At 41.3% G+C, this 72,089-nt stretch overlaps 2 protein-coding genes across 7 annotated transcripts; both read right to left on the bottom strand.

Annotated features, from left to right (window-relative positions):
- Window positions 1-19,609: 19,609 nt before the first annotated feature.
- Window positions 19,610-20,789, bottom strand: LOC131248484 (dehydration-responsive element-binding protein 1A-like). The gene has a single exon (XM_058248766.1). It carries the CDS (start codon window positions 20,759-20,761, stop codon window positions 19,937-19,939), a length of 825 nt encoding a protein of 274 aa, XP_058104749.1. The 5' UTR covers window positions 20,762-20,789; the 3' UTR covers window positions 19,610-19,936.
- A 10,296-nt stretch (window positions 20,790-31,085) lies between these two features.
- Window positions 31,086-57,017, bottom strand: LOC131248485 (uncharacterized). Of its 6 annotated transcripts, none has more exons than XR_009172266.1 (8): window positions 56,719-56,861; window positions 56,494-56,594; window positions 56,178-56,277; window positions 54,274-54,525; window positions 52,277-52,315; window positions 51,711-51,772; window positions 51,480-51,586; window positions 32,316-32,512 (listed from the first exon to the last, which is right to left on the bottom strand). XR_009172266.1 is itself a non-coding variant. In XM_058248767.1 (5 exons), exons 1-4 carry the CDS (start codon window positions 56,989-56,991, stop codon window positions 54,314-54,316), a joined length of 549 nt encoding a protein of 182 aa, XP_058104750.1. In that variant the 5' UTR covers window positions 56,992-57,017; the 3' UTR covers window positions 52,193-52,315; window positions 54,274-54,313. The 6 variants fall into 6 exon arrangements, 2 of the variants coding, with proteins under 2 accessions (XP_058104750.1, XP_058104751.1); XR_009172267.1 differs by having other exon boundaries at window positions 56,698-56,861; XR_009172264.1 differs by lacking the exons at window positions 32,316-32,512; window positions 51,480-51,586; window positions 56,719-56,861 and adding exons at window positions 31,086-31,355; window positions 56,872-57,017.
- Window positions 57,018-72,089: the final 15,072 nt, after the last annotated feature.

Genomic DNA, 72,089 nt, shown 5'->3' on the forward strand with positions numbered 1-72,089 from the left:
CATGGCCTTATATTTTCTATTTTTTCTTTAAATGTTTATTTTGTTAGTAAATGCAATAAGACTATCATTATTGTGATAAAAGTTCTTATTTTCAAGGCAAAAAGAATTCATCCAAAAGATTAATCCTCCCATTCACATATTGTGAAATTTCTTATCAATTGGTAGTTTACTAGTTACACCAATTTCCAACAAATCATCCTAATAATCCAGCTATTTCAGCAGCCTGAGGTCACTAGATAATTGGTTCAATTCGAGTCGGCTCCAGTACAACTCTAACACGCCTAACATATACATCCTCACATATACACCATCATCACTATACGTGTGCCCATGTGTCCGAATTGAAACCCAACAGTGTTGGCCCACCAAATTGTATTAGATGTTTTGCTCGTGTGAAATACTCATGATTAAAACAGGCCGGATACTCTATACGTGTGTCTAGACTCTGAGGCCTGCCTTGACACACGCATGGCATCCAATCCGTCCATCATGTGCATAATGTGCACGGCATCACATCATCCTTAAAACCCAAAAATACGCCAATCCCAAAACTTAGGAGTGACTCTTTGGAGTGACCGCTGATGATGGTGGGGCCCATCTGATGAACGGATTAGATGTCATACCGAAAACTCGGTGGCCCATGCTCAATTTAGAAGATTTTAATGGTGGGCATCCCCATCCCAACTCATCCCTGTGATGTGGGCCATCTATGTTCTGGATCAAGCTGAATTTTGGTATACAGGAAGAACTTGAAACGGGATAGGGTGTGGTCCCTACATCACAGTGGACCCCACACATCGTTGTAGAACAAGCTTGTTCTACAACAGTTGTAGAGGATCGGGCAACATCAACAGATAATCACAAACAGTCAACCATAATTCAATGTTCTCAGATTCTATACTTAAAAGGGTGGGCCCCACCCAATCACCATTTTCGCACTAGCACTCAAGCAAGATTCCGAATCAAGTTGAGTAGCTCCATAGCAACACGACAGCACCTGCTCCACGCCATCCCAGTGGAAGTCGTTCCCCACGTGGAGGTAGGTGTCATAGTGATAAATCTCCATCTCAGCCAGAAAATTTCTGAGGAGATCATTATCAAAATTTTAGGTATTTTTCACCGAAAATAAAATATTTAAAATATTTTATTATAATTAATAAGTAATTTAAAGGTTTTGCTAACTTTTCTGCCTTCATGGGAAGTTATCAAATTTCCCAAAGCTTTTGAATAACACATGAAATGTCCAGTCATCAATCAGGCCGTTCATTCAAATAGTACCATTGTAAGCAAACGGACTGTAACTCTGGAATTATAGGCACTACAAGGTGAGATCTATGGGATAAATGGTTCAAGATGATGATTGGACCCATTTTGTTTCTCCAGTACTGAATCTTAACGGTTCATTTTTCATATTTTTGATCGAATGCTTAGGATCATTCAATTGGCATGGTTTTTACACCATGGATTGTCCCTAATTTGCATGAAACAATGGATGGTTCAAATTGATGATTGGTCCTCCCATGTATGAATCAAGAGCTTTGGGACTTTGCTAACCTTGCCAAGTTGGGAGGTCAACAAAACCCATAATTTTAAATTCTTAAATATATACTTATATTTAAAATTACGCTGTGAAATTTTAAACTCTGCCCATATTTTGAAAATCTTGTTATAATATCATTTCTTGTATTTTTTGACACATTGTCACAAGATTTTCAAAATCTCGGCAATATTTGTCACACTGTAGGGATGGTAATGGGTCTAGGTGGACATGATGAGGTCGAGCACCGTGTTCCTCAATGGATAATTACTCCGAATCCATGCTAATTTTTGGACTCCTCACAGAGATGCCATGAATCACAAGGAGCAATAGAAAATATAAATAAATTCTAATAAAATTTGAAATAAATTAGTTGATAATAAAAAAACGAGTTTACAATCCCTTAAATAATGATATAAACCTTAGGAAGAAGTTTTGGAATCAAACTACAACTCAAACTCCCTAAAATGATGACTTACTATAAATAGTAAACATATTACTTATAGATGGGCATGATTTCTACTAGACTTAATGCTTTTCGTCCAAAATTAGTGTCCTATATGGCGTAACCACTTTGTTCTCCTAATTTTTCTAAGCACTTTTCATGTTAGACACAATTCCTAGAACTCAATGGATCAAAAGTTATTATTGAACTAAAACTTACTATAAATAGTAAAAATGGAAATAAAATGGAATTTCTCCCGTCCATCTGATAAAATCTCACAAATTTGGGGTGGGCAACCCAGTGTAGCAGGTTGGTTGGCTAAAGTAGCTTATCCTGGCCAAAAATCATATAAGGTATGTTGAACAAGTCATTCCGGTTCACGAGATATGTCTGTTTTTAGGTTCTGAAGGTCTGGATCACTTCCGCCTTTGATCAGGCCTTCTTTGGTCCATCTTGGCCATGAAATTGTCCACGACCCACTCTACATCAAGTCAGCCAGCCGGGCTAACTAGGTCAATGTGTTTCTGAGGTGGGTTTGAGCCAACCTAATGGATAGTGGGTTGTGCTTTGGGTCAGACAGACAGTGTCAGGAAATTAATGGGTTGGGCTTTGTTGATCCCTATCCAACTCCACCCATCTATGTAGTTTATCAATGGGCTCGGCCAGCTGACCTGGCCTGGTCCAAAATCCGAAACAAACTTAATAAATGGTAAGTATAGATAAATGATGTGTGTAAGTCATATTCCGTCCTTAGAGTATGATCGTGCCCGGTTGTGTCAGATTGGTTGAGCCTGTCGTAATTAGAATTAACTCGGTCAGGTCCAGTCAGGCTTGGGCTTGATGAATTTTAATTGGATCAGCGATAGGGTAATGTGTTGTGGGCAGGTTCTAGCTAGACTTCTTGGCTCATTCAGTAAATGGTTTGTAGAATGGGTGACTTGAATTCATCAGTCGCGACCGCCGTCCAGGAGGATTGGTTGCCACAGTGGCGAACTCTTCTTGTCTGAGATTCCTCAATTCATGCTGCTTGGTCACAGGGCTGGAACTCTGTAACTCTGTAACTCAAAGAAGTGGAAATTGAAGGATTTTCATGTGAGTTGAAATAGGGTCACACAAAATGCCTAGTTTAGATACAATGCTGAGTCCGTATCTATGTAACCAGCTGCATGAGAAAAAAGCTTCTGTGACTTAACTTTTTTTTTTTTTCTTCTGTACTAAATGAATATGAAGAAAATATAGATATAAGACCAAGCATGCTTTTTGGTATAGAATGTGTGGCAGTTGAAGAACAGCAGGTTTATAAGATGAGTACAGCTGAAATGAAGACATTGAGATGGATGAGCTGCGTGATGACAAAGATAGCTAGAACTAGAACCATCAGTGAGAAACCAATAGGTAATAAGATGATGAAAAAGTGGTCTTAGATAGTTTGGTCATGTGCAACCAGGGATAAAGAACCACACCAGTTACGAGTGAATTGGTACAAGTTGAAGGCTTTAAAAAGGCAAGGAAAAAGTAATTTCAAAAAACAAAAAGACTTATATTAATGACTTATTATTTAACTCAAGGTCTAGCCATCCATGGTATAGAATGGTAGGATTAATATGATTCATGTAGGCAAGTTGATTAGGATAAGGGTTAGATGATGATGATGATGAAATGAATATGGTGAAGGAACAAAAGGAGAATGGCTAGGCCAATGTATCCAACAGGGGAAGACAATTTCCTTGGCAATTATGCCATGACCATCTGCTTGACTAACGCATGTGCGCTCACAAGTGTGTGTAATCCAATGCAGTCATTTGTTAGCACAAGATGTGAAAATTCCCTTGCCAAATCCACTCATAATGCCAGCTACACAATCAGAAAGGAGATCAAAACTCAAAACTCAGATGTTCCACAACGCAAGAAACAATTGGGATTGAATGCCCACCCTTGAAACCTTACTTGAGGCCACAAGTTTTGGATCAAGCTCGGTTGGGATGAAAGGTTTCAATGATAGACATATCTATCCTCACTATTTTCTTATGGTGGGGCCCACTTGCGATTGCAGGAATCCCCTGCGACGAGGGGTTGCAGGCAATCCATGTCCCACCTAAATGAGGAAACCATTAATTACTAAGAGAAACACCGATAGTTATTCAATGTAAGTATTGTTGATTGAGTGAATTTAATCTTGATCCAGAGAAGCCTTGTTTTTGGTTCGACTTTTGTCCCGGTGGGTTCGACCAAATTAGGGGTGGATTCTCCTGTTGCACGCTGTACACTTTCACACATTTTTAATTTGATTGGATGTGTGTGAGTCGGTTTCGTTCGATCTGAATGAAGGTCTCACGCTTTGGCCCATAGAATGCGTTAGTGCTGGTTTTTTTTTTCTAATTTTGTACGTAAGTATATAAATAGCATTTTAATCATGATTAAAGTTTAGAATATTAGAAAGCTTAAGAGTCAAAGGGTTTTGAAGGTTCTACCGTAAGTTATTCCATCTCCTGTAACTTTCTTTTGATTATAGTGGATTAATCATCACTTTGTGCCACGATTTTTTCCTACATGAGTTTTTCGCAAAAAATTCATGTATTCTCTATGTTTTCTTGAATTTTTCTTTCTTTAATATTGTTTTTTATTTTTTATTTTTTATTTGAAGTTGCTTCCACGACTCAACAAGTTTAAATCCTTGGATTGACCATGTGAGCCACGTTTACAGAATCATTTACTGTGGCCATTGGAACTTGACCACATTAAAGGAAAAGCTTTCACGGGTGTCCAATCATATGTTGTGACGGTTAGAACTTGACCACATTAAGGTAAAAGCTTTTGTGGCTGTCCAGTGATGTTATCAATGGACTCATGAATCACATGACACCCATACATGACACGCATACAACACAATCGTTATGTTCTTGCCCGTACATTGATGGGCCACTAAGAAAAACTCATGATGGTTGGAGGATGCTAACCTTCCAAATACTGGCGCTCTCTTTTATGATCCTATGATTTGGCAGCGGGTTAGATGGCTATGGTCACTTGACAACAATAGTTCGTTGGAGAAATGAAAAACGTACTGTTCATATTCATCACTCGACCTTTGATCCATACAGTCCATTTTCTATGTAGTTGATTAGGTGTAAAACTTCCTTTGATAGGTCTAAATTGTTTGAACCTAAGGTACATTCTACCAGCAAATGACAAAATTACCCTCATTATAGGAGTTTTGTTTTGCCTACACGGGGAACCCATCATTTTCTAAACGCAATTAAGATTTACAATGTGAGAAAACTTGAAAACCAAAGGATTTTGAAGGAAATGTTAGGATTTCCACTGTAAGTTATTCCATCTCTTTTAAACTTCTTTTAATTATAGTAGATTGATCGTTACTTTGTCCTCTAATTTTTTTTCTAAATAGATTTTTCATGAATTTATTCCTGTGTTTTTTGTGTTTGCTTAGATTTTTCTTTCACTGGTACTTATTTTATTCAATCTGAGGTTGCTTCCGCGCCCAATAATTTTGAACCCTTGGATTGACCATGTGAGCCACATTTAAGTTCAGAATCATTTATTTGTGACCATTGGAACTTGACCACATTAAAGAGAAAGCTTTCACAGCTGTCCAATCAAACGCTTTGGCCCATAGAATGGATAAGTGCCATTTTTATTTTCTAATTTTGTACGTAAGTATATAAATAGCATTTTAATCGCGATTAAAGTTTAGAATATTAGAAAGCTTAAGAGTCAAAGGGTTTTGAAGGTTCTACTGTAAGTTATTCCATCTCTTGTAACCTTCTTCTGGTTATAGTGGATTAATCATCACTTTGTGCCACGATTTTTTCCTACACGAGTTTTTCGCAAAAAATTCATGTATTCTCTATGTTTTCTTGAATTTTTCTTTCTTTAATGTTGTTTTTAATTTTTAATTTTTTATTTGAAGTTGCTTCCACGCTCAACAAGTTTGAATCCTTGGATTGATCATGTGAGCCACGTTTACGGAATCATTTATTGTGACCATTGGAACTTGACCACATTAAAGGAAAAGCTTTCACGGGTGTCCAATCATATGTTGTGACGGTTGGAACTTGACGACATTAAGGTAAAAGCTTTTGTGGCTGTCCAGTGATGTTATCAATGGACTCATGAATCACATGACACCCTTACAACACAATCGTTATGTTCTCTCCCGTACGTTCACGGGCCACTAAGAAAAACTCATGATGGTTGGAGGAGGTAACATTGGCGCTCTCTTTTACGATCCCATGATTTGGCAGTGGGTTAGATGGTTATGGTCACTTAACAACAATAGTTCGTTGGAGAAATGATAAATGTACTGTTCATATTCATCACTCAACCTTTGATCCTTATAGTCCATTTTCTATGTAGTTGATTAGGTGTAAAACTTCCTTTGATAGGTCTAAATTGTTTGAACCAAAGGTACATTCTACCAGCAAATGACAAAATTACCCTCATTATAGGAGTTTCGTTTTGCCTACGCGGGGAACCGATCAATTTCTAATCGCAATTAAGATTTACAATGTGAGAAAACTTGAAAACCAAAGGATTTTGAAGGAAATGTTAGGATTTCCACCGTAAGTTATTCCATCTCTTTTAAACTTTTTCTAATTATAGTAGATTAATTGTTACTTTGTCTTCTAATTTTTTTTCTAAATAAAATTTTTAAAAATTTATTCATGTATTTTCTGTGTTTGCTTGGATTTTTCTTTCACTAGTACTTATTTTATTTGATTTGAGGTTGCTTCTGCGCCCAATAATTTTGAACTTGGATTGACCATGTGAGCCACGTTTGAGCTCAGAATCATTTACTGTGACCATTGGAACTTGACCACATTAAAGAGAGAGCTTTCATGGCTGTCCAATCATATGTTGTGACGGTTGGTTGGAACTTGACGACATTGAGGTAAAAGCTTTTGTGGCTGTCCAGTGATGTTATCAATGGACTCGTGAATCACATGATGACACGCATACAACACAATCGTTATGTTCTCTCCCGTACATTCACAGGCACTAAGAAAAACTCATGATAGCTGGAGGATACTAACCTTCCAAAAACTGGCACTCTCTTCTACTATCCTTCGATTTGGCAGCGGGTTAGATGGTTATGGTCACTAGACAGCGATAGTTCCTTGGAGAAATGAAAAAATGGACTGTTCATATTCATCACTGACGTTTGATCCATACCGTCCATTTTCTATGTAGTTGATTAGGTGTAAAACTTCCTTTGATTGGTCTAAATTGTTTGAACCAAAGGTACGCTTTACCATCAAATGACAAAATTACCCTCATCATAGGAGTTTCGTTTTGCCTACACGTGGAACCCATCATATAAATAATATCCAACCTGTCTAGCAGGATCTCTCCCTTGTAAACATTGTATGCCAAAAAGTACAGGTTAATCCAATCATTGGGTGGGCCACACCAACTCCAAAACCTCCAAATTTACGTGGTCGATCACCTCATCGTTGGATCTACCTTAGTTTTTTCCACCTGATTGTTCGATCAGCCTGATTTTTGGGATTTCCAAATTTCATGTAGCGACCACATTGAACGGGTTGGATGACATGTGACTGCATTGAACGGGTTGGATGAAATATGGGAACCATCGGAGGTCAACATGTCTACAGCTAATAACCTTTAGAGAAGGGGTAAAATGGAAAGTTTTCAAAGGTAAACCATGCTAACAGAACATGTGGGTAAAGCTACGGCAAATCCCCAGACCAGAGGGGAGGCAATTCTAATAATCCAGACTAGAGGGGAGATTGTTTTGCCTGCCTGTGGGGCCCATCTTTATGCGTAAATGGTATTTGATCCATCCACAAGAGTCCCTCCACCATGAATACTGGACTCTAAAAAAATCATGTTAATCCAATGATTCGGTGGGCCACACCAAAAACTTCCAAATCTATGATGTGGCAATATGATGGTTGGATTACCCTTATTTTTGGGGTTTTCTACTTTCATGGTTTAGTGACCATGTTGAATGGGTTGGATAAGATATATTTATTATAATGGGCTCACAAATCTTCAACTAGTTAAGATAATAGTTTAATAGACCATGAAGTAATGGGCTCACAAATCTTCAACTAGTTAAGATAATAGTTTAATAGACAATGCAGGGAATCCACAACAAATCTCCAAACTAATGGGGGAGGTACTTGCAATAAACCAAACTAGAGGGGAGGGTGTTCACAATTAGACTTTAAGTTTCTAGTAATCATCTAGAATTAGTATTTTAAACTACCGTGGCAATATGACCGGATAATTGGATAATTTTATTTAGAGACAAGTCATACAAACGCTTATATTAATTTTGATTTAATTACAAAAAATAATAATTTACTTTAAAGTTATTTCTTAAAGCCTGTCTAAATTTTAAATGTTGGTTAAAAAAATGCTTAGTGTGTGACACCATCAATATTATATTTTAAAAAAGCAATGCTAAGCTCAAAGAAAACTCCCAAATACCCTTCCAACAAAACACGCGTCCCTCTCTCTCTCTCTACCATAGGTCGCATAAAGTTTTTAATGGTTGTAATCGCTCAACCAAGTTAATATCGGGGACATTTCTTCCGATGCGGTTTGGCTAGTGACACCGCTGCTAGTCAAGTGGCTAGTGGTCTGTGCTCCGTGGGCCTCATCATGATGTACGTGTTTTATCCACACTATCCATCCATTTTTTCCAGATCATTTTAGGGCTTGATACAAAAAATGAGGCAAATCTAAATCTCAGGTGGACCACCCCATGGGAAAACAGTAGTGAACTAATGTCCACCATTACAATCCTCTTAGGGCCCACTGTAATGTTTATTCAACCTCCAACTTGAGGCACAACTTTGATGGATCATTGGATCCACCGTGGTGGGTAGGATCCCTGACATGGGGCCCACTGGTGTATATATGTGTTTTATATCAATATTGTTAGGGGTGTACATCGAGTTGAACCGAGTCGAGCTGGCCTCAGCTCGACTCAGCTCGACCACTAGCTGACCTCAGCTCAAACTTAGCTCGGCTCGATCCTCGAGCCTGACTGGTCAACTTAGCTCGGTTCAATCAGCAGCTCGAACCAATTTGAGCTGAGTTCGAGCCAAGATCGACTTGAATTTTCCTATGCGGCATTTCCACAAACACTTGGACTGCACCTTCAAAATCTCACTGAATGGGAAATAATAGCAATGGTTTTCAAGGTATTTTATCAAACACCTTTTAAGTAACATAAAAACCAAGAAAAAAGGATATTTATTTCATGTACATACTTTCCTTGCCACCAGCCACACTTCGTTGAGTCATTTCATCAAACACTTGGTGAGCAACATCAATATCAAAGTAACCGAGTCATCGAACTGGTTCAATCTAAGTTTGATTCAAGTTGGATTCGATCCGAGTCGAGTCAAGCTAGGGCCAGGTCGAGCTTGGCTCGAACTCATTTTCGAGCTCGAAAAATTAGCTCGACTCGGCTCGAACTAAGCTTCGAATCGAGCCGAATCAAGCTTTTTTTAGTCGAGTTGAGTGAGCTAACCGAGCTAGCTCGGTTTGTGCACACCCCTAAATATAGTCAGTCTATTTTGAAAATTCATTTTAGGTCATGATCTCAAAACTATAGCAGATCCAAATCTAAGTGGACTAATTAATACACGGAAACAATGGTAATTGTCCATTAAAAACTTCTCTCGAGTCAAGGAAGCTTTTTTATATCACGCTTATATTTGTGTATCTATTCATCCAAGTCTTTGTGATCTTATCAATAGGTTGGATGGAAAATAAATATATTGGTAGCCCCCATGAAGTTTTTATAGGTGGAAATTCAATCACTACTATTTCATATGGAATGGTCTGCCTAAGATTTGGATTTGCTTTATTTTTTGGGTCATGCCCTAAAATGAGGTTTCAAAATGTATGGACGGTGTGGATGTGAGGAACGTACTTCACAGTGAGCCCCACAGCTAACAATCCATTGGGAATCCCTCCAATCTGCAGATTTGGATGAATTGAAAAACAAATATCAATTGGATCCAAAACTTATGCAGCCCCAAGATTTTTTTACGGTGAGCATTCAACCAACCCTGTTTATTGTGATGTAATCCACTTGAGATTTGGATGTACCTCAGTTTTGGGCTCACACCGTAAAATGATTTTTAGGGCCTGTTTGGCCGGACCGATCCCACGGTATTGGGTGGGATGGGATTCAAAAAGCTTAATTCCTTTTTTTTGTTTGTAATACGGTGGTACATTGGAAGAATAAACCACCATCATTTGAAACTATTGACAATAACACACATGTGTTATATCTAAACGGTTCATTTGTTTTGTAACCTCAATTTATGGCATGGGCCTAAAAATGAGGCAGATCCAAAACTAATGTGGCCCCAAAGAAGTTTTCAATGGTAGGTATTCAATCCCCATTGCTTTCTATGGTGGGTCCACTTGAGCTTTATATCTAACTGTTTTTTTGGCCCATGCTCTAAAATGATCTCGAAAAATGGGTGGACGGTATGGATATAGCCCACACATCATGGTGGGACCTACACAACTTGCTAACATTGAGTGATATTAGCACGGACCCAATACGATTCCTTCTAGCCTACTTCCAAGCTTTTCCACTCTTCCCAAACATCGAGTGGAATTTGGCATTGGACCGGATGCAATTCCATCCCACCTAAGCCCAAATAATCCAGCCGGCCAAACAGGCCCTTAAGGGATAAGAATCGGATATATGTCATTTTCGGGCTCATACCGTAAATCCGTCGACTAAAAGAGAGAGAGACTTTTTCTTTTTTCTTAAAAGAGATAGACTTGGATCTACGTTATTTTTGGCCTCATGCCATAAAATATATTGTCCTTAAAAATGAACATATGAAACGTGCATATTATGATGGGCCCATCGAGCACCGACCAGTACTAGCCATTGTCCACGTCCATTTCATCCCTGGTAGGTGGTCCCTACACGAAGTATCTTTCTAAAATGATGCCCCGTGATCACAGCTACTTTGAAAGTGAAATACTTTGATATTCTGGCAGAGTGAAATGGATGAAAGACGCCAAAACATTACCAATAACTTACACATATAGAATACAAGCGATTCATACTGGACCATCCAAATTATGGGTACCAGTTTAGATGTACGGTGAATAAATAAAACTAACCCTATTTCGTTGTCCAACTTTTAAATTTCTGCTAATTTATTGGACGGTCAAAAATGAGAAAATCCAATGGTCTTATTTCAGTAAATAAGTGTCCACAAATTGAAGCTTAGGATTATTCAACCAATCTATTTTTTAGATTGTAGCTTCAACACAGATGTTTCCATAATTTAGTCGGTTTAATTTAAGTTAATATTTTCCACATATACCATTTTTAAGTGCCTGCGTATCAAGCCTCATTCGCAACCAGAGTATCAAATAACTCCACCGTTTAAAAACCAAATGCCCTTTGGGTTGTGACATAACAGGCAAAAGCTACAAAGCCTTCTTGAAAGGTCACGTCAGTAGCCCCACTTTGTTCTTTTTTTTTTTTCTTTTTTACACACGCACACACACCCCACACACTCACGCTAGAGGAATTTCACCACCTGTGGGTACTCGAACCCTTGTCCATCTGTTTTTTCAGCTCATTTTATAGCTTTTGGCCAAAACTGAAGTGGATCCAATCTCAGGTGGACCACACCAAACGAAACAATGGTGATTGACCATTAAAAACTTCTTGTGGACCAAAAAAGTTTGGGATCTTGTGTTTTCCCTTCATCCAGGTCTGTTTGGCATTATCAAAAGGTTGGATGCCGAATAAATATTATAGTGAGCCCAAGGAAGTATCTAATGATAGGAGTTCAATCACCATTATTTCTTATGGTGTAGTCCACCAGAGATTCAGAGATCAGCTTCAGTTTTTGGCCAACCTCCTAAAATGAGGGGGAAGAACGGATGGACAGCGTGGATATGCACCACATACATCAAGGTGGGCCCCACTGTCAGTTCGGTCAGCCCTCGAGTTGACTGAAGAGTCTAAGACGGTGGACCGTACGTGGCCGCCCGATCGACCTTTGAAGCTTGGCCATTCATCTTAACCAGACGGTGGCCGACTCTTATTATCGAAGTAAAGTCTAACATCCACCGACTCGTTTGAGAACTCATGATTCGTCTATTTACAATCACAACGTCGGGTCAAAACTTCTTTTTATTTTGACGGTATGCATGCCTGGTGTATCACACCAGTTATATATATAGTGTATTGACGTCAGCAAGATCTGTGGATACCGTCATGAGGTATGCGTTATATCCAAACCGTCCATTCATTTGGAGATCTCATATTAAGGATTGAACCGAAAAATAAGACAGATCTAAATATCAAGTGGACCACACTGCAAAAAACAGTGAGGGATTGAACGTATACCATTGAAAACCTTTTAGGGATGACAGAAGTTTTGGATTAATATGAAATTTGTTTTTGCTATTCATCGATTTGTTTTTGACCTTATTAACAGATTGGATGGAAAATAAAAATGATGGTGAACCCTACAAATTTTTTAACGGTGAAATCATTATCCTTGGTACTATTTTTGGTGCGGTGCATTTGAGCTTTGGATATGATTCATTTTTATTTTTTTTTCTAACGCACTAAAATGATTTCGAAAAATGGATGAACAGTATAAATAAAATAAATACATCACTGTGGAGCCATGTAACTTTGATCTCATTTGAACTGTTCATACAACTCGGAGCTCGAGGAGCGTCGGCGCTCGTCTTCGCACGGCACCTATCTACACCAGCCAATCCGCTTCCAAACTATTGGAGGTGATGGAGATTTCGTAATCTCCAACAGTGGATGGGCCCACCATGCAAAATCATTGCCATGGGAGTATCTAACCCGTCTATTTTGTGGCCACCCACACGTCTGACAGTTGTGTCGTCGGTCAGAACTGTCGGCATAGTGGTATGGGGTCCGCCCATCAAGTGGCCAGCTTATGTGGTTGAGAGTCTTGAGACGTGGTTTTAGTGTAAGATGTCAAACACGGGGCTGACTATGGTGAGCAATTTGCATCAGACACTTGCAACACGTACATACATGTATGTCAAATTCAGACCGCCCAAATGGTGGGCCCCATTTTGTTTGGACCATAATCCAAAACTCAAAGTTCAACGGGGACGGGTACCTGCGGGTCAACTGGTTTGAGTCGTTGCTTTGTTAGGTTAAGATAGTTGGCTGTACCCAGATTAGAAATATACGATATGTTTAAATGAAATGGGTGAGGCTTGGGTTGAATCCTAGTTAGCCTGGCTCTCCCAAATAGCTCAAAGGGAAGTTTGAAAAAAGGATATTTAAAGCCTGTTTTTTTAACCGAGTTGGTTAGCTGGCATGGAGTCGAGGATGAGATGGGGCTTGCAAAGCCCATTCCAACACATGACATCGACTGCCCTTTCAACCAAAATGGTGTTTTGGCCTTAAATGCCTTTCCATAGGATGGGACGGACAATTGATATAAGGGAAGCATAGATACATACACGTAATGTATATTTATGCTTCTATGTACCTTCAAATCAGGCAAAGTGGGGCATGCTTTTAAATCCATATGCATTCTTAAACTTGAGTTTAATAGCGTGGCTCAAACCCAACCAGATTACAGTATGTCGTTTTGGGGTTGGGCTTGAGCTTGATAGATTTTAGGTGAATCTAGTCGATGTTGATCCCCATTATCCTCATTTATCTTAATAGCCAATTAAAATAGAATACATGTGATTAATACAAAATTTACTTGGTGTGTTTGGAGATTTGAAAAGATTTCTTAACAAACAACAATTGAAACATATTAGATGATGTCATATCAATGCGTAAGCGGCCAGTGAAGAAGCAATCGTGAACAAATAGTTACAAGACAGAATAAAAGGAAAAACATGAAAATTTAAGTAGTGATGAACGGTTGTGGTAACCATTAAAACGTGAAAAAGATCAGGATGACTAGATTAGGGATATAAATGGTAAAATTTATCTTTCAATTATCTTTTCAATTACCAATCCATTTACATTTTATAGTGTAATCCTTTACTTTTCTTATTAAGTAAATTACATTTTTTAGTATAATCTTTTACTTTTCAGCCGTTGTCTATAGTCCGCAGTGTAATCTGTAAGGTTAATCAAGTGGCTGGTAAATTTAGCTATAATTTGAGTCTATGCTTGTACATTAGATTTTTTTTTCTTACACACGCACATACACTCCACACACTCACACCGTAGTGAGATTTCACCACTTATGAATAATTGAACCCTTGACCAGGTGTTGAAACTCTTAAGAGTCTACCACCGAAGCAAGAGTAAGGATCCTTGTACATTAGATTCAATTCATCACTCGGAAATGTGTTTTGCAGCTTCTCTTCGCAATCAATGATAAGAACCATTATCTCATTTCATTTTATCTGTATCGAAAAATCCTTTCGTACAAAAGGCAAAGGTGTAACCTATTATTAGAGGACAAATCCCACCCTCTGAATATTATCTGATCATGTTTACACACTGAGCGAGTGGCTGAATAGGCGACTAATCCCATCAAATTTCGGTTATACACTATGTGTTTGCCTATCCTTTCAGTTGGGTCATAGTTGTTCGGTTTGAATTGAAGTCGCAATTTCTATTCCGACACACCCACGCATGTATATCCAAAGATTGAATAAGCAATGCGCGTACAGTCGGGTCATAGGTTAGGTTCAGTTCAAAATCCTCAGCCTAATTGGAAAACAGATCGAGCTATGGCTAATGTTAAGAACTCAACTGATATGATATAAGCCTTAGGAATGATGGAACATGTCAAATTAGGCTATTAAACCCTTAAGTCTTAACATTCCATAATACTCTACAGCCGATGTCCGCATGGGAGATGGAATTGACTTTTATACTAGTTCTTAAGAAACTAGCCAGTATGTCAAAAGCCCCATAAGGAATGTGTCAAATTAAGCTATTAAACTTTTAGAATCGCAACCGTTAATCACAATCTGATCCAAATCTGACGACTTTCCACCTCTAATTATTTGAATTCCATCTTGCCGTGTCCTCATGTGGGGAACATGCAAGAGGTAGTGATCCGAATCCATTAGTGTTAATTTGGAGTCGGAGTTAGATCTATACTAGAAAGGTGCATGGCTTTTATAAGTTCTGAACGATTATATATAAATAGAAGATAATTTAAAAGTTTCCATATTTATCCTCCTTAGTCCTAGCTAATACAACTTGATATCTAATCGGGTCTGTATTGTTGGACCTTTAATTGGATCTGATTATATATGGGCACCAACTCTGGACCAATGAAAACGGATCGGATCTTGAGTATCCACGAGTCGGGTACCCCATTGGCAGTGTTGCAAATCAAGTGTCCGGTGCATGAAGCCCATGTCTTTGCACTATTTCCATTTGGGTTTTCACTTCTCACAAGTGGGTCCCCTGGTCCGTTAATCCAAACCATTGACCCGTTGCATCCCACCTGGATGGATCACCACCCTTTTTTTTTTACACACGCACACACACCTCACACACTCACGCGGTAGTGAGATTTCACCACCTATGAATACTCGAACACTTGAACGGGTGTTGAGAGTCTACCACCGGAGCAAGAGTGAGGATCCGATGGATCACCACCCTAAAATCTCCAAGATCGGAAGATCTTGGCCACCGACAGTAGGTCTTTTTTCAGCTGAATGCAGATCATTGATGCATGTGTTCTTGACTGTCTATCAGTAGGCAAAAATTAAAAAGTCAGGAGAGATATTAAAGAATGGTGTCCCGACACGTGGCTAATGCAACCCACGTTCAACTCAAATAAAAGACTTCATAGTCAACCATGCAACATTTGACGGCTTTAATTCTTTTCTTTTTCTTTTTCTTTTTTTATCGTACACATTGCCGAACCACCATGGTCCGTGTTCGGTAACCAAGCTGTGGAATAAGGCTGGACCACGTGTAAGTTGGGCGGCAGAAAATTAGGCAGTTTCAACTATCATGTGGACCACTTATATGAATTTGGACTTTTATGGTATCTCTCAATTGCTTTTTATAGTATGGCCACATCCCATCATCATGATGGGCTTTGTTTTAATGTGCTCATTGGATGGTGTACACACAGCTGTAGGCTGCCAATAGGTATGAGAGGTAGGGGTGCAACTCAGGCAGGTTAGGTTACCATGATGTATCTCTTTATCCATGCCCGCTTTCTATCATACAAGATCTGAACCGTATGCATATACAATCTAATGGAAAGCTCAGACCACACTTTTGTCTTACATTTTGATGCATGTGTCCTACGTGTGAACGTTTGCACCTTCCACGTGTGGAATTAGTGAATGTAGCGCAGTCATGGGCCACCGTGATGTATTTGTTTATCCGCACCCCATCAATCCCCTTTCTAATCTCTTGTGCCTAAAAATGAGTCAGATCCAGTGCTCTGGTGGATCCAGTGCTCTGGTGGACCACATAAGAAACTACTCCTGAATATTATATTGGACATATAACTATAAGGCAACTTGCATTTAATGTTTTGTGCATGCAACCTAAGTTTACTATTTGGTGTGGTCCACTAGAGCATTAAATCTTCCTCATTTTTGAGCTTATACTTCAACTGTTTAACATGATCTTAGAAAAGTAACGAACGAAGGGCCACCGTGATGTATTTGTTTATCCGCGCCATCAATCCCCTTTATAATCTCTTGTGCCTAAACATGAGTCAGATCCGGTGCTCCAGTGGACCGCACAAGAGACTACTCCTAAATACTATATTGGACATGTAAGGCAACTTGCATTTAATGTTTTGTACATGCAACCTATGTTTACTATTTGGTGTGGTCTACTAAAGCGTTGGATCTTCCTCATTTTTGGGCTTATACTTTAACTGTTTAACATGGTCTTAAAAAAGTAACGAACAAATAGGCTAAATAGATACATCATGGTGAGCCCTCCTACAAATCTGGTCGGTATGCTTAAAGGTCAGATGGCAAGTCAGATACAATCCGCTTCCTTATTGTCACCCCACATTCCCCGCTGTTTTGTGTAGTATAGTTCACATGAGTTTTAGATCTGCCTGATTTTTGGTCTCCTGTATTACTGTATTCTTTAGAAACTGAAACAGAGTAGATTTATAATAGTCATCTTCATGTGCGACACATAGCTTCCAACCACATGACAGACAATTTGCGGTCAGGGCCCAACTGAGGACCACTTAAGATTGATAAGATCTTTGAGTACGCACGGTACGATTGACCACTTGTATGTGTCTGTTTAAGATAAACGGTGGCAAGAGTAACTAGTGTCTTTGCATCATTCATTTGGGTTTTTAGCTCTCACAGTAGGCCTTTTTCTAATCCATACTACTTTCTTGAATGGATCATTATCCTATAATGTCCAAGATCCAAAAATCGCCGCCAGTATTAGGTCCTTTTCTTCAGCTGAAATGCAGATTGTTGCCATATTTGTTGTCTTAATTGTCTATTTGCAGGCCATAAATTAAAATGTCACAACCAAATGAGGAATTCATAGTTTTAAAACTGGGTAACTTCACTAGAGTATTGATGAGCTTTTTAGAGGGAATTTGTTCCGTACCTCTCAAGGTGACCGGGGTCCTTCTTTTATAGCTGCTCGGGCATTCTGTCGCACAAGGATTCTCTTCCTGATATTGAGCGCGGGATCTTCTCCTGGTATCACGGAGATAGGATCGCGCCCATCTTGAGCCCTCATCCGATCCCGTGAGCTTCGGGGTCGGAGATCTTATCCCAAGATATCCGGGATGAGGCCCGTCCTTGCGATGGTCGGTCTGGCAAGGTGGTCCGCCCGACGCATGCCCGGAACGCTGATGAGTCGTCCGAACCGACTCAACCTTTGTCTCGGTTTAGCGAATCATGCCTCGGACTTGACATATCCTTTTGTGACCCGAGGCATTAAGTCCGAGTCTGCGGACTTGTATTTTTTATCCCCAACAGTTGCCATATTTGTTGTCTTAATTGTCTATTTGCAGGCCATAAATTAAAATGTCACAACCAAATGAGGAATTCATAGTTTTAAAACTGGGTAACTTCACTAGAAACTCGGCCAAGTGAACTGGACTAATGTACAAGATTTCCACTTGAAACTCGTTAGGGAGCTCGATTGAGTTATGACTTGGTCAGCCTTGTCGAGTCAGCTCACTGACTCAGTCGCGTCAAACCAAATAACTTGCTTGAGTAGTGTTCATTTTAAAACTGATACCAATATACCATGCAAGTGATTGCATCCGGCCTCAAACTATGCATGGAGCGAGGCCTTAACAGCGTGGAAGTGGAAAGCGACTCATCAGCGGTGGAGCTGTTCTCGAAAGACGCTCAAGTCCCATGGAACATCATGTACTGGAAAAGGCAATTTGATATCATCAAGGGCACAGCCAGAATCACAATCAAGTACATCCCACGAGAAGCTAACAGAGTGGCGGATAGTCTGGCTCAGATTGGTAGCACTTCTCAGCAGGACATGGTTCTATCTGAGCTGGCAGCCCTCCCCCATACTTCCCGATGGGAGTTAGTGCTCGACCGGTCTGGTCTGCGAGCGATTAGGGTCAGTAAAACAATTCTGTGAGGACAAGAGGGTATTTCGGAGACCTGTTTGTAGTACTTGTTTGGCTGCGGGTTCTGAGGTGCTACTTGTGTGGATGAATAAGGTTGCTGCTGGTTGTATGTTGGGGAGATTGGTTGTGGTCTGAATTGTCATCTGGAATTGCTGAAGGTTGATTTGGCCAGATGTTTTGAAAATAAAATAAAATTTGCGTAGCCGGTTGCCGGGGAAGAGCGACATTCATAGCTAGCAGTCGGCGGTAAGTTGTTTCGTGCAGGTGCTAAAAGTAGTTTGTTCGGGAGATTTCTGATTGTTTGGCAGTCGTAGCTCAGGCAACTGTTTCATTGCGAGTGGAGTTTAGGGTGGTAGTTGCGGACGGGCTGCTATCCTCTTCTCGTGGTCTGTCTGCTATCACGTTCTTGTTGGAGTTTTGGGGTGACAGGCAGGCTGTCTGCTATCCTGTTCCTGCAGGCGCAACGCTCAGGCTGAGGGGGTTCAGAGATACAGGGATTTCTTTCAACTCTAAGAAGTTCTTGTCATTGTTTTTGCAGGCCAGGTTTCGGCAGCTAGCAGTGATTTTGAATGTACCCTGATTTATGGAGGAGGGATGGTTCCTTCCTGTGCTTCTGAATGCTCCCCGATCTGTGGAGCAGGGTATGTCTCCAAGCAGTACAGAGAGGTTGGTTTGGAGTATTCTTTCTTTTCCATTTTATGGTTTCTATTTAGGCGATATGATAGGTGAAGCCCGATGTTTTTGTGGAGCCCACCTGAAAGTTTGGCTGTACATCCTCTGTTCATATTATCAAAGATATTGGTGTGTGACCCCTTCTTTTGAAAAGAAAAAATAAAATGATTTGCATCCTGTATTCAAATTTTTATAAAACATTTCAATAATTTAATCATTTGAATCAAGATCTTCTGCTTTCCACGAACACAAAAAAAAATCCATCTATTGCAATATGGTTGGGCCACATCATCACATACTGCAGTCAATGCAGCAGTGCTGACAACTTTAGTGATAATGTGGACCAATCATAACATAAAGAAAAAAAATACCTGTTTATGGCAAGCAGAAAATCTGAATTGTAATTATTATTTACTAATTGATCTTATCATCCAAAATTAATGTCAAGTTGGTATGGACGTCAAGTTGAATTTTTGGATTTTTGAACTATGGAAAATTGTGAAATTGTATGGTTTCGTACCATTTGAATCAAAATATTACAATTCCAATGGCTACATGTGATGGAGATTTTTGGGCCAATATGTACAAAAAATAATGACCCTTAAAAATAGTAAAAAAAAAAAAAAGTCAACCCCAAGTCAAAGTGGGATATTACATCTTTAAAGAGGTGGGTCCCACCCCCCCTCTCTCTCTCAATGTCCGCTCCCTTCCGGATCAAATTGAGTAGCTCCATAGAGACACGTCGGCACCTTCTTCCACGTCATCCCACGAGACAAATGGAGGGGGAGAAAGCAGCAGCCCCTCTGCCATGCTGGCAAGCAATCCCGGCATGTCGAAAATGGCTTCCTCATCCATGTACAACACATTCTCCAGTGGGGAAAGATTTACACACTTCACCGGATCCTTTTCATTCCTTCTATTGATTTCAGATTTCAAAGGATGGAACGCTTCGGCAGCAGATTTCGAAGGACGGAATCTTTCCGCGGCCTCAGCCGCAGTTTTCTGAATGTCTTTAACACTGCTAGAACCAGGAACGGGCAGAAGCCAAACAGAGTCGGCGAAATTGAGACAGGCCGATCGGCCTCTAAGGGCCAGGGCGGCCACATCATGGGCACGTGCAGCCATCTCAGCTGTCGGGAAAGTCCCGAGCCATATCCTCGTCTTCTTGCACGGTTCCCGCATCTCGCACACCCACTTCCCTCCATTCCTCTGCCGGACACCCTTGTAGATGGGATGTCGCGTCTCACGGAATTTCATCCGTCCGGCCCGTCGTTTAGGAGGACTGGTCTCGATGGTGGCGATCATCTCCTCATCCGAGATACCTTGATGGGTTCCACTGCTGGACGGTGATAAGTTCTCCAGTGGGCCATATGGTCGGAAATTGGAGCTGTAGCTGGAAGCCTGCATAGGGAAATTAGTGAGAGTTGAAAGAAGCTGAAGTGTCGAGATCATGGGATTTGTAACTTTTCCTGTGAAAAAAACAGAGGAATTGGAAAGGATTTTATATGAGGCGAGGAGTGCAAGATGCTTTGTATGCATACACAGAAGATGGCCGAGTCTACTTAGCCAGCTGTGTGGACGAAGGTTGTCTGACTCTTTCGATTTATGACCCTACCGCAAACGTATCTGAAGAAAATGCACTAAATGAAGCAGTTAACGTGAATTAATTTCAAAAAGGTTTTTGGCCGGTTCTGTACAGATTTTCTTTGACGGTGTGCCTTCGAGCGGCAAACTTTCGACGCACGTGCGAGCGTCTAAGGTGGGAAAAGTGGACGGGGCTGAATTTTGGTACAGGTCATGTTCGTAGGGAGTCTACCCCACATGTGGATCACATCTCGCACAAGCGTGACGCAAACCTAACGGAGTAAGAAGGCAGGTCTCTACGATGGTGCCCTTACGTTGGAAGATAAGTGGCTCACAGAGATGTCGGTGTCTTTTGGGCGAATGTATACATGGAATGCCTTTTTTGGGATGAAGTCACTTCATCTCAGCCGTCTGATATTGATTACCAAAAACGCGTTGTGTGTGGCTCGCTGACAAGGAAGGGGACTTGGTAAGACATACGAGAGAAGGCAGTTAAGTGGGCCATTCTGGCAATCTTAGTCGTGTTGCAAACATGGGAAATACCGTGTGATAGAAAAGAGGGTTCATGGGATTTGCTCTAATTGGTCCATCTAAGGTGTGGACCTATCGCCAACTGGTCAGAACATTGCACGAGATGAGACCGGCACGATGACATCACTTACGTTGGTTAGATGGTCCACCTTAATGTGGAACGGTGGACATTGCTCAACCTTATCGTAACAAACAACATGGTGCGACCGCCCCAAGGGTTTAGATCATTGGATCAGGGCAATTTCCAGGCGGGGAGATTAGGGAGCGGATTAGGTTTTACCCGGGTAACACGTCCGTGGGTGTTACCCAAACCGTGTGGGGCCCACCTTGATGTATTTGTTGTATATTCATGCCATCCATCTGTTTTTCTATCTCATTTTAGCACTCAATCCCAAACCTTAAGAAGATAACAATCTCAGGTGGACCACACCACTAGAAACAGTGATGAATGACTATTAAGAACATATTGTGGGCCACAAAAGTTTTAGATCAAGTTGATCTTTGTATTTGAGGGTTCATCCAAGTATTCTTGACGTTATCAACAGGTTGGATGGCAAATAAAACATTACCCAAACCTTACAATGGGTTATTTGGAATTTCTAATGGTGAGGCACTCAATCACAGCCATTTCCTGTGGCGTGGTCCACCTTTGATTAAGATCTACTTAAATTTTGAAAACACATTCTAAAACGGGCTAGAGAAACCGATGGGCAGGGTGGATATAATAACAATCATCAAGGTGTGCTCCACCCATTGGATGACACCTAATATGCTCTTGGAGATTAGGGCTTACATGATTAATGGTCCCATTTCATCTATATGCCGTTGTTATACTTTATTTTTGGCCATTTTGTAAAAGCCAGTACGAGAGCAACATGTGACTTCGTCTAAGAAGTAAGAGATGGATGAAAAAGTCTTCAAGGTACTTAGAATGCTTTTTATGGAAACATAGTTGATGTAAGTTTAATTTTACACATTAGTAGATGGTCAAGAGAGTGATATGGTTGAATTACTCAAAAATCTAATAAGCGAAGAGAGAAACACAGTCGAATAATTTAAGGTAAAAAAGGTGACTGAGAGAAGCAAAGCTTGTACGACAGAAGGAGAAGAATAATTGCAAGAGAGAAACGTAACAAAAAGAAGGATTTAGAGAAAGGTTTTTTAACTGCTAGCTGTAACTGTTGCAGTAATAGAATAATGACCTTGAAGACTAAGCTATATAGTAGAACTTTATAAGTAATAGAGGAATTCAACATAGCAAAATATCGAATCTAAAATCTGATAAAAAAACAACTAATTTATTAATTTATCTTTTATCTCAACTTATCCTAGGAGTAGCAATAATTCAACAGTGATAATTCTTAGTTATAATAGAAATTTATGCTCATACATTGGATTTGTCCTTTATTTAATATTATATAGTTCTTTCAAGAGATGCATTCTCGCAGTTACTCCTAGTGAACGATTGTGAGTTTTTCCATCTGTTTGATTTCACTAGTATTATGAAAGTCCTTTCTTATGAAAGTCATAAAGTAATCCATCTTCAGAGGAGAAACCCCACCTTCCAATAATCACCTAATTGATATAAAATTATGCAAGTGGCTAAATAAGTGATCGATCTTCTTAGAATTTAATAATATATGTTCATATTGGACATATCTTCTTATTTCGACACTTTGCAGTCGAAGTTGATAGGTTCAGATCGAGCCACTTTATCAATTCTAGCATGCCCACTCACATTACACGTAATAAAAAACAAACTGAAGTGTACGTCAACATTTCTGGCACCCCCTATGGGACAAGATAAGCTAACTACATTAAGATGGCCTCTTCAAATGGGCCTTATAAATATCAAGGTGGGCCTCAATGGATGGCACACAAGTATATATATATATATATATATATATATATATATATATATATATATATATATATATATATATATATATATATACTTTTTTTTGGCACACAAGTATATAGACTTATTGATGTAATAATATCTCATAATCATGAGCCGAATGAGTGATCATAATGCTTCAACAACCACTGCTAATGTTATTGTAGCCAATAAGCCTCTTGCTCACGATAATGAGTTGAAAATTCAATAGATGCCTAAGCAAGAAAATCCACCACCTAGGCCAGTGCTTGTTTCACAAAATCCAGATAGACTATTAACATCTTGGGTTGAACTGATTGAGATTATGTCAACCGGGATGATTAATATGCAACAAGAAATTCAACACATTACAGAATTATCACGAATTCAGAGTGAACACTTAAGAACTCAGACTGAAGCCTTTAATAGGTGAATTGTCAGTTAGATCGAGAGCATGAATTGATTGATGACTTTATTTGCTAAAAGAGCACCTGTTACACTTCAGCAAATAGTCGATACTAGTTATGTTAGGAATTAGGCACCTATACTGCCAGTTCAACCAGTGCCATGGATGCTTCCCTTACAACAAAATATACTACATATTCTTATCTCTTGTCAAGTCTAGAAGGTGCGAAATTCACCAATACTGTTAGATTTTAGACGTCCTGAACATGTTCATGTTTAGGATATACGAAATTCACCGCTATCAATAGATTTCAAGCATCCTGAATGTTAGAATATGAACTTAATTCCATAAGACAGGAATCAAGGTGTAACTATGGAGCAACCTTTGCATAGAAACCAACTTTTTAATGAAGAACAATATCAGGTTGGTCCGAAAGTACCACCAGTTGTTGCACAACAATACTGAGTATGTAACCAAATTGTTCAGCTGATTCAGGAAGTAGCATGTCAAGTTCTCAACAGAACTACCATCCTTGTTTATCATAAGCATATCTTGGTTGAATCAACTGACAATATCCATTGTCGGTGATTTATCAACCTGATTTTACGTTGTTTACAGGTGATATTTGTCAATCGACTGTATAACACATAAGTTGATTTACCATGCATTGTGGAGAGTTAGCCAATAACGAGTATTATAAATTACAACTATTTGGTCATTCACTCAGTAGGGGTAGCTATCACTTGGTATTCAAATTTGTTATCAAATTCCATACAAAATTAGAAAGATATAAAAGAAAATTTTTATGCTCAGTTTTTTTTTTTTAAGGAAACAAATTTTTATGACTGATCTTACTCGTATCCAGCAATTGTCAAGAGAATCGGTTGAAAATTATATTGTTCAGTTTAAAAAAGTAAAAAGCCGATGCAAGGCAATCATGACTGAACCAGAATTAGTCCAGTTAGCTTAAGATGAACTAAATTCAAGCTTCGAAAGAAATTTATCAGGAACAAAATACACGGATATTTATGATTTTATTAGGAAGGTGTCTCGGTATGATTTCCTACTTCAAGAGTTAATATGACAAAAGAATTCATCAACATGGATGTATTATTATGATCCTAATCATGATGTTTAAGTGGCTCACATGCTCGGCTTTAATTAAAACAGAGGTAACGATTTTCACTAATTAGAAAGTTTAAAGAAAGTACACTTTTAATATTTCTCCTTGTCATGCCCCAACTCGGAAAACGGGCTCACAAAATTTTCGACGCCGAATTCGGTGTCGACCGCCTCCGTAGTACTCCATTCTCAGCTCCCGGCGCTCATACGCCAGATTCCAATCCTGGGATCCTAAAAGGAAAATTTTCAGTATGATTTTTTTGTAATGAAGCATAACCAAGTTATAAAACAACATTACCACATGTCCACTATATCAAAAACTTTAAGTACAATGCGGAAAGGGAAATACAAGGTGATCAAAAGGCTTCAAAATGATCTGATGCACACTCCTGCCTCAGCGCTGCTGCGATCCAACGTCACTTGCACGCAACGGTCGTGCATAAACTTATAAAAGCTTAGAGGGTGGTGTAAGTGTGTGCGCAAGGCAAGTGTTAAGTATGCGGTATTAAAGTAATGCGAAAATATGTTAGTAAGTCCATAAATACTATCAGCCGTACCAAGGCTATGCGATGCATGACATGAATGCTATAGACCATACTAAGGTCATGTAATGCGAGGCCTACGTAGCCAAATGTCATATGCGAGATGTAACACAAGCATGGCAGTCCTCATCAAGTACACATATCAGTACAGTTCTCTTCTAGGATATCATCGGGGTCTAGTATACTCCACACTGACTCCCACCTCCCTAGTCGCACAGCCCAGCGAGTCGAAGAGACCACACTATTCACCTGACCAGTAGTTTGCCAATGCCTACCCGGCTCGTCGATAGCGAACCCATTTGTGAACTGGTCAAACTCAGTTTAGCTTATAACCCCCTCACTCGGGCGGATAAGGCCATACCCCCTTCTAACCGACCACGACACAATGGGAGATGCGACCTACTGGTATTCGGCACTCGGGTGCTCGTGTATCCACTCGATCTAAACGTTGGAGAATTTTCTGGTAACAAAAAGGTTCTGGGATTTTCACCCAAGGACATCCTACGTGCCCATAGTGCTAGAGCTAATATTTCCGATATCCAATCCGGCCATCCACGATGTGCTTGTGGAGGTCACGGCCCTGATGTCGCTAGGGCGTACAATAATTATGCCACACATATGTGAAATGCATGAGTCACACCGTCCAGTCATGTAGCAATCCTGTGTGTACCGTGCGCTCATGTGGGTAACTCCTATTAGTGAGTCCTATGAATAATCTGCACAATGGCATATGCTATGATCAGTCACTCCTCATATCAAGTATACATATGATGCGCATGGGCATGAATCATGGAGTTATACTAAGCATGTTATAAGGTAATGAACTATTCTCACAATGAAGATGGGCCTAGATGGCCTACACACAACAAGTATGAGCCTATCAATGGGCCCTAGTGAGAGTTATAATGCGGATATTTAACCAACATTATTCTTACAATGTGGACGTCAAACCATCATTGCTCCCAAAGCATGGCCCGTTATAAAAATCATTATATATACCACGGTGAAATCACATATTGCAATAGACCTATATACATCCTATTGTGCCTTAAATACATCAAATGAGCTGTATCACATGGGCCTTATGTACATTGCAATGGGCCATAACACATGTGCCTTGAATACATCACAATGGGCCCTCATATGGAAAGTGGGCCACATCACATGGGCCTTATGTATATCAAATGGGGCACACCAATGGGCCCCATGTATATCAAATGGGCCATACACAAATATAAGTGGTGATAATGATTTCCACCATTAAAATTTTCAAGGCCCACCATAACATTTATTTCCCATCCAATCTGATCATAAGGTCACACGGACCTAAATTAAGAGGAAAAACAAATTTCCTACTAATCCAAAACTTCTGCACTCCTAAAGGATTTCAATGGTAGACGTTTAATCCTCATTGTGCAGTGTGGTCCACTTGATAAATAGATCTGTCTTATTTTTGCTTCAAGCCTTAAAATGAGCTTGCCAAAAGGATTGACGATTTAGACACATCCATCAGGGGTGGGGTCCACTAGCCATCCAGCAAATGGATGGTCCAGCAAAATGCCTGGACGACATTGATAAAACACATGCATTATGACTGGGACCCATGGTCCCTACCCTTCCGTCTAGCAGTGCAGGAGCACAGCAGGACACTGCTGCGCGTCCTCTGGACGTTTGCAGCAGCAATGCCTGCTGCTACTTGATTTTATTTTATTTTTTTGTTTTTCTTTGGTATCTTCTAGGTGGGGCCTGCATCAGAAGGATCTGCTCCATCCATTGGCTTCTACGGCTCATGACAGATCAAACAAGCCTAATATTCAGAATGTTTCGGTGTATAGAAACATCAAAGTGGGCCCTAATGGATTTTAACGGTAAAAATAATCTCTGTTTTCGATGATATAGCCCGCTAGAAAATCGGATTGACCTCATATTTCGGCTCAACGCCTAAAATGAGCTGGGGAATGGGATGGACGGCGTGGATCAGATCCAAAAATCAAGGTGAGGTCTGTATGAGTGGCCCACCCAAAAACCTTAAAGCAAGTATATTTTTGTTGTTGTTAGTACATCCCACTGTCTGTTCACACTTCACTAAACCCAAGTCCAGCGTCCAAGGATGCTGAACGGACGGCGTGAATATATTATCAAGGTGGGTCCCACATGGACAAGGCCCACTTGATTTGGATCAATCCGATATTTATGTTTTCCATCACCATAAGGTAGGGCCCACACGGTCTAGATGGTGTAGATCCAACCCGTTCATCAAGTGGGTCCCACGAAGGTGGACGACTTGGATAAATTGCATACATCATGGGACCAACAACAAGGAAAAAAAGAGAGAGAAAGAGAGAGAGAGATCGAGTGATGGAGAGACCCCGGCACTATGGGCCCTCCCTTCCATACATCACAACATACATCAAGTGTGTCCTATTACATGTGGGCCCACCGATCAAAATCAACTGTGGAGATCCTTTCTCCACCAAAATGCAAGGTTTAGATGACCCTATTCAAGCAAGAAAAATAAACATCATGATGGGGTCCATGGAGAATGGCCCCATCATGGAATGATCATGAGAATCAAGGTGGGCCATCGGCCACACCTAGGGTCCAAAGTGAGATCCATACCATCAATCGGTAAGCCTCACTTGGCCCATCATCAAAGCATTAAATCTAGGCTTATAAAGCACCCATTGTTCGATCTTCTTGGTCGGATGGAACGCCAATCTCCTTGTGTCTCACTTCGATGGAAGGTGATGAGAATTGAAGGGCTAGGATGATGGATCTTGGGATAGGAAGTGGGCCACACACAACACACTTTTCTCTCCTTGAAGTGCTTGGACATGCACTTCTTTGGTTGCTTGGAAAATGTGAAGAGGGAAAGGGTGGTTGTAAGAGAGGTGATGGTTGTGAGTGATGGATTGATGGGGAGTAAGTGATAGGTGATAGGCATGTACTTGACATGTACGGGTGTGTAAGAGAGAGAGAGTTGACTTTGGGGTTGCTCTTGTACTTGATATGAGGTGATTGATTGATTAATTGATGAAACATGTTGTAGAGATTCTCTTAGAATTGCAAACGCGCGATGTTTTCTCGAACTGAACACGGGCCCACATCTCCTGGCCAGGGTATCGAATCGATGTTCAAGGCGCAGCGTTAGAACCATGGCGACGATGCGATCGCAATTTTACAAGTCTCGGATTAAGCTAACTCAAATCTACGGGATACGACTTAGAGTCGCACGCAAACATTAATTATAGGTCACGGGTTGTCGGAATTCAACAGGAAGGACCGCGAGAGTCTACGGAACGGTATGGACTAGGATATGGGCCTTACATTCCTGCTAACAAAATCTTTGATATTATGTTAACTAGTAAATTTGACAAGATTCCTGTTAACCATGAGATTTCAATAGCCGAAGAATTGAAGAAAATTAATTACTGTAAATCGCATGAAATTTGGTCTCATTCCGCTAACAAATGTGTTATTTTAGGAATATTATTCAAGACAACATCGATAAAGGGTTGCTGAAGCTTTCTTAAAATGAAAAAGAAGCAATGTTAACCGATATTGATCCATTTTCGTCTAATATCAAGATCAATATGGCTACCACTAATCCTCAAAGGTTGGTTCGACCATAACGAAAGATTGATCTGGAAACTCAAATGGGTCAAGCCGAGGAACTAAATGATGGCAAGAGTAGTACGAGGCCCAAGCCTACGGTCGATAAAACCAGAGCACATTTAGAGACAATAATGTCAATGTGACAAATGTATGAGGGCAACTCGATCAAAGGGGAGATTTTAATGACCAAAATATCATATGAAACAATCAGTCAATCGAATTTATGATTAAACATGTCAGCGATCACTTTGGGCTCGTCCAAGGGCAAAGGATGTTTAAACCCTGGCCTATCCGATAAGGAATATGGAAAAGGCTCTGTCATTCAAATTTTCCATTAATACCAGAAGGGATGACTCGCACTCAAAACGGTGTTGGCAAAGGCAATAGGTAGTAAAGAGAATATATTTGGCCGATATATATGGGATGAGATATACCCAACAACCCGATGGAGCCTGGCAATATCGAAGGCAGAGAAAAAATATTAGATATCGGTTAATACAGTCCAGCTTCATGTGAGGTTTAACTCTATCAATAACCATAATGATAAAGGAGAAATAGATATGGGGGGATCGTCGAAATACTTAAGCGATGAAGAGTTATCGAATGATCTTCTAATTGAAAAATTACTTCCTAAAGCAAGAACTCTAGAACCAGATTATTCTAAACCGAATGATGGAATAAAATGAAGTTGTTAATGAATTAAATTCAGAGACACCTAGGAGGGGGGCAATGTCCGAATTCAATTATATAGTTTGGCTTGTTTCCACTAGTCACATTGGATTGTAATACGATGTTGACATTATCCTTAAGTTTTTAAGCTAAACTATCTCAACCAAGAACAATGAAAGGATATGTGGAAAAGTTAGGCCATCTGATAATCAAATAACATGAATAATTTGATTCCAAGGAGGAAGCTAAAAAGTTGTCAACTGTGACGGTCGAACCATGATCCCCTTCTGAAAAAATAATTATTAAAATGATGTCTCTCACAATGACCTAATATTTGAAACTATTATATATCTCTGTTCACCTGAAAGGTTGTCCAACCACTCAGGTTTTGCTCAATAACGGAGTTGCTATTAATATTCTCCCAGGCAGAATGATGGTTAAATACTCAAACCCGAGTGATCAACTTTCCTGACAAATTTCTAATTCCTCATGAACTTTACAATCAATAACTATAGAGGGAAACCTATTCACTAGATAACAAGTTATAAAAATACTTTTTACCTAAAGCTCTTTGTTCAATTCAGACGTATTCAACATACTTTGAGACCCTTTTAAAAGAGTTTAGTTCGTACGTTGTGCCTCACAATTCTGCTCTAACATATGCCCTACTGTGTTGTGTTGTACTATTCCCTCATTCTTGTAATACTGATCAAATTCTCTTGCAGTAAATTTTCCACCGTTATGTCCTCAAAACTTTCAATTTCCATTATGTTTGTTTTTCAACTATCGTTTTCCACATCTTAAAAGTGATAAATACAACAGATTTATGTTTCAAAATATAAACCTAAATCTTTCGAGAAAAGTCATTTATAAATATGATAAAGTAAGATGATCCTCCTCCAGAAACAACGGATGACATCTCGCACACATCAGAATGCACATAATTAAGCTTCTCTTTACCGACATATTTTCCCATTTTAAATCACGACCTCAATTATTTTCTATATATGCAATGCTTACATACATACAAATCAAAGTTTTAAAAAATAAAAATTAACTTACGATCGAAAAGTACCTTCATACCCTGCTCGCTCATGTGGCTTAGGCATGCCTATCATACATATGCTGATGTGGAATTCACTACAAATGCTTTAGCTCCACTAGATATAGTATTTCTGATCAACTAGGAAAGATTACCACGATGTTGAGTCTGTATTACTATAAGAGCTCCCTTTAAAATCTTTATTACACCATTATAACCGACGAACTTATAACCAATTGCATTTAGAGCTCTTAGAGAGATCAAATTCTTCTTCAAGTTCAGAACATGCCTCACATCTGATAGAGTATGCTCCACCCCATCAAACATCTTGATGCGAACTCGTAATGCCCCGGTAGAAGGCCTTGGCAATGAAAATCCGAGTGTCACACTATGCAACGGCTGCACGCGGGCAATTTTTCACATGCCTGCAGGTCCTTCTATATGGTTATTAATTAGAGTTACATGCATTCACATAGTGAGTATCTAAAGATAAGTAAAGATTAGTGTAGTGTGGCATACTAGAGTGAACATCCACAATATACAATCAAAATGTACCATCTTCCACCATCCATAGGGAGCTATACAAACCACAATATGACCAAACTTATAGATGATACTAACAAAGGGAAACAAATCGGTTAGCTACTAGTTGAGCTCACTATTAGGCTCTCTATCGCCCAGCTCCTCGCCAGGCTCCTCAAGTACGCTCTCATGGAGTCCTTAATCAGAAGCTACTGATGATGCATCTGCATATATCAAATAGAAGGTGTCAATCGCCATTATAGTAAAAAATACCCCCAAGGCTTCAACCACAACATTTTAGCTACATACAGGGTTATCACAATACATATTCCTAAGAATACAATTCATAAGCATATTATCTTTAACATATAAATCCTAAGCATGTTATTTATAGCATATAAATCCTAGGCATATTATCCCTAAGAATATTAGTGCATAGCATGTTATTTCTAAGTATAGAAGTGTTGAGCATGTTACCTCTAAGTGAATAAATCCATACAAACTTATCTTGTTTAAATGCATAGATGTATTCATTATGGGGATGCACATCTAGTTGAAAAGAACATCTATAGTAAACTAGACAGCTATTAAAATACACTTAAGTACACCCATACTGACTAGCCACCCAGTAAAATTCATGTAAAAAGGACACACATAGTAAGTTGATCACCCGGTAAAATACACTCAGGTATGCCTATAAAGATCAATGACTTGGTGAAATTCATGTAAAAAAGACACCCATGGTAGACGATATCACGTGTTAATAACTTCAAGTCACCTGAAAAAATATACTGAAGTAGGCCCATAGTGACTTGAGAAATCCTATGTCTTATGCCCTCTACCTGGTAAAGTCCACATGCCATATGTGCGTGATTAGCCCAACCATTACTAGTCTGGTTTACGAACAATCCAAGTTACAAGCAATAAAATTTATGGGCAAACTAACTTACGTTAATCCCTTAGGTTAGTGTCCCTTCCCTGAATGATAACAACAAAATAAGTCAAATGTACAAAAAATTCCTTCCATCCAAAGGGTTCTGTAACATTCTGAATTTTCACGGCCAGAGTTTGTAATCATGCCCGTGAAAATCGGGTTTTAATAATGTATGAATTGGATGCTTTAGAAATCGCACAATTTTTTTTTTTTCATTTCGGTCACATCTAGATACATTCATGAAGGTAACATTCACCAGAATAAAATCGACTGTATTGATTATTTCATCAGAGTAAAAGAATAATCAAATGTCCACTCAATGGGAGCTTGTTACAATATCAGAGTTCGCAGTGAAAGTATAAATTCAAATCATAAACTATCTTCTTGTTCTTTCAATATAATCTTTCATAGGGAGATGGTTCTCTATGTCTTCAATCTGTACGTTACCTGCATAATTTGTACGATTGGAGAGGGTCAACGCCCTACTCATAGTGATGGTTATCCTTTAAGGTTAACAATAATTCAAGAGATTCATAAAAGTAATGTAAGAGTTCTGATATGTCGCGTACTCTACTAATACATGAGATATCAGTATATGCAAACAACCACATGAGATGCATGCCTAACAAAGTGTGTGCGGCTTATCATACCTAGTGAACATCACAATGTGAAGTATAATTCATAGGAAATCTGACTCAACCCGCATTCCATAACTATAGATATTTGCCAGCATGACAAAAGCTAACGTGGATTTATGCGAACATCTTAAGGTAACACAACACGCAGTTGTGGGATTTACGTAATACGATGTATTCATGAAGTGACTATTTGCGACATCTAATCCCGATAAGTTGATGTAACACGTATAATGATTTACATACATCAATTGTGCACCGCACCACACCAACCAACCCACGAAATTACGTGCCGACCAAGAGGGCCGCTACTCGTAACGCATTACGTCCATGATAAATATTGAGTCATTAGTTGTGATACCTCCAACACATCACTTGCATTGATAAAGAGCATGATCTGAATTATAGAGGTTCTGAAATATCAAGACACATGCTCAAGCCTTAAAGATAGATAGCACAAGGCCAATATAATAAAGAGAAGAGTGACAATGGTCAACTCAAAAGTAGCAATAGCTAACATAACAAATAGGAGAGTGACAATGGTCAACTCAATAAGAGAAAAGTAGTAATGGCTAACTTAACAAATAGAAGAACGATAATGGCCAACTCAATAATAAGGAGAGTGGTAATGACCAACTCAATAAAGAGACGAGTTGCAGGGCCAACTCAAATATAGAGACGAGTAACAGAGTCTACTCAATAAATTTGACAAGCCAAGGGCAAGGCTTGTATCCATGGCCCCACATAAATTTAGAAAGATCACTTGTAACTAACATCATATCATCATCCTAAAAAAGGGCTAATGATTGCTGACGATAAATAAAATAAAATAGAGGGAAAAACATAGTAACATGGGATCAAGTAAAAGACGAGATAAAATGCATCAACTCAATTAGGATAAGCTTAAAGAATAAAAGACTCAAACCTTCTCTCACTCTCTCTTTTCATTTTCTTTTCTTTTCTTTTCTTTCTTTTTCCTCCTTTTTCTCTTTCTTTCTCTTTTCCTTTTCTTTCCTTTTTCTTTTTTTCCTTTCCTTTCTTTTCTTTCCTCTCTCTCTCTTTCTTTTCTTTCCTTTCTCTTTCCCTTTCTTTTCTCTTCTTTTCCTTTCCTTTCTTGTCGTTATATCCAGCAGGGGACTGGCCGATTCTCTCTCTCTCTCTCTCTCTCTCTCTTTTCCTACAGGGTCGAACGTCGTAGGTCTAGACGAACCAGCTTTCTCTCCTTTTTTTCCTCTTTCTCCCTCTCGTCTCTTTTCTTTCTTCCTCTTTCCATTCTTATGGGGTGGAAGGCCCCTTTTATAGCCTTCTCGAAGCCAAGAGACCCTAGCGTAACCTTCTTACGCAGCTAGGAAAATCAGGGATTTTCCTTACGCGACGCTGCTCGCGTAACCGGAAAAGAGAACAGGTTTGCGGTTTCATTTGCACGCGTACACGTGATCATCACCGTGTGGGGCCGACGTACATTTGGTCAGTTTTGGCTGGCTGACAAGGTGAACGATTTGGATCTCCACGTCGACCAGGTGGCCCACAACGTCTCCAAAGAGACATTGTCTGCTGTAAGGCCCATATCCTAGTCCGTACTGTTTCATCGACTCTCACGATTCTTCCCGACGAATTTCGACAACACAGGACCTATAATCGATGTTTACGCGCGACCTTAAGTCGTATCCCGTAGATTTGAGTCAGCTCAATCCGAGACTTATATCATTACGACTGCACCGTTGTCGCGGTTTCAACGCCGCATCTTACATACCGATCCGATTCTCTGGCCAGGAGATGTGGGCCTGCGTTAAATTCAGAAAAATACCAAGCATTTGCAATCCCAAGAGAATCTCTACATCATGTCCCATCAATCAATCAATAACCTTATGTCAAGTACAAGAGCAACTCCAAAGTCAACTCTCTCTCACCCTCTCTTACACACCCATACATGTCAAGTACAACTATCATCTCACATCCATCACCTCTCCCTTACAACCACCATTTCTCTCTCTTTCTCAACACAAATTCTAAGCAAAAGAGAGGTGCATGTCCAAGCAATTTCAAGAGAGAAGAGTGAGTTGTGTGGCCCACTTCCCATCCGAAGATCTATTATTTTAGCCCTTCATTTTTCATCATCTTCCATCAAAGTGAGACACAATGAGATCGGTGTTCCATCGAACCAAAAAGATCAAACTGTGGGTGCTTCTATAGGCTTAGATTTCATTCTTTTGATGATGAGCCAAGTGGGGCCTACCAATTGATGGTATGGATCTCACTTTGGACCCTAGATGTGGCCGATGGCCCACTATGATTCACATGATCATCCATGCTGGGGCCATTCTCCATGGACCCCATCATGATGTTTACTTTCTAGTTTGATAAGGGTCATCTAGACCTTCCATTTTGGTGGAGAAGTAATCTCCACCATTGATTTTTGATTTGGTGGGCCCACATGTATTGGGACCCACTTGATGTATGATTAAATGCATGGAAGGGAGGGCCCATAGTGTTGGGGTCCCTCCATCGCACTTGTGTGTCTCTCTCTCTCTCCCTCTCTTTTTCATTTTTGTCATGTGATGATGTGGCTATGTGGCCACTCGGATGGACCCCACCTTGATGTATGTCTTATCCACACCATCCATGCATATGGTGGCCCACCTTAATATGTGTTGTATCCAAAACCGTCCAACGTCCCTGGACGCTGGATGTCTGTGAAATGTGAACTAACGATGTGGTGTACCGTCTAGTGAAACAAAAATATCAATTTGATTCCAAGACTTGGGTGGACCGCTCATACAGGCCCCACCTTGATGTATGGATTTAATCCACACCGTCCATCCCATTCCCCAGCTCATTTTAGGTGTTGAGCCGAAAAATGAAGCTAATCCAATTTTTTGGCGGGCCATAGCTTAGAAAAAAATTATTTTTACTGTTTAAATCCGTTAAGGGCCCACTTTGATGTTTCTATGCACCAAAACACATCAAATATTGGGCTCATTTAGACTGTCTTGAGCCATAGGATCGAATGGGTGGGGTGGATTCTCCAGATTTAGGCCATACCACGGCAAAACCTAAGAAAAATTAAAAAAATAAAAATAAAAATAAATAAGCATGCAGCAGGGCTGCTACTGCTGATGTCCAGAGGACGCTGCAACAGCGTCCTCTGCTGCTACGACTCTCTGGAGGTAGGGATGTGGTCCCAGCTGTGGGCCCCATGTGATGTGTGTTGAACATCACACCGTGCATATGGTGGGCCCCTTTTAGCTGTGAGCCCCACCCCAAAAATCTAGCTGTACTCAATGCTCAGGTGGCCCACGTCACAGGAAACAATGATGATTGAACGTCTATCATTAAGACCCTATTGGGTCACAGAAGTTTTGAATCATTATAAAATTTGTTTTTCCTCTTCATCCGGGTCTGGTGACCTTATCAATAGATTGGATGGAAAATAAACATTATGGTGGGCTCCACATGGGACCCACTAATGTATGTGTTCCACACCTTCCATTAGTGTGGCCCCCACCATGAGGTATGTGCTTTACCTATGCTGTCTATTCCTATGGGACCCACCATGATGCATGGGTTGCAGCCAAACCGTCCAACCCTTTGGCAAGCTCATGTTAAGGCTTGAGGCTAAAAATAAGACAGATATAGGATCAAGTGGACCACATTGTAGAAAACAGTGGGTTTGAACGTCCACCATTAAAACCCTTGGGCTACAGGGTTTGGACCAGTATGATATTTGTTTTTCCTCTAAATCCAGGTCTTTGTAACCTTATGAATAGACTGGATGGGAAACAAACCCTATGATGGGGCCCACTGAAATTTAACCATGGAAATCATTATCACTACGGTTATAGATGGTATGGTTCAGTTGATCTTTTGATATGATTCATTTTTTATACATATATATATATTGATTTCTAAAAATAGATGAATTGTGTTCGGCCTATTCGACTTGACCCATTCAACTCGGCCTATTCAACTTGGCCCATTTGATTTGGCCCATTGCTTCGGCCCATTTGATTAGGCTTGATGTGATGTATAAGGCCCGTTGTTGAGGACTACCTTGATATATATGAGGCCCATGTGATGCGGCCCATTTGATGTATTTGAGGCCCATGGGTCGAGGCCCAATGGTATGTACATAGGCCTATTGCAATGTGTGATTCTACCATGGTTTATGTAATGATGTTTATGGTGGGTCATGCCTTGAGAGCAATGATAGTTTGACGTTCACATTGCAAGAATAATGTTGGTTAAATGTCTGCATTATAACTCTCCCTTGGGCCCATTGATAGGCCCATACTTGTGGTGTGTAGGCCGTCTAGGCCCATCTTCGTTGTGAGGATAATTCATCACCTTATAGCATGCTTAGTATTACTCCATAATTCATGTCATACGCATCATATGTATGTTTGATATGAGGAGTGACTAATCATAGCATATGCCATTAGGCAGATTATTTATGGGACTCACTATAGGAGTTACCTACATGAGCACGCGGTACTCGCAGGATTGCTGTATGATTTGATAGTGTGACTCATGCATCTTGCATATGTGTGATATGATCATTGTACGCACTAACAACATCAGGGTCGTAGCCTCCACAGGCACATCGTGGATGACCGAATTGGATATCAGAAACATTGGCTCTAGCACTATGGGCACTTAGGATGTCCTTGTGTGAAAGTCCCAGAACCTTTTTGGTACTAGGAAATGCTCTAATGTCTAGACCAAGTGGATACACTAGCGCCCGAGTGTCGAATACCAGTAGGCCGCGTCTCCCATTGTGTCGTGATCGGTTGGAAAGGGGTGTGGTGTAACGTCCTGAAAATCGGGGGTCGAGCAGGTGCCTAACTCCCGAGTTCTAACGCATCACTTATGCAACATACATAATGATGATTTGATGTTATCCATGTTAGTGCATAAAACATGAATGAGATTAAGTTAAATCAGCAGATCATACTCTAGGGACAGTTAAATTTACGCAAGTGGAAGACTGTAATCAGAGTATAAAATATATAAATCATTATAGGTTCCCAAAGTATGAACACATTGCCAGGTCAAATAGTTACAAGTATTGATTCAAAATATAAAATGTCAAAAGAGTGGTAGTCTTCTGCAAGCATGAGCCTTGAAGCCCCGTCGATTCAGAACGGTCTACGAGAACTCGCCTGAACACTGCATATATGAGAATGCCTCCTCATCATCCTCAAAGTCCGGCTCTGCCTCGCAGGCTACGCTATCATCTGAACCTACAACAGGGTCTAGTTGGTGTATACAACTCCGTCCTATAACGTGGGAGTGAGTGATCAACTCAGTGGAACAATAAAGCAAAGGTTAACATGTTATCAAACCGATCAAGCAATAATGATACAGCAACACAATCAGACATCCCTAAATACTCTGATTAATGCAAGAATGATATGAAATAATGATGCATGCCCTCGCCTGCGCTCCCTCAACGACTTCATCTCATGATTGCACATGAAACACTTCCTCAGTACTTGACCTGTTACGCCAAACGCACACGTAATGTAGTACATGAGCGTGATTACCAAGTTCGTATTAGTCCTTTTCATACAGCAGGATTGGGAAGCTAAGGTACCTCCCTTATATCAATTCCCAAACAATGATCCATTCTAGGGTCGTCAGTCCTAGTAATTCTCATACGATGTTGCGGTTCTAGGTCACTGCAAAGGGCTCGTCACCTTATCAGTGCAGACCTAGTTTATACTCTAATTGCTACGAAAAGATTCGTCACCTCTACGCAGTCTTAGAGTATGCTCGAGGTCACTACGAATAGCTCATCACCTAGACGTAGGCCGACAGCTCGAATACAGTGTCCCATACCACCGTATTTGGCTCACGAGTCTGGGTTGCTCACTGGTCACTACGGGGAGGCTCGTCACCCCAGCTCAGGCTGACAACTCGACCACGGTGTCCCATACCACCATGCCCAGCTTATGAGTCTTAGCGGATCGATGTACCAAGGTTAAAGGGATTTTCACTGGTGAGTTTGGTACCTTATATTCAAGTAGTAGCGTCCATACATGGTGAATATACATCTAGTCAATCGGGTTACTTGACAAGCTCGACTAGTACGAGCACATGTAAACTTAATCGACATGGAGTGCATAAGCATTTCGCGTGGCCTAGCCACAGTCGTCAAGTGACGTACAACTCAGATTCATCAAACACATCTGTCGTGGTTAAAACAGTTCAGCCACCAGTCGTAAATCATTACCAATTGCCTGGACTACTACGTAGCCCCAAACACACTCCAGATCATAGCATTCAAATGTAATAACCAAGACAGCATGTAACAACATAATTAAATATAGATCCCATATCAGCATCTCAACGAACACATAGAATACATGTTAACATACATGAGCATTTAATTCACAAATCACATAGTAGTAAAATAGACTACATGAAGGAAACTGTAACCCTAGATAAGGGGATTGAGAATCCTATTTCAACACCCCCATTAAGCACATTACATTAAGCATTTTCTCACTTAGGCATTTTATCAAACACTTAACTACACATATTACGTACATGTAATAAATTAGTTAAAACGCACATCATAGCAAATCCTTCCACATAGGAGTTGCCACACGTACAACCACCATATATCCTCACACATAAATCATGGCAAGCACAAATCATGAATTTATATTCATTTAGTCATTTCAACAAACACTTAGAATGCATTGAAAACAACATAGTTTACATCTGTGTAATATACGGGAAACATCGTGTCTAAGCATATGAGATGGCAATCAAGTCAGTCATAAATCGTTACTGACATTAAAAGCCTTGAAAACCATAACCTAAATGTTTATAGTCCGCACCTTACACCGGTAAACGCGTATCAAACTCAATTTGTATACCGAGTCTGTGTCTACGGCACCACAACAACCTATATCAGGGAATATGTTAGCAATTTCATCTATTAAAATAGTTGAAAACCCTAAAACAGGTTAGGGTTAGGATTCCTTACCCAAGTACGGAATCAGAGGAGCAACGGGATCAAATCCCAGGATGAATCCCCAACTCTCTCTCTCTCTCTCTTTCCTAGGGTTTAAAAATTCGTATGGAATATAAGAGAGAGGGTTTAAGGCCCTTGTATAGGCCCAGGTTTGATGGAAATGGCCCCAAGGCCAAGGTATACTTAGGTTATATCCAAAGGGCGTCTGTTTCAGCCCAACGGAACACTTCTGGTGGCTCCTTTTCCACGTGCGGTCGGATTTAAGCTCCCTGACCATGGATCTAGGTCAAGCTGAGTTTTCGCTCCGATCAGGTTTACAGATTGACCATGGCAGACCAGTTTCAATTCAACGGTCACCGTCACTCGATCAGGGCCACAAGTACATTGTTATGCATGAAAAATTTTTCCTAATCCGAGGGTGTATTTGGGTCAAATTCTGACGGTCTGAATCTTTATATTTGGCTTACAAGCGACATAACTCAGTTTACTTAAATTCAAATTTTATTTCTAAAGACATTCACGTTTCTCACACACTTTGTTCCGGGTTCAAGTTGTGCATTTCTAGATACAATTAAGACTTGATTTTCAAGGGGGTTGTCAAGTCCAGTAATGCGGTCATAGATGTATAGTTTTGCAGTTATCAGACTTTCGACGTGCGGTCCAGGTCCGATACAGAGTTTCGGTGTGCTCCCGAGAGCAACCGGGTTTAGGGATGGATTCTAGATTTCAAGATAATGTAGTATCAATGATTCTACACGGTTTGGGTCTTACAGATCATATTTAAAGTGATTAGTGCTAATTTCATAAGTACTCTAGTTTATCACTTGCTAATATTAACCTAATTTCTAAAAGTTTCGGTCCTGAGTGATTTCTGTCTGAGGTGGTACTCGGGTCCTTGTACGGATTTTTCTGAGACGTAAAATGTGGCCTTATCGGCCCGAGTGAGGGGGTTGTAAGTTAGGATGAGTTTGACCAGCTCGCAAATGAGTTTGCTATCGACAAGCCGGGTAGGTATTGGCAGACTACTGGTCAGGCGGATAGTGTGGTCTCTTCTACTCGCTGGGTTGTGCAGCTGGAAGGCGGCAGTCAGTGTGGAGTGTAATAGACCCCGGTGATATCCCAGAGAGAAACTGTACTGATATGTGTACTTGATGAGGTCTGGCATGCTTGCTTTGCATCTCGCATATGACATTTGGCTAATAGGCCTCGCATCGCATGGTCTTGGAATGGCCAATAGTAATCATGCCTTCCATCATATAGCCTTGGTACGGCTAATTGTATTCATGGACTTACCCGCATATTTTCACGTTACTCTGATATTGTATACTTGGCACTTGCCTTGCGCATACACTTACACCACTATCTAAGCTTTTGTAAGCTTATGCACGACCGTTGCGTGCAGGTGTCATTAGATCACAACAGCGCTGAGGCAGGAGTGCGTATCGGATTATTTTGGAGCTTTTTTATCACCTTGTATTTCCCTTTCCGCATTATATTTAAAGTTTTTGATATAGTAGATATGTGGTGATGTTGTTTTGTGACTTGGTTATGCTTGTGGTTATGCTCCATTACAAAAAAAAAATCATACTAAAAATCCTCCTTGTAGGATCCCAGGATCGGAATCTGGCATATGAGTGCCGGGAGCCGAGAATGGGGCACTACGGAGGCTGTCGGCGCCGAATTCGGTGATCAAAAATTTTGTGAGCCCGTTTTCCGAGTTTGGGGTGTAACATCTGCTCTCGTTGCGAAAAACCTCCGGTTTTCATTTTTTGCTGGGATCGGTGGGGTCCACTTCAGCCGTCCCTCTAGAGCATCACTCCCTTCTTCGGGTTACTACATTAGTGCTTGATCATGGGAACAAATTTGGAATAAATCTGGGTTTTGGATGGGCCACACCACCAATCGACGTAGTATGTATTCCTTGTTGATGTGAACTCGAATGCATGCATGGATGCACATGATTTTGGTCGAAATCTTTGCCCGGACATGTTAGACGGATCAGATCATCCATACAGATGAAGGTGGGGGCCCATCATGGACACAACGGATGGTCGTCCGCAGCTACTGCATGAAAGAATGGTTTTTATCGGGTCAAACCTAGTTTAACCCGATGTCTGGTTCAATGCACAGCTGGTGAACACCTGTTGTGCATTTGTACAATGCAAGGTGGGGTCCACCGTGATGTTTCTGGAAAATCTACACTGTCCATTCATTTTTCCATGTAATTTAGGGCATTGAGCCCACGATTAAAGTATATACAAAGATCAGGTGGACCGTACCAGTGGTTGTTATGATTTTCACTGATGAAATGTAATGTCTCAGAAAAATCCATACAAAGACCCGAGTACCACCTCAGGCAGAAATCACTAAGGGCCAAATCCTTTAGAAATTAGATGAAAATTTATTAAGTACTAAACTAAATAAATCGAATAATTAACTCGAACCACTTTCTATACGAACTACAAAACCCAAAACCATTAAAATCGTTAACCCAACATTACCCAGAAACCAAGGATCAGTCTCAAAACCTAGTTGCCCTCGGGAGCACATTGAAACTCCATATCGGGCCTAGACCGCGCGTCGAAAGTCCGATGACCGTGAAACTATAAGGTTATGACCACCTTATTGGGCTTGACAACCATCGCGGGAATCGAGTCCAAATAGTATCCAGAAATGCACAACTTGAGCCTGGAGCAAAGTGTATGAGAAACGCGAATATCCTCAGAAAATGAACTCAAACTTAAGTGAATTGGGTCGTTCGCTTGCAGGCCAAATTTAAGGATTCAGACCGTTAAATTCTGACTCAACTACACCCTTGGATCAGAAAAATTCTCTGCACCCATTGGTATACTTATAGCCCTGATAAAGTGATGATGATCGTTGAACTGAAACAAGTCCTCCACGATCGATCCACTAATCCGATCGGACCGAAATCTTAATCTCGCTCAGATCCATTGTTAGGGAACTTTCTTCAGACTGTATGCGAGCAATGGACCTCCAGATGAGCTCCGTTGGCCCGAAACAGCCATCTTTTGGCTATACCCTAAGTATACCATGGCCCTGGGGCCATTGACATCAGTTCTGGGCCTATATAAGGACCTTAACCCACCCCTCTCTCATTCCATACGAATTTTTCTAATCCTAGGAAAGAGAAGAGAGAAAAGAGGAGAAATTAGTGAGGAGAAGAGAGAGTTCAGGAGATCGTTACTGGGATTCATTCCCACTGTTCCTCGTATTGAATCACCACCCCACCGTTGCTACACCATCGATTTGGATAAGAAATTCTAATCCTAATCTTGTTTTAGAAATTCAAATAGAGAAACCAGTAAAATAGCTAACCTATTTAAATGTTTAGGTAGCCGTTGTGCCGTAGACAAAGACGTGGTGTACGAACCGAGTTCGTAACGAGCGTACTGACGAAAGGTGCGGACTATAAACGTTTATGTTATAATTTTCAAGGCTTTCAATGTCAGCAATGATTTATGCTTGACTTGATTGTTGCCATATGATATTAGCTATGACGTTTTGTTTGATAAACTATACATGTGTGAAATATGTGAGTTTAAAATGCATTTTATGTGTTTGTTGAAATGTTTGAATGAAAGTGAAATTATGATTTATGCTGGCCATGCCTATTAACCTAGAATACATGTTCATTGTATGTGTAACAACTCCTTTATGAAAGGATTTGTCATAATATATGTTATAACTAGATTAGTTCATGCATGTAGTATTATGTAGTATAAGTGTTTGTTAAAATGTCTAAATGATATTTTGTTGATGGATTGCACTTATTAAATGCATTGAGACAGGATTCTTAGTTTCCTTAGTCATATGATTCGTCTTTCTTCATGTGTTGCAAATTGTCACTATATGATTTGTGGATAAAATGCATGTGTATGTTAACTTGTCAAATGTGTTTGATAAAATGCTCAAATGAGATTCATGTTTGTATTATTTGTTAAATGCGGATATGAGTAACATATGTGATTCTCTATTGTATTTAAATATGTTTAGGACTACCACTTAGTCCAGGCAATTGGTAATGGCTCCTAATCGAGTGGCCAAACTAGTTTCGCCACGTTAGACACGTTCGAGGAATCCGAGTCGTACGGTAATTGTCAACCGTGGTTAGGCCACGCGAAGTGCTTACACACTTCATGTCGATCAATTCAACGTGCGCTCGTACAAACCGAACTTGACAAATAACCCAATTAGCCTATTGTGTGTTTACCATGTATGGAGGCTACTGCTTGAATCTAAGGTACCACTTACCAATGTAAATCCTGTTTTAACCTTGGTAGCACGATCCAGTAAGACTCATGAGTCAGGCATGGTGGTATGGGACATCGTGGTCAAGCTATCGGCCTACGCTGGGGTGATGAGCCTCCCTGTAGTGACCAGTGAGCAACTCAAACTCGTGAGCCGAATACGATGGTATGAGACACTGTATTTGTCACGCCCCGAACTCGAAAACTGGGCTCACAAAATTTTCGATCTCCAAATCCGGCGCCGACAGCCTCCGTAGAACCTCATTCTCGGCTCCCGACACCCATTTACCAGGTTCCGATCCTGGGACCCTACAATGAGGATTTCTAATATTAATTTAATTCATAATAAGCATAACCAAAAGCATAACCCACGAACAATAACCACAAGAACACCATCACAAAATCCACTATGATCAAAAAACTTTTGGATACAGTGCGTATGAAAGGGAAATACAATATGACGAAAGCAACAAAACTCTAGAAGCTCGTCTGCACGCTCCTGCTGCTACTATGCTATGGCTGCGTCCTAGCGTCACCTGCACGCATCAATCATGCATAAGCTTATAAAAAGCTTAAAGGGTGGTGTAAGTGTGTGCGCAATATAAGCGTGCTCAGAATGCAAGGTCAGAATAATGCGGAATCATAGTGATGAGTACATGAATGCAATCAGTCGTACCAAGGCTATGCGGTACAGGATATGAATGTTATCGGTCATAACACGACCATGCGATGCGAGATGTAACTCAGGCATGCCAATCCTCATCATATATCAGTACAGTTCTCATTCTGGATAATCACCGGGGTTTAGTACACTCCAAATGGCACTGTCGCTCTCCTAGCCGCACAGTCCAAGTGAGCATAAGAAACCTCACTATCCACCTGGCCAATAGTTTGCCAATACCTATCCGGCACGTCGATAGCGGACCCATTCACGAGCTGGTCAAACTCAGCCTAGTATTGCCCCTACCCTCGGGCGAGTAAGGCCACACCCCTTTCCCACCGACCACGACACAGTGGGAGACGTGGCCTCCTGGTATTCGGCCCTCATGCGCTCATATATCCACTCGGTCTCGACGTTGGAGTCATCCTCTGGTACCATCGGATTTAGGAATTTTCACCCAGAGACATGTATGACGCCTGTATGCTAGAACCAAATATTTTCGGTATATAATCTAGCCACCCACGATGTGTCTGTGGAGGATATGGCCCTGATGTCACTAGGGCATACAATGAGCACAATCACACGAATGCAAGTGCATGAATCATACCATCAGACATGCAATAATTATACGAGTACCGCGCGCTCATGTAGGGCAACTCCGCGTATCAGGGAGTCCATAAACTATCTACCCGAAGGCATGTGCAATGATCAGTCAATCCTCACATCAGACATACATATGATGCGTATGATCATGAATCATGAATCTATACTAAGCATGTTATGTGGTGATGGGTTCTGATCAAAACAAAGATGGGCCTAGACGGCCTACACATTACAGGTAGGGCCTATTAATGGGCCCTAGGGAGAGAGTGACAATGCGGACATTTAACCAACATTATCCTTACAATGTGGACATTAAACCATCATTGCTCCCAAGGTATAGCCTGCTATAAAATCAATACATATACCATGGTGGAATCATACTATAATGTGCCTTATGTACGTCCTATAGGGCCTTGACCCATGGGCCTCCAGTACATCAAACGGACCTCATAAATGGGTCTCGTATATATATATATATATATATATATATATATATATATATATATATATATATATATATATATATATATATATATTAAGGTGGGCCTCAACGACGGGCCACAAATGCATCAAGATGGGCCTAATCACATGAGCCTTGCGTACATCACAATGGGCCTCATAATATGGGCATTCTACAAATCAAGGTGGGCCTCAACAAGGACCACCAATACATCAAGATGTGCCTCAACAATGGGCCTTAAATTATCTCCAAAATGGTTGGACGGTTTGGATGAAACACATGCATCATGATGGAGCCCACACTAATGGAGGGTGTGGATTATAATACATACACAAGTGGGTCCCATGTGGGGCCTACCATAATGTTTATTTTCCATCCAACCCATTGATAAGGTCACTCAGACCTGGGGCCCACAGTAATGTTTATTTTCCACCTAACCTGGGCTCACTTTAATGTTTATTTACATCCAATCTGTGCATATGGTCACGTGGATCAGGGCCCACCATAATGTTTATTTACATCCAACCTGTACATAAGGTCACCTGGACCAGGGCCCACCATAACGTTTATTTACATCCAATCTGTTCACAAGGCCACGTGGACCTGGGTGGGACTGGGGCCCTCCGTAACGTTTATATGCCATACAACCCGTTGACAGGGTCACACGGTTAGGGAGCCCATCGTGTTTTTTTTTTTTTTTTAATCACGTGGATAGGGAGCCCACCGTGATGTGGTTCACAAATCCAGCCCACTCATTAGGTGCGTCCCACTTGGCTGAGGGTTCAGCCCACCGTGATATGGTTCACAAATCCAGCCCACTCATTAGGTGCGTCCCACTTGGCTAAGGGTTCAGACCAAGTTTCAGCCGCATCCAAATTTCAGGTAGGCCCTACCAAGTGATTTTATATGTTTTAGGCATGTCTTCACACGATTTTAGATGGTGTGGCCCACCTGAGTTCCGTATACGGTTGATTTTTGGGATGGCCTTCTGGTTCGAGGTGACCCATCAAATGCATGGTGTCGATGTTCGAAACGCATCACGGTGGGGCCCACAACTGGGGCCGTGAGGCACAGCCCATTTGTCCGTGTGTCAGGCGCAGGGGCTGCTTGCGAATGCTCTGCAGCAGCGTCAGCGCTGCTTTTTTTTTAATTTGTTTTTCTACGAATTTTCATAGGTGGGGCCCGCATTGGGCAGATCCACTTCAGCCATTGGATTCCACGGTCTAAGACCGACTAGATGAGTCCAATATAGGGCCTGTTTTTGGCGAACAGAAGGATCAAAGTAGGTTTCAATGGTAATACCGCTATTTCCTATGGTATGGCCCGCCCGAGATTCGGTTTGGTCCCAAAATTTGGCTCAATGCCTAAAATGAGCTGGAGAATGGAATGGACGGCTTGGATTATATATATACACCAAGGTAGGGCCCTCCTAAGTAGCCCACCCAATAAGCTCTCCCTTTTTTTTTTTAAGGCTTGTAAGTACGTACCCATGACAATACACGCACTCCATGTTAGTTCGCACTTCACTTGGACCCACGTCAAGCGTCTAGGTGGATACAATATAGGCATCCTGGCGGGTCCCACAGGGACGTGGCCCACCATACATGTATATATATGTACATATAATATTAATATAATATAATATATTACATATCATCTCGCCTGAAATGTGGTGGGTCACACCATTTAATGGATGGAGTAGATTTAACATGAATTGGTGAGGCCCACTTCATTCAAGGGGAAGGATAAAGAGAGAGAGAGTGAAAGAGAAGATAACACGAGAAGGGGAGGGACCCTGCCACTATTGGGCCCTCCCAAATGCAATACAAATATCGAGTGGGTCCCACAACATGTGGGCCCAAAAAAATAGAATTCAACGGTCGATCACCCACCTCTAGGCCTCCTCCTTGCTCCATTAGCCTTCTATGCTCCTTGCCTTCACTTTTGATGGTGGTAGATGATGGATCAACGGTTGAGATAGGAGATGAGAGAGTAGGGAAAGTGGGCCACACTTGGCATTTGGGAAGGAAAACTTGGACGTATGGAATGTTGTTGCTTGGGAGAGAGTTTTTAAGAAATAAGAGAAATGGAGAATTAATAGGTGAAGGGATGGGTAGAGTGGTGGTTGTAAGGAGAGGTATGGGTTGGGTTGAAATTTTGGTAAAAGAGGAATGGTGAGGGGAGAGAGTGGACTTTTGAAAAAAGTAGGGATGGGTTGTTGTACTTGAGGTATGGTTGTACTTGACATTGATTAATTAATTGATTGATGGGACATATCGTAGAGATTCCCTCGATATTCGCAATGCGTGGCATTTCTTCGAAATAAACGCAGGCCCACATCTCCTGGCCTGGGCATTGGTTCGGTGCGCGAGTCGCAGCATTGGACCGCTGCAACGATGCAGTCGCTAAGATACAAGTTTCGGATCGAGCAGATGTTGGTGTGCGGGACCCGGCTTAAGTTCACGTGCAATCATCGGATACAGTACGAAGGTTGTCGGAATTTGACCGGAAGGACCGCGGAAGTTAACGGAACGGTACGGACTAGGACACGGGTCTTACAGTATTTGAGTTGTCGGCCTACGCTAAGGTGACGAGCCTTCCTGTAGTGACCTTGAGTATAAACTAGGCCTACGCCGAGGTGACGAGTCTCCCATAGCAACCTGAACTTGCCTATCCACTGCTTTTAAATCAGGGGTGATGTTGCCCTATAACTTGCCTATCGTATGTGATTAACTAGTATTGACGACCCTAAATGGATCATCGTTTGGGTAAATGATATAAAGGGAGGTACCTTAGCTTCCCGAATCTACTGTATGAACAAGCCGAAATAAATTACTTGGCTAACACGATCATACACTGCATTGTATGTGCTTTGGCGAGGAAGCGTACGTTTAGGGAGTTTGCCATGCGCGATCATGAGATGATGTCACTGAGGGAGTGCAGGCGAGCATGCATCATTATAACATATCATTCCTGCATTAACAAGAGTACTTAGGACATGATTGTTGTACTGTTTTATCATTACTGCTTGACTGAATTGATAACATGTTAACCTTTGCCTTATAGTACCACTGAGTTCATCACTCCTACTCTGGGTCGGTGTTTTAAAACACCAACCAGACTCTGTTTTAGCTGCAGATGATGGCGAGGCTTACGAAGTAGAGCTGGACTTCTACGACAATGAGGAAGAGTTCTCCTATATGCAACTATCAGGCGGGTCTATGTAGACCATGTACTAATTAACGGGATTGTAGGGATACGAATTAGTGGGGCATTACACTTTTTCATTTTGTATATTTTGGAACAAACATGTATATATTCAGCCTAGTGACATGATCATACTTTAGGGATTTGTAACCACTCATATACCTAATATATCTATCACAATCTTCCGCTTGCTAAATTTAATCATCTCTGGAGTATGATATGCTGTTTAGTGTAATCTCATTCATGTTTAATGCACTAATACGGACAACATTTAACCATCATTATTTATGTTGCATAAGTGATGTGTTGGAACTTGAGAGTTGAGCTTTGCTCGACCCCCGATTTTTAGGGCATTACATGAAACCTTACTAGGCCCTATAATGATGTTATTTATCATCCAACCTGTTCGTAAAATCATACAGACATAAATGAAGAGAAACATCCTACTCTGACTACCCCTGGCCTTTGATGGGCGCCAAAATCAACAGTTAAGGAGCTGATCTATCGATCAGGTCACTTATACAATGATCTAAGGGTTGAAATTTGACGTGTACAACTAATTTATGATACATAGGCATGGTAAAAATTTTCACATTAAATGGATCGTGGGATCCACATGATCTAAAATTCAGTGGTTTAGGTTAATGACATTTTCGTAATTATTATTGATCTGTGAGTTTTGGAAAGTCTAATGGCGTCACATGGTTATAGGCATGTTTCTAAGCAATTATTACAAAAGAATGTATATCTAAATCATTATGGATAGGGAGTTATTCGTCATGTCATTCATGGAAAAGTACTTACATCAAATCACGTGCTGGATGGTCTTGTCTTGAAATCAACGGTCAAATGGTTGGATCGATTAAATGGAGACAATTCTCAATGGTTATATTTGTGTCAGAGCGAGGATGTAAGGCTAGGATAGTTGGATTGATATCGTACGCACGTATATATTATGTTGAATCTTATGGTAATGCTCGAGAACTTTTGATGCTCGAGTATCGAAAAGTTCAGAGTGTTACAGGTTCAACCCATAAAGCCCTGTAGGCGAAAAAATTCATAAAATAAAAAATAAAAAAAAATTAAAAAAAAAAGTGATAAAGAAAGGGTTCTTCCCAAGAAAAGCCACCATGGGCACAACATTAAGAGATAGAATCCATCAATAGGTTCAAATAAATTTTGACAAGCCGAGCCACTAGTTCAAGATACACCTTTGTCGATTTATAAAAACAATAGTTAAAACCACATAATTAGTTCACAAAGGTAGCAAATGAAACCACACAAATACCCATGATTCCAAGCATATCAAGAAGCTAGCACAAGTCACATGAAAGAAACATGCTAGACTTCGTATTCAAGGAAATTAGTCAAAACAATACATGTAAGCATGATTCGAGAATTACATATAATTTCTAAGCAATGAAAAAAGTATATACAAAAGAAATACTGAACTAAGATACTAGGAAAATCTCAAGGGATAGATCTTCACCTTCTCCAACTAGTGTTCCTAGAATTAGGCATTTCGACCGGCTAGAATTTGGAGAAATCTCGGTACTTACATGTGATTTCGTATAAATTATATCGGCCCTAGAATAATTTTTATTTCAAACCTTAAGAAACTTGAAATTTGGGGATTAACTCACCTACCTAGCTAAGCCGATCCAAATCAACAACTCAACACCCGTAGAGAACAATCTGACGATGCTACACCTAAACGCAGTGCATGCGCATGACTAGCAACCCCTAAACCTAACATGCATGGACACATGATGTTCAAGACATCGAAATTCAAGGAAATGTTGGAGATTCCTTGCCTAATCATCCTCAAATTTGGAGAAAAATCAAGAGGGTATGCACGTAGGGCCCAAGGGGTTGCTTACTTTCCAGCTCACAAACGAAGAGCTATCAATGGGGACGATGCAAAAGTACTCTACGAAGATTGGCTTAAGGGTGGCGAGTGTTTGGGGGCCTCTCTCTCTCTCTCTCTCAGGCTAGGAAATGAACTTGAGAGGAAAAAAGAAAAACAAACACTACCAAAAAACAGGGCAACACCAACAACTAAAAGCTATCAGACGATCCATTCATCAGCATTGCTCACCGACGGATTTAAACCGTCGGCATCTTCAACGGCTAAAACCGTCGGCATTTCCGACGGCTGAGGGCTACGGTTGTAGCCGTTGGAATTTTCGACAGCCAAAACCGTCAGCGTTTCCGACGGCTATGGGCGACGGCCAAAACCGTCGGCGTTTTCGATGGTGAGACGATCCGTCTCCGACGGTCAAGTACGACGCCCATTCTCTGAGGGCTAAAACCGTCGGCGTTTGTCATAAATTATTTTTTAAAAATGATGAAAATTAATTGCCTAATCAACGCACACATCCATAATTAGATATACCCATTTCTTAGACTAGGATTGTAGATACCAACCCTTCAATACTATAGCCTGCACATAGACAATTAAAAGGTACAACAAGAATCCACATTCAGTGGGAAAAGAGGACAATTCCAAGGGTCAGTATCTTTCAATCCGGGAAATTTCTCGACATCCATAAGCTTTAACCAAGTGGTTCCTGCTTGGGATGACCTTGGTCTCACCTGACTATTCTGGCCCAGCACCAATGCACGCATTTGGCTCCAAGTTACACAGGAATGAATACAGAATATTCAGTTGCAGTTGAGCACTTGAGCATGAACCGAACAATCTAGCCAAATCAATTTTTAAACTTGATCATTTGATTTAGCATGTGAATTTCACAATTAATTTGAGACGCCTTATATTAACTTGAGAGATGTGACAAAAGATAACGCCAATGTGTGAGAATATACCGCCACGACGATAGGGATACAAATCACTTTTCCTTCACCATTTTTGAAGAAAACCAATTGAGCTGCAAAAGCAGAAAAACAAGAACACGAATAAATAATAGGAAAAACTAGTAATCCAGAAATATTTCAATTTTCATATAAAGCATATGAATGCACATGATTTGTATTGGCTTCTTGCAATACCACCATCCAAAGCCAAATATAAACAACAAATAATGAAGATAAAAGACGTTACATAAGCCATTATGTATCAATTAGAGTGTAAAATATGGATCTAAACTCGTAAGATACAAAATTATAGAGTTTTTTAAGGAAACAGCTAGAAACCATGTAAAGTCTTTTAAGTTGTAGTAGCATGTCTGGAATGAATTGAATAGTTTACTGCTCAGTCCATTGACATGAACTACGATATAAGAAGAATAATAACTGAAAATTAGAGAAGCTACTCACGTTCTGTGCAGCCAAAGGGGTAAACCTTCTCCCCCTTCATCGAAAGCATTCTGTTTGATATCACATTGAAAAGCAGATGTACCGATTGAAGAAGAAAAAAAAAAATTGAAACAAACCTCTGTGCCAACCAGAAATGCAGCCTGCCATAAATCTTCCTGCAAAACAGAAACAATCATTTTTAAACAACAAAAAGAAAAAAGAAAAAACAGCATACGACTATTAGAGGACATGTAATGCTGGTACAAGTTGAAGACAGCTAGCTAGATTGCTAGTAGAATAAGCACCCTCTCCACTACAAGACATGTCTTCCTGCTTGGGATGACCTGTCTCAACTGAACTGTGACAGACTCAACAGTACAAACATGACTTGGGCCATCTCTTCACAGAACAGCTGGTTCATAGGATTCATCATTCAGGATTATTCGTCTTGTTACAACTACCGTTGATCGAATGTAGACCAGTTGGTGGCAATTCTAACCATCCATTTCTTCATACGTGTGGCCCACTAGGTAAATTGAGCTGGATTTCAGGGCTTATCACCCTTACAACGTCCCAGATCCAATGCACGTGCATCAAAATATTAGTAGGAATCTATGAGAAGAAAAGCAAACAGATCAACCAAGACGAATATCAAGAACCCAAACTAACAATCCAATGCAGAATATCTCAATATCAACCCAAACAAATGATTATTTCTGCAAACATCCCAAAGGTTAATGTCAAGGCAAGAGAACCTTAATATCAAGCTCAATGATGTCAACAGATAGGTTGTTTAGACGTGTGGAAAGCTCAACTTGGAACATGGATGTGAATAGAAAGACTAATGCAACCAAGTTCAACCACTAACAAGATCCAAACATAAAAAATGAACATAGAAGCATCAAAATGAGAATAACAACAATATTAATGGAATCGAGAATAAAACCACAAAATCCATAGAATCCTGTGTATCCTCTACTTCTGCTTTAATCCAAGCATCAAATCATCATTCATCATCTAATAGGCCTTATCCAACTAATTGTGGCTACACAATCCTGTTCCGCCATTCCACTCTATTATTGAATATCTTCTCACTACCTCCACCAACATCCCTTTGGGCTGTCCCCTTGCCCTTAGAGAGGCAGAAACGTGATATAGAGATATAGAGAAAGCTTTGAAATACTTCAATGTTGTGCAAATAAAATGTGAAGCCATCATGGTTCTGATCAAAGTGGGCCCCATGGGACAAAAATGTGAAGCCACATGGCTGACACAAATAAAATGAACTCTTTCTAAATTTATTAAACAGAAACACATATGCACTTCTTAAGAACGACTAGAGCATTGGCATGAGACTTACTGGATGAGACATTATAAACTTTATGCCTAAGTAGTCGAAATTGAAGAGCAAGGGTTTGGAGGTCAAAACCATCATCATTCCAATTGATGTGGTCATCATGCATTCCTCTACAGTATCAGCAAGCTGAATTCCTCAACATTTGGGCTTAATACAAAGCACCCCAGAGTGGGTTGCATCACAGGAAATGGTAGAGATGAAAACACCTATCATTGAAACCTTCACGAGAGGGACACAAATATCATCTTGATCATCAAGGTTAGCTTATTAGCCCAACAGGTTTTTAATGGTGGGTTTGGGACCCTTGGTGTGGCCTTGAGGAATGAATCTACCTGACTTCTAAAGTCGTGTTCTAAAATGAGCCAGTGAAACTGATGGACAGCATGAATATAACACACATGCCACGGTGAGCCCCATAGAGCTTGGAGTTACAGGATCGGTTACAACAAGCAGCGTCCTGATTCCTGCTGTACTCAGCAAAGGCAGCCTTGTTTGAAAAAACAAAAAAACCAAAACAAAACGAAGGCCGGTTTAACTGTCCACTTGTTATTATAGGCATTATAAGGAGAGGTTTCCGCCCCTGAAGTGATGGAACCCACTGGTACCTGTGTTTTCATTTTATTTGCGATTCTTGAGCTGTGATCCATCTGGAGGAGAGGCCCAAAATTTGGAAGGTCCAAATTGGCCAAGTATTTTTCATTTCACTACTAATGGTGCTACTATTGCTAATAGTGCTGCTGCTAATGACAGGACTAGAACAAGAAGAAAAATAAATACCTGTTGCCAACCAAGTTGTGTAGATGAATAATCAAATCCTCTACACAGGCCCATTCGGAGGAGAAAACCAACTATGAAGTAGCCAATTGTATGGTAGAACACAGGACACATCTTCTATGACTTCAAGCACTAACAACAAAGTGAAGTTCCCATTGCACCATCCCACAACCTCTTTGATCCACAATTTCCAAATGATCAAGAACAGAGTGAGATCACAAACTGATTTGGCCCCACTTATTCCTTTTGGACAGCCTACATATAAAGAATCAGAGAATAAAATGAATACATGCTTTGTATTAACAAAGATCTGGGGCACTCAGATTACAGTTACTAGGTGTGCATGACGCTACATCTTGAATGAAACAGGTATTAGTATGTGAAAACATTAATAAATAATGGTCGCAAAGAAAGACACCAAAATCCCTGTCCGTCAATTTCACAAAAAAGCCGACTAAAGAATCTCTAATTTCAGAATCCCATGGTTTCCTGCAGCAACATAAGCCATATGTCACTGAAAAACACATCTCCATCTTCTATTGTTCTAATGCAATTTTTTCCACACATGGTTTGGGTCACTAAAAAAATATATTTCTGAACACACGACAATAGGTCTCAAACTGTAGTTATATTCCTTTCAGTTGTAAGTAGAAAGCAAGTAACTGCAATTTGGAGCCTAGTCTCTAATGTAATCACAAGTCTATCTCTCTCTGTGTGTCTAGAAACCATTGGAGTACTGCAACTCAAAAGGTATTAACAAGCATTTCGATCAGTTACAAAACCAGAAAGAAAAGATAAGTTTCCATGTAGCCTTTCTGGTGTATAGAGTATTTCTGTTAGTTGTCCAGCAATACTTCTCCAAACATGTGGTGCCATGCATGAGATCTGGACCATTCTTCTAGCCGTACCTCAGAAAACCACAACATTAGGTGATCCTAGCCACTAGAAGACTTTCAATAATTACAAACATATGGTTAAAAAAGTCCCAACCAATGGCCAACATTTAACAAGAAATCAGCTGTAATGCCCAAATCACTACATATCAGTGGCGGATGTAGTGCTATTTTCTTCTCCAACAACCATTGCCCAAATCAAACAGCAACAGCTGTAATGCCCAATATTTACAAATGCCATTTTCCTTCCAAACAATTTCTAAATCCAACTAAAACAACAAAACCTGACAAAAGGAAAATGGATCTCTCCTTTGACGTCAAGTTCCAAATCAAAGAGAGAGTTCGAAATGCTAAATTGAGTGTGCATATAACAGAACCCGTCATTTTTTTCCTTCTTCTATGATGGTATTTTCTCAATCCATTCCCAAATCAAACTAGATCTACATAAGAAGAAAAAAAGAAAAAGAAAAGGGAATTTCTCTAGAAAATATTACCAAGGTCACATGGCAACTGCCAGAAAGGTAATCTCCTTTCAGCTTTGATAATGAAATGTTAAAAGATGTGTATTATGCTTATTGGTTGTTTTCAGTTTCTCACCTTCATCACTCAACCATCTCAAGATCCTGTAAGGAAATGAATTCTACCATTGATAGCAGTTCCTATTAAGGTTTCTAATGATGGGTGTTCTAGAAGAGATGAAAAAGTAACTAATGCATGATTAAACCCACTTACAAGCATAAAACAAATTGTAAGACTGTGTCACACCAATAAATGAAAATCAAATTGTAGAAAAACTTACTGTTTCTCTGTTTTTTTTTTTTTTTTTAATCATTCACTTTTAAACACGAGTTGTATCTGTGGTCAGATGGTTAGCATTGTTTGATCTGATCAATGTAGTGCCTCACTACCACAATTTATGAATTATTCATAGTCTGCAAATGCATGGAATTCAAATTTATTTGCATGTAGAATCAAAACATAAAGAAATTTCCTCATACCATGAGTAAAAATTACATAGCTATATAATTTCGACAGACAAAAGCCACAGTTCCTGATCTTTATACTTTTTGCTTTCCCAGAATAGGGGTAGTTTCCTCTAAAGCATTCTACAATCCTACAAAAAAAGGCATGAAATTTTAGATTCATGTATTTATATCACTTCTTAGCAAAGTAATTGGCATTCCCAGAAATACAAAATGCAAATTAGAAGAATGCATCTTTTTCTGTATATGGAAAGCTAGCCACCAAATTCCTGTTGGTGAAAAGAGAGGAACATCCATTAAAGAATAAGATAAAGGACCTAATACTCTGTGAAAAGGAAAGTATATACCAAAACCTATCTCTACTAGCTACACTGGCTAGTCCATCATCAAAGGGCCACCAGGGAATATTGTAGTTAACACCAAAACCTCCAAATCGGCAGTCAAAACCCTAAAAATCAAGAAAACATGAATAAATAACCATCGAATCCTCCAAATCGTCCATCAAAACCCTATAAATAAACAAAATATGAACAAATAAACATCAAATCTACCAAATCAGCTATCAAAACCACCTGAAATCCCCAATTTCAAATATCCTCGAGATCCCCAAAATTCTAAAATCCCCAATTCGGGGTCCACGTTCAAATCTGTAAGCCCTAAAATCCCCCAAATTCGTAAATCAGAGAGATTGAGAGAGAGAGAGAGAGAGAGAGAGAGAGAGATACCTCACATTCAGAGAGAGAGAGAGAGGGCGTGCGTGGGTAGGGAGGGCGTGCGCGGGTAGGTAGGGCGTCGTTTCTGCTCCCTCCCTTCTTTGGATCAGACACAGAGAGAGAGGGAAACATATAGAGGTTAGAGAGCGGAGAGAGAGAGAGAGGATTAGGGCGCGCGCGCGAGAGACGGAGAGAGAGATGGGAAAGCGGATTGCGTACTGAGTAACTCAGTAGGAAGCGGGTTGCGTACTGTTGTAGTACGTGTCGTGCGAAGACGAGCGCCCACGCTCCTCGAGCTCCGAGTTTACGAACGGTTCAAAGGAGATCAAAGTTACATGGGCCCCACAGTGATGTATTTATTATATCCACACAGTTCATCCATTTTTCGAGATCATTTTAGGGCATTATCCAAAAAATGAATCATATCCAAAGATCAAATGGACCACACCACAAATAGCAGCAGGGATAATAATTTTCACCGTTAAAAAATTTGTAGGGCCCACCATAACGTTTACTTTCCAGGAATCGGATCGGCTACTGCCCCTGCCACCAGCCAATGGCTGGTGGTTGGTGCTGGGCCCCACTATGATGTGTGTGTTTCATCCATGCCGTCTATATATTTATATATTTTTCTAGATCATTTTTTTGATAAGAGACAAAAATGAGGTATATCCCAATCTCAAGTGGACCACATTAAAGGAAATGGTGTTGAATGAACATTGACTATTAAAAACTTTTTGAGGGTCATAAAAGTTTTGGATCAATCTGATCTTTTTTTCCCACCTTCACCTGGGTTGAGTCTGTTGGACCTAATCAACAGATTGGATGTATTAATAATATAGTAGGCCTTAGGAGGATTTTAACAAGGATATCCAATCACTATTGTTTTCTTGTAGTGTGGTCCACTTAAGATTTTTATCCTTCTAATATTTTGGATCAAGACTTAAAATGATCTGTAAAATGGATGAACAGCATGGATGAAGTACATACATCATGGTGGGGCCCATAGATCACCAAACACCAGCCACAGGGCCGGTGGCAAGGGAAGTAGTGAATCCATTTCCTATTTTCCATCCAATCTGTTGATAAGGTCACAAATACCCGGATGAAGGGGAAAAACAAATTTCATATTGATCCAAAACTTCCATGACCCCTAAAAGGGCTTCAATGGTAGACGTTCAATCCCCCATTGCTTTTTGCAGTGTGGTTCAATTGATGGTTAGATCTGTTTTATTTTTCACCTCGAGACTTAAGACAAGCTCGAAAAATGGATGGACGGTTTGGATATAACACATACCTCATTATTAGATTCACAGAACTTGCTGACTACAATACACCATATATATAGCTGGGGTGTGGTACACTGGCCAATCCGCTTCAAATCAGTACGCTTAAGTAAACTCTGCGGGGCCCACCATCATTCATGCATTGTATCTACGCAGTCCATCCGTTTTATAACATAAATTAGCATATCCAAAGCTCAAGGGGACCACACCACCGGAAACAGTGTGAAATGAATTCTACCGTTGAAAAGTTTTTGGGGGCCACAGAAGTTTTAGACCAAGCTGATATTTGTGTTTTCACTTCATACTTGTCCGTGTGATCTTATGAACTGTTTGGATGAAAAATAAACATCACTTGGGCCTTAAAATGGTTTCAATGGTGGAAATTATTACTTCCACAGTTTCCTCTGATGTTGTCTACTTGAAATTTTGATATACTTCAATTTTGGGCTCTACCCCTAAAATGATCTTGGAAAAATGGATGGACGGCGTGGACAAACCACGTAAATTCAAAGCTGGCCCACCAGAGTTTACTCGGCCTACCGAGTAACTCAGTACGCAATCCAATTCGGAGAGAGAGCTGACGCTCCTCGAGCTCAGAGTTGTAGGAACGGTTCAAAGCATGGGCCTTACAATGATGTATGTATCATATCTACACCTTTCATCCATTTTGAGATATCATTTTAGATCTTCATACAAAATATGAATAATTTAAAATGTTCCAATGGACCACACCGCAAATAGCAGTGGGACAATGATTCTCACCGTTAAAACATTCACAACAATCAGGTCGGTGGTGTGATGGGCCCACCATGATGTTTGTGTTTTATCCATGTCGTCCATCCGTTTCTCGAGGACATTTAGAGATTGACCCTAAAAATAATCCATATCTAAATCTCAGGTGGACCACATCAAAGGAAAAAAATAGGTACTAAGTGTCCACCGTTGAAAACTAATAACCATTTGCCGATGGATTTTTGGGTTTCCCTGATGGCTTTTAGTCGTCGGGGACAATCGGGGAAACCACTCTGTGTCCGTCGGCTTTGCTCATTTTGTTGGTCGCGAGAAGAAGGGGCTTTTATAGTCCCAACAGATCTCGGGGTCATGTTTTGCAGGTCTCATTATAGCAATTAAACGTGCACTCTCGGTCGAACAAACGACTTAGGTCGCATCAAACTGACAGGAACTGATGTTCATTCATTCGGACTGACAAAACATTGTTTTATCTAGTTTCTTGGTATGTAGAAGTCAGCCGGACCAACAGGAGTGTTGGTTTGACCGACGTTACAACGATTTAAGTTGATATGGGGCTCAAGTATAACCCAAGGGTTCTAGGGCTGACCGAAAAATGGCTCTACGACTGTTCTAAGCCTTAAATGTTCCACTTGGTTGTTATATCCTAGGTTTGGGTTCTAAGCACTAAGGACTCACTGGCACACCCTAAGGTTTACCAAGTTAAGACACATACGAGAACATGCGACGCACACACACACATATATATTAAATAGAAGAAATCTAGGGTAACACTCATAGACATCCAATACTCGAGTATTGGAGGGACATAGTGTTATATAACCAAACTAATTCTAATCATCTTACAAGCATAATCATTGCACATAAGAACCCGTACCCCATTATACTCACTATATATAGTAAACTAATTCCGATGAGGACACATATGGTATGATGCTCCCATATCCAAGATCCATCCTTAATAGAAATTATCAATTTTGGTCACTGATAATACATAATAACCATCTAAGCCTTCACCATATTCAATTAAATTAGTTTCCTTCGACGAATCATCTTACTATTGAGGGGCCGTTACACAAAACCTCAAGATCTAGCCTCCCAAAAACACCAGAATTATGGGATAATAATGCAATGAAATAAATCAAAGCACAAACCACATGACACAAGAGATTTTTTTACGTGGAAAACCCTCAAAGAGGTAAAAACCATGGGACCAAGTCCAGATCAACAATCCACTATGAAGTAGAACATTACAACCGATCATAAGTACACACCGCTTGGATTAAAACTTCTTCACTCGTGCAGGAGTGGATAAACAATAAGAAAATAAGAAAAACGGATAGATCTCACCGATCACGAGGATGTAGAAGCGCTGATATATCGAGTGCACAGTAGATCACCTCTACAAGTAGAACCTCTCTTTCACAAGCTTCCTCTCTCTTTCTCTCTCTCTCACACCTTTGATAGCCCTAAACCCTTTAGCAAACCCTTGCAAAGCTTTAGAAAACTCCTTTGCATTACCAAGAAAAGCTCTAGGAACCCCTATTTATAGTTTAGGCAACTCCCTTCCGTACTATGGTGAAAACCACCTCAAATTTACGTAGTCCATACAGAATTCGGACATGAATCCGCGTAACCTCGACTGGTCTAGCGGATCCTCGACCGGTCGAGTAGACTCCTCGACTGGTCATGCAGCATAGAGGATTTAAATCAATTGGTCACTAGACTTTGAGTCGAGCCCCACTCGACTGGTCAAGCGCCACCCTCGACCAGTCGAGCAGGGCACTCGACCGGTCGAGTGATGAGGAGAAAAATCTTCATCAAATCTCTTCCTTTTCGACTCAAGAAGAATCCACATTCTTCAAGCCAGCTCGATTTTTACAAACCTCAAACTTGCCTTTGAGCAAAGCCTTCGTCATCATGTCTAACCCTTTATCGTCCGTGTGGATCTTCTCAAGCTGTAACACCTTCTGTTCTAAAGTATCCCTGATCCAGTGATACCGAATCTCTATGTGCTTTGACTTGGAGTGCTGACTTGGATTCTTGCTCAAGTGTATAGCACTTTGACTATCGCAATAGACTACGTGCTGCTCCTGCTTCAGGCTAAGTTCATGTAGGAACCTCTTCATCCAAAGCATCTCTTTACATGCCTCTGTGACTGCAATGTACTCGGCCTCTATCGTCGACAATGCTACGACCTTCTGTAGCTTGCTCTGCCAAGAGACCACTCCCCTACAAATGTGAACATGAACCTCGATGTAGACTTCCTGGAGTCTATGTCACCTCCCATATCTGCATCTATGTAACCATCTAACACAGGTTTTCCGTCATCATAGCATAAGCTCAACTTGAATGAGCCTCTTAAATACCACAGTATCTATTTCACCGCTGCCCAATGCTCTTTGTAAGGATTGGCAAGATATCGGCTAACAACACCAACCGCATATGCTATGTCTGGGTGCGTACACACCATAGCATATATCAAACTTCCTACTACTGACGTGTAGGGTATCTTTTGCATCTTATCCACCTCTACCTTCGTCTTAGGACACTGCATGTAGCTCAATCTAAAGTGACCATCCAGTGGAGTACTGATCGGTTTCACTGCACTCATACTGAACTGTTGTAAGACTTTCTCAATATACCGCTCTTATAACAACTAAAGCTTGCTTTTGTTTCTGTCACGGGTTATCTACATTGTTAGGATTTGCTTAGCTAGGCCCAAGTCTTTCATCGCGAACGACTTACCCAACTCTTATTTAGCCTGTCAATCTTCTTAATGTCTTTTCCCATGATGAGCATGTCATCAACGTATAACAGCAGAATTAAAAAATCACCATCTGAGAACTTGCGCGTGAACACACAGTAGTTTGACTCCGTTCTGTCATATCCATACTTTAACATAAACGAGTCAAACTTCTTGTACCATTGCCGTGAAACTTGCTTCAGCCCATACAAGCTCTTCCTCAGCCTACACACCATATGCTCTTTGCTTTTGACTTCAAACCCTTCTGGTTGGTGCATGTAGATCTCTTCTTCCAGGTCGTGATGGAGAAAGGCAGTTTTAATATCTAACTGCTCTATCTCTAGATTCATGCTTGCCGCTAACCCAAGCAACACCCATATGGATGTCATCTTCACCACTGGTGAGAATATCTCCTCGAAGTTTATGCCTTTCCTTTGACCAAATCCTTTCACCACAAGTCTGGCTTTGAACCTCGTATATGAATTCTTCTGCTCAACCTTCTTTCTGAACACCCACTTGTTGCTCAAAGCTTTCTTGCCCTTAGAAAATTTCACCATGTAATAGGTGTATTTCTTATGCAAGGATTCCATCTCCTCTTGTATAGCTTTCAACCACTCTTTATGTTCGTCGGTTAGGGCCTTAGAATAATCTTCTGAATCTCCCCCATCAGTGAGCATAATGTACTCATGTGGCAAGTACCTCTTGGACAGTTGTCTGTCCCTAGATGACCTTCTCACCTATTGTAAGACTCGTATCTTAGCCCGTACCGTTCCGTAGGCTTTCACGGTCCTCCCAGTCGAATTCTGGTGACCCGCGATCTATTACTGACATTTACGCGCGATCCTGAGTCGTATCTCACATTTCAGAGTCGACTCGACTCGAGACTTGTACCCTAGTGACCGCGCCGTCACCGTAGTTCCGATGCCGAGTCTTGTGCGCTGAGGTGATACCCGGGCCAGGAGATGTGGGCCCGCGTTCAGTTCGTCGTGCGTTGCAATCCCAAAAGAATCCATCACATCAAATGTCAAGTACATATCCTATCAATCACCTCAAGCAAGTACAACCACCCCTCCCCTAATGTCAATTTTCTCTTACAACCAAGTACACCCATCACCTACTCACCCATCACACCCCATCACTCACCCATCCCTCTCTCTCTTACACCTCTCTCTCTCTCATTACTCCCAAGCAACCCCGTGAAAACTCCCAACGTCCAAGTTTTCCTTCATTTTTTCCACCCACCTTGAAGCTTCATACCCCATCATCCAACCTCTAAAATCCAATCTTAACCATTGATTATTTCTCCTTGGAGCTAGATCACCCTAGTGTGGAAGGAGGAGGAGTGGTTTTGAAGGTGGGTGATCTTTATTTTACTTTTTTTTTGTGATTTAAGAGCCCACATATGGTGGGACCCATCTTGATGTATGCATTGGATAGAGAGGGGCCCATAGTGGCGGGGCCCCTCCGCTACTCCGATTTCTCTCCCCCTCTCTCTCTCTCTTTTGTGATGACCGTGTGGCCCACTTGATTTTGTGTTTCATCCAGCCGTCCAGCTGGGACGATGGAGCCCACTTGATTTGTGTGTGTCATCCACACCGTCCAGATTGTCTGGACGGTGCTGGAGTGGGCCACCCCGATGATGGATGTGTTGTTCCATGTTGTCCATTTGACAGCTATGTGGGGCACATCATGATGTATGTCTTCCATCCACACCGTCCAATGCTTTAGACGGTGCTGGACGCTGTCTGGAAGGTGTTGTTGTGGACCCCACCTTGATGTAGTTGCCGTATATCCCTACCGTCCATCTGTTGGGACGTCAGCAACAGGGTCTGATCATGAGGTATGGTTATATCCAACCATCCATCACACGTGTGGTCCATCCATGTGGGACCCACCTCTTTGTATCTGTCCATGGATTCCATCCACATGGCCCATCGTTAATGTATGTATCTGGTATCCAGGCCGTCCAGGGCTTTGACACTGGACACTACAGCAACAACCCTTTTCAAAATAAATAAATAAAAATATAATATATATATATATATATATATCTAGTGGGCCCCACGTGGGAACCCACCTTGCTATATGTAACATATATCCTCACCGTCCATGTGCTCTGGACGGTGGGACCTTTGTCCTGGACATGTGAAATCCAAACCGTCTATCCATTCACTTAGACTAGTGGGCCACACGTGTGGACCCACCTTGGGATGGAAGCTGATTGGCTAGTGTACTTTACATCAGCTATATAGCTGATGTATTGACGTTAGCAAGTTTTGTGGGTCCCATCTGAACTGTGGACACCACCTTGATGTATTCATGTCATCCACACCGTCCAAATAGTGTTGGACGGTGTTGGACAATGTTTGGACGATGTTGATTTACATAGACAATGTTTGGATGGTGCTGATTTACATAGACAATGTTTGGACGGTGCTGTACATAGACAATGTTTGGATGGTGCTAATTTATATAAACAATATTAGTATGGTGCTAATTTACATGGGAAATGTTTGGATGGTGATAATTTACCTGGACAATGTTTGGACAGTGCTAACCATCATTAGTGGGCCATGTGCCCCATAGAATGATAGTGTGCAGTGATACACATGTTACACCTACAACTATTGAAATAATTTTTGGTGTGGTCTAAGCCCACTTGAGGCCCATTGGTGCAGCTCATTGATGCGGCCCACTTGTTGTATAATTGAGGCCCATGGGTCGTGGCCCATTGAGATGTATTTTCGGCCCATTTGTCATGGCCCATTGTGACGTATTCGAGGTCCATGTGAGCTGCCCATAGTATTGTGTATTAGGCCCATGTGATGCGGCCCATAGTGTTGTGTATTGGGCCCATGTGAGCAGCCCATAGTGTTGTGTATTAGGCCCATCTGAGCGGCCCATAGTGTTATGTATTGGGCCCATGTGAGCAGCCTATAGTGTTGTGTATTACGCCCATGTGAGCGGCCCATAGTGTTGTGTATTGGGCCCATGTGAGCGGCCCATAGTGATGTATATTAAGCCCACGTGAGCGGCCCATTGTGTTGTGTATTAGGCCCATGTGATGCGGCCCATAGTGTTATGTATTTGGCCCATGTGAGCGGCCTATAGTGATGTGTATTAGGCCCATGTGAGCGGCCCATAATATTGTGTATTAGGCCCATGTGAGCAGCCTAGGCCCATAGTGTTGTGTATTAGGCCCATGTGATGCGACCCATAGTATTGTGTATTAGGCCCATGTGAGCGGCCCATAGTGATGTGTAGTAGGCCCATGTGAGTGGCCCATAGTGATGTGCATTAAGCCCATATGAGCGGCCCATAGTATTGTGTATTAGGCCGGTATGAGCGACCCATAGTATTGTGTATTAGGCCCGTGTAAGCAGCCCATAGTGATGTGTATTGGGCCCATGTGATGCGACCCATAGTGATGTGTATTAGGCCCATGTGAGCGGCCCATAGTGTTGTGTATTAGGCCCATGTGATGCAGCCCATTGTGTTGTATATTGGGCCCCTGTGAGTGACCCATAGTGATGTGTATTAGGCCCATGTGAGCAGCCCATAGTATTGTGCATAGTGAGTGTATTAGGCCCATGTGAGCGGCCCATAGTGTTGTGCATAGTGATGTGTATTAGGCCCATGTGAGCGGCCCATAGTGTTGTGTATTGAGCCCATGTGAGCGGCCCATAGTGATGTATATTAGGCCCATGTGATCGGCCCATAGTGATGTGTATTGGGCCCATGTTATGCGGCCCATAGTGATGTGTATTAGGCCCATATGACGAGGCCCGATGTGATGTATAAGGCCCATGAAATGCGGCCCACTTGATGTATGAGACCCTTGTGTAAGGCCCATTGAGATTTGTACATGACCCATTATGACTGTATGTGGCCCATTATGATTGTATGTAGCCCATTGTAATTGTAGGTGGCCCATTGAGATTGTATGGGGGCGTTGTGATGTAATTATGGCCATTGTTGAGGCCTGATGTGATGTATTTATGGCCCAGTGTGATGTATATTAGGTCCTTATGGAGGCCATGGGCCCACGATACGTTTGGCTCTATGTGGGTCACTCCTTGGGAACAATGTTGGTTAAATGTCCACATTGATGGGCAATGATGGTTAAATGTCCACATTGTGACCTTCCCTTAGGCCCTTTGTTAGGCCGATTACCGATTCTGATTGTTGAGGCCGATTATCGAGACCGATTCCGGTTGTCGATATTGATTATGAGTATGTGACAACATAGCATCATGATACATGCCCATATGCATCATTTATATTTTTGTTATAAGATGTGATTGGTCATTACATATGCCATAGGGCAGGTTGTTCATGGGGCTCCCTAATAGGCGGAGTTACCCCACATGAGCGCACGGTATGTGCTGGATTGATGCATTATTGAATTGTGTGACTCATACATCTCACATTTGTGTGACATGACCACCGTATGCCCTAGCGACATCAGGGCCGTAGCCTCCACAGGCATAATGTGGATGGCCAGATGGGACACCAAAAATCTGTTCTGCATGGGGTGCTATAGATATCCCTAGGTGAAATTTCCTAAACCCTCTTGATTCTAGAGGTTGCTTCAACGTTTAGAACGAGTGGATGCATAAGCGCATGGGGGCCGTATACTGTTAGGTCGAGTCTCCCACTGTGTTGTGGTCGGTTGGATGGGGGTGCGGCCTTACCTGCTCGAGAGGATGGGGCAAAGCTAGGCTGAATTTGACCAGTTCGAGGAATGAGTCTGCTATCAACGAGCTGGGCCTGATATTTGCAGGCGGATAGTAAGGCCTCTTCCACTCACCTTGTTGCGCGTGGTGGGGCAGCAATCTGGTTTGGAGTGTACTAGACTCCGGTGATTTCCCAGAGAGAAACTGTACTGATATGTGGACTTATTGAGCAGGAGTTGCATACTCATTCATTCATTCATTCACTATTCACTCGGGCTGGTGGTGCGCAACTATTTGTTACGTGTACCTTCGTAATGGCCAAGATTTCGGTTGGGGTGCGCGACTAATCTGAGATCAGGAGTTTACCACATTGAGTCTGACTATCCAAATTTAGGTATGTGACTAGTTTGGATAGAGGTCCCTTATAGTGGACATCGTAGCCTGCGATACTACATACTATCATCCTAACTTCACACTTCAGCATGGTCATTCCATTCGCATCGCATATCGCATTACATCGGTGACATATAACATTTTGGGTTACTATGTTTCTGCATTTATACGACATAGATATGGCTAACGATATTCGTGAACTTAGCAGGCATCTGATATTTGGCTCTTTATGACTCCTCATTTGCATAGCTAATTTGTATTGCGTACTCTGATATTGTACAACTCATGTACTTGTCAGTAATTCCGCTTACTCTTATATCATATGAATCATGATCTTACCAGTATTTTTGATATTGTATGATTATGGCAACGTATTGAATACTTGACACTTACCTTATGCACACACTTACACCACCCTCTAAGCTTTCTATAAGCTTATACACGATAGATGCATGCGGGTGATGTAAGACCCGTATTCTAGCCCGTACCATCCCGTAGGCTTCCGTGGTCCTCCTGGTAGAATTCCGGCGACCCGCGATCTTTTATTGGCAGTTGCGCGCGACCCCGAGTGGTATCCCGTATTCCAGAGTCAGCTCGACCCGAGACCTATACCCTTGCGACCGCGCAGTCGCTGCGATTCCGACGCCGCGTCTCGCTCGCCGAGGCGATACTCAGGCCAGGAAATGTGGGCCCGCGTTCGGTTCGAGAAAACACCGCACGTCACAATTTCCAAGAGAATCTCTAGCCTAAATGTCACATCAATCATTAATCAAGTCTAAGTACATAACCTTACTTAGCCACTCCCTTTTCACCAACAAGGCATGGCACCCACTTCTTTTTCACCCAAAAGTCAACATGCACCATCCCTCTCTCCCATCACCCATCTCTTTCTCACTCCTCTCTCTCTCTCATTCTCTCTCTCATTTTTTTCAAGCATGGAACCGTCCATGGCATTCCATGGGAGAGAAACTAGTGTGGCCCCCTTCCTACCACTCAATCCAACCCTTGGATCATCATCTCAACCGTCGAAATTGTTCTCTTGGGGTTCTAGATTGCATAGGCAGAAGAAGGAATAGAAGATCAAAGGTGGGTGCTCATTTCTTTCTCCTTCTCGTTTTGTTGTGATGTGTGGCCCACTTGGATGAACCCCACCTTGAGGTATGTTTTATCCAAACCGTACAAGTCATGTGGACTTTATCTTATAATGGTGGAAACACATAAATATCAAGTTGATTCAATTATGGTGGGCCACGTTCATGTGGGACCCAACTTGGTGACACGTGGGCCACCTACACGTGGGACCCACCATGATGATTGTGTTATATTCAGACTGTCCAACGTCCAGGGGACGCTGGACAGGGAGTGCTAACGTGGTGTGCATGTACTGACATGGTGGTGCACTAACAACCAAAGAGAGGAAGAAGAATAGTATTTTAAGGTGGGCCACTCATGTAGGCCCCACCTTGATGTATGTAATAAATCCACGCCGCCCATTTCACTCCTCATCTCATTTTAGGCGTTGAGCCAAAAGACGAGGCTGATCTGACAATCAAGCGGGCCATACCGTAGGAAATGGTAATTTTTACCGTTGAAAACTCACCCAACGATTCTACACGCTGAAAAATACTCAATATTGATCTTGCTTGGTCAATATTGAGCCGTGAGATGCAATGGTCAAGATAGATTTTCCTGATGAGGGCCCCACCTAAGAAATTCCCTAGAAAATTGGATTTAGAAAAAAAAAAAAAAAACACAAAACCAAGAGGCAGCGCTGTCAGAAGACTGCATGGGCGGGCGGACGGCCTGGCTGGACCTCACGGCTCCAGCCGTGGGCCCCACGTGATGCGTTTTGAACATCGAAACCGTGCATTTGATGGGTCCTCATGGACCAGCCGTTCATCCCAAAAATTAGCTGTATACGGAACTCAGGTGGGCCATACCATCTAAAAACATGTGTTAACATGCCTAAAAATATAAAATCATCTAGTGGGGCCTTCTTGAGTTTTGGATGTGATTGAAACTTGGTTTGGACCCCTAATTATATGGGACACCTATAATGGACGGAGTGGATCTGATTAATGTGGGTCCCACCTAGTATAAAAAAAGAAAAAAAAAATATGCATGCATGTACATTGACGTCCAGACTCTCTGGACGTCCAACGTTAAGTAGGGAGGGTCCCATTGGCCCCAATGGTGGACCCTACCATGATGTATGTTCTACATTCATGCCATTCATTTAATAGGTCCCCTTTTTTGATACGTTGGTTCTAAAAATCAGTCATAAAAAGTTCTCGTATGACCCACACCATCACCTTTCATGCGGTGGTATGTCAAGCCACATGGAATCAACTGCTGGGGTCCACATGCAGCTTGGATCCACCTGAAACTCGGTTTGGACCCTTAAATTGGTGGGACACACACAATGAGTGGGTTGGATTTGTGAACTACATCACGGTGGACCCCCAGGACCACATAACCATACCAAAAAAAATAAAATTTGGTGGACAAATAAATATTACAGTGGGCTAAAGGCCCACGTGACCTTATAAACTGGTTGTATGGTAAGTAAACATTGCAGTGGGCCCCTGGCCCATGCGACTTTATCAACAGATTGGATGCAAGTAAACATTCCAGTGGGTCCCATGATCGTGTGACCCTATCATCAGGTTGAAAAAAAATATATATATATATAAAATAAATAAATAAATAAAATGCTGTAGTGGGCCCCATGTCTGTATGATCTTATCAACAAGTTGGATGCAAATAAATATTACAGTGGGCCCTAGGCCCATGTGACCCTATGACCAGTTTGGATAAAATAATAATAATAAACATCATGTTGGCCCCAGTTTGGATGGACAGTATGTTGGGCCCTAGGTTGGGTGGAAAGTAAACATTTTGGTGGGTCTTGCTTAAGACCCATTTACGTATGTTTTGTGTCCACAATTGTGGACCTCCATCACAGAATATGTGACTTATCTATACCTTCCATCCCTATGGGACCCACCATGATGCATGTGTTTCATCCAACCGTCCAACCATTTTTTTTAGAAAATGATTTTTAGGTTTGGGACGAAAATAAGACAGATTTATTTATCAAGTAGACCATAGTGCACGGTGAGGATTGAACGACTATCTTTGAAATCTTTGAGATCTTAGGATTATATTGAATGAGAAATAAATGTCATGGCAGGCCTTGGAAATTTTAGTAGTGGAAATCATTATCACCATTTATATTTGAGTGTGGCTCATTTGATATACACGTGGCCATGTGGTGTGGCCCACTTACCATATTTATGGCCCATTGTTAAGGCCCACCTTATTATATACGAGGTCCCTGTGATGCGGCCCATTAGATGTATTTGGGGCTCATGGGTTGAGGCCCAATATGATGTATATAAGGACCTTTTCAATGTGTGATTCCGCCATGATAAATGCATTGTATACCCGCACCGTCTACCCGACTTGATGGCGCAGGGCCCACTTGCTGCATGTGCTGGGCCTGCCTACACTGTACAGTCCACCATGCTGTGTGTACTTCACCCACACCGTCCACTTGTGCAGCCCGCCTAGATGTTTGTATTTGGTATCCACCCCGTCCATAATGTTGGGATAGTGCTGGACAATGTTTGGTTGGCGCCGATTTACATGGATATGTTTGTACCAGTGCGAATCATCATACGTGGGCCATGGGTGTAGTGATACACATATTATACCTACAACTATTGAAATGATTTTTGGTGCGGCCCACATAAAGAGGCCCACCTTGATGTATTAGTGCGGCCCATTGCGACGTATTTCTGGCCGTATGGCGTGGCCTATCGTGATATATTTCCGATCCATTTATTGAGGCCCGACTTGAATTGCATGAGGCCCATTGGTGCGGCCCAATGATGCGACCCACCATGATGTGTATATTAGGCCCAATGGTAAGGCCCAGTGTATCGACCCACCGTGATGTGTAGGCCCACGTGCTATATGTGTAAGGCCCACCTGTGATGACTGTTTGAGGCCCACTTGTTGGATATTTGGGCCCATCTTATGTTTGACTCTATGTGGACCACTCCTTGGGAGCAATGTTGGTTAAATGTCCACATTGCTGGGCAGTGATGGTTAGATGTCCACATTGTGACCCTTCCTTAGGCCTTATCAGGCCCATTCTCATCATTCTCTTAGTGGGTCAACCCAAATAAGTGGGCCCCATTTACTATGGACGGATGGCTCCATGCTACCAGATTTGATATAACCATGGCTGAGGGCTGATCTTTATATTATGAATGATCAGATGCTCATCTATGGACCCAGTCTTGTCTATGTGACCAGTCATCGGTGTTGATTATCGAGGCTGATTGTCGGTGCTAATTATCGATGTAGATTATCGGTGTCGATTTGTCGAGGTCGATTGCATTGGCCGGTTCCGATTGTCGAGGCCGATTCTGAGTATCGAATTCAATTGCCAAGGCCGATTGTCGAGACCTACATGATGTATATGTGACCCGTAGTTAAGGCCCATTGTGATATGTATTAAGCCTATGATGCATGGTCCATTTGATGTATTCAAGACCCATGTGTAGGGACCACATGTCCTGTATTTGAGGCCCATGAGCAAGGCCCATTGTGATGTATTCATGGTCCATGGGCAAGGCCCATTGTGTATGTATTAGACCGGGTCCACCTGTTGTGTATATGTGGCCCTTGAGTAAGACCCATTGTGTTGTATATTAGGCCCTTGTCTGAGGCCATGAGCCCATTATATGTTTGACTCTATGTAGGTCATTCCTTGGGGGCAATGTTGGTTAAATGTCCACATGGTCGAGGTCGATTATCGATGCTGGTTGTGGATACCGGTTATGAGTATGTGACAGCATAGCATCATGATACATGCCCATGTGCATCATCTGCATGCTTGTTATGAGAGGTGGTTGATCATTGCATATGTCATTGAGCATGTTGTTATGAGACTCCCTGATAGGTGGAGGTTATCTCACATGAGCACGTGGTATGTGCAGGACTGATGCATGACTGGATTGTATGACTTATGCATCTCGCATTATGATTCTTGTATGCCCTAGCGACATCGGGCCGTAGCCTCCACAGGACATATCGTGGATGGCCAAATAGGACACCAAAATATTTGGTTCTAGCATACGGGCGCCACAGATGTCCCCGGGTGAAAATCCCTAAACCTCCGTGGCCGGGAGACGCCCAATGTCGAGACCGAGTGGATACATGAGCGCCGAGTGCCGAATACCGGAGGCCGCGTCTCCCACTGTGTCGTGGTCGGTTGGGAGGGGGTGTGGCCTTACTCGCCCGAGGGTAGGGGGCAATACTAGGCTGAGTTTGACCAGCTCGTGAATGGGTCCGCTATCGACGTGCCGG

The sequence above is a fragment of the Magnolia sinica genome, chromosome 6 (genome assembly GCF_029962835.1).
Source record: "Magnolia sinica isolate HGM2019 chromosome 6, MsV1, whole genome shotgun sequence".
NCBI classification, from domain to species: domain Eukaryota; kingdom Viridiplantae; phylum Streptophyta; class Magnoliopsida; order Magnoliales; family Magnoliaceae; genus Magnolia; species Magnolia sinica.

Coding starts and splice junctions, on each gene's coding strand:
- LOC131248484 (XM_058248766.1), bottom strand. CDS start 20,761: ATGCATACAAAGCATCTTGCACTCCTCGCCTCATATAAAATCCTTTCC.
- LOC131248485 (XM_058248767.1), bottom strand. CDS start 56,991: ATGTTTCCCTCTCTCTCTGTGTCTGATCCAAAGAAGGGAGGGAGCAGA. Junction 56,595..56,871: donor TCTCTCTCTCTGAATGTGAG/GTATCTCTCTCT, acceptor CTTGATTTTTAG/GGTTTTGACTGCCGATTTGG. Junction 54,526..56,161: donor CTATGTAATTTTTACTCATG/GTATGAGGAAAT, acceptor CTTTATATGTAG/GCTGTCCAAAAGGAATAAGT.